Source organism: Coptis chinensis, chromosome 6 (genome assembly GCF_015680905.1).
Source record: "Coptis chinensis isolate HL-2020 chromosome 6, ASM1568090v1, whole genome shotgun sequence".
Taxonomy (NCBI): domain Eukaryota; kingdom Viridiplantae; phylum Streptophyta; class Magnoliopsida; order Ranunculales; family Ranunculaceae; genus Coptis; species Coptis chinensis.
In genome coordinates, this window is record NC_141461.1 from 9,805,703 (window position 1) to 9,877,791 (window position 72,089).

The 72,089-nt window shown below is 36.8% G+C and overlaps 3 protein-coding genes, 1 long non-coding RNA gene and 1 pseudogene across 12 annotated transcripts; 2 read left to right on the plus strand and 3 right to left on the minus strand.

Moving 5' to 3' along the window:
- The first annotated feature begins 3,024 nt into the window (after positions 1-3,024).
- LOC147491359 (mechanosensitive ion channel protein 1, mitochondrial pseudogene) lies at positions 3,025-4,106 on the plus strand (annotated as a pseudogene).
- An 11,476-nt stretch (positions 4,107-15,582) lies between these two features.
- Positions 15,583-16,648, minus strand: LOC147491360 (uncharacterized). The gene is made up of 2 exons (XR_015198898.1): positions 16,208-16,648; positions 15,583-16,046 (listed from the first exon to the last, which is right to left on the minus strand). It is a non-coding gene; the product is annotated as an uncharacterized LOC147491360 (long non-coding RNA).
- Positions 16,649-33,190: 16,542 nt separating this feature from the next.
- LOC147491361 (uncharacterized) lies at positions 33,191-34,613 on the plus strand. The gene is made up of 4 exons (XM_086567240.1): positions 33,191-33,602; positions 33,834-33,957; positions 34,061-34,289; positions 34,374-34,613. Exons 1-4 carry the CDS (start codon positions 33,191-33,193, stop codon positions 34,611-34,613), a joined length of 1,005 nt encoding a protein of 334 aa, XP_086423366.1.
- Positions 34,614-45,216: 10,603 nt separating this feature from the next.
- Positions 45,217-47,541, minus strand: LOC147491362 (uncharacterized). The gene is made up of 6 exons (XM_086567241.1): positions 46,866-47,541; positions 46,476-46,754; positions 46,255-46,334; positions 45,915-46,132; positions 45,555-45,753; positions 45,217-45,462 (listed from the first exon to the last, which is right to left on the minus strand). The coding sequence occupies exons 1-6, from the start codon at positions 47,539-47,541 to the stop codon at positions 45,217-45,219; spliced, it is 1,698 nt and encodes a 565-aa protein (XP_086423367.1).
- A 1,374-nt stretch (positions 47,542-48,915) lies between these two features.
- Positions 48,916-54,758, minus strand: LOC147491363 (stromal processing peptidase, chloroplastic-like). 9 transcript variants are annotated; one of them, XM_086566528.1, is made up of 10 exons: positions 54,421-54,758; positions 53,729-53,955; positions 53,508-53,657; positions 52,986-53,112; positions 52,622-52,736; positions 51,868-52,090; positions 51,687-51,767; positions 51,374-51,538; positions 49,433-49,580; positions 48,916-49,150 (listed from the first exon to the last, which is right to left on the minus strand). In XM_086566528.1, exons 2-8 carry the CDS (start codon positions 53,849-53,851, stop codon positions 51,515-51,517), a joined length of 843 nt encoding a protein of 280 aa, XP_086422654.1. In that variant the 5' UTR covers positions 53,852-53,955; positions 54,421-54,758; the 3' UTR covers positions 48,916-49,150; positions 49,433-49,580; positions 51,374-51,514. The 9 variants fall into 9 exon arrangements, with proteins under 9 accessions (XP_086422654.1, XP_086422655.1, XP_086422658.1 ...); XM_086566529.1 differs by having other exon boundaries at positions 51,374-51,475; positions 54,421-54,756; XM_086566532.1 differs by having other exon boundaries at positions 51,374-51,475; positions 51,868-51,988; positions 54,421-54,748.
- Positions 54,759-72,089: the final 17,331 nt, after the last annotated feature.

Below are 72,089 nucleotides of genomic sequence, written 5' to 3' on the forward strand. Positions count from 1 at the left end.
TTTAGCAAAGTAGATGGGGAAAACTCTGACCCAGATTTTGAAAGATGATCCAAAACATAAAGTTCGGAAGGAGATTCCAAAACCAAGTGAAGAAGAAGACCTAAAAGTAGCTCATTCGGGGAATATCGATGCAATCTCAAGGGACTATACAACTTAATCAATGGGATCCAGGGACAAAATCAATGAGCACCACTTGTACTTATTTAGAGGTACACCTTTTTGGGAGTTTCTTCATGCCGTTCTACTAAAAAAAAGATTCGATAGGGACTCTATCGTGACCAAAAACAACAAGCAAAGATAATCTCCGTTATAGGAACATACTCTTATGAGGAAGATGCCTTCTAATTGGTGATAAACTCTTGAAACTATCGGGAAAAAGATATTGTATTAACGTTTGGGCTACCACTAGAAGGAAAAATGGTACAAGTTTTCCCAAGGAACACATACAAAGCGCCAAAGAGTGATTTCTATTTGAGGAATTTTGAGGGGGAAGGAGTCTTACAGAAATCTGTTATGGTGGATGCAATAAAGAACTCATTAATTAGACGCGATATGTATGCATTGGGAGATTTTGTAAAACTAGTTATAATGTACATGGCTACAACCATCTTCTTCCCAAGTGCTGCAGGGGCATTATCAAGCTCATTTATCCAACACGTTGATGATTTTGATACCATTAAGGGCATCTGCTGGCCTTCTGTAATCCAACATGATTTAATGAGCAGAATAAGAAGCCATCACTCAAAGCCTACAAAGGTTATAAGATGTGTTTTGCAGCTTCTGGTAAGTAATTTTATATCTCAATAATCTAGCTATAATACCAAGATTACTTGTTAATTTGTTTTAATAATTTTTTGCATCAGTAGATTGGGTGTGAGCACACATCGCGAATCAGCCACTACAAATAGATGCAAACACCTATCCACGTGTTGCAAGATGGAACTTAACAAAATGACTAAAGCAATATCCAAGGAGATGCTAATTAACTTGCCAAATAACAAGGTAAACAAATTTGTAATATAATATATATTTGGCTTAACTATGCTAGTATATTGATTAGTGATTGTAACCAAAATACAATTTTGTTTTATAATCGAATAATGTTGACTATACAAATATTTGCGGTTTTCAAAAATGAATACTTGCCTTAAAATGACGAAGAGAAAAAAAAACTTATAGGAGAGGCAACAATTGAAGACAATGTAAGTGGAGAGTTATATCGACTAAGGGTTGCGATTGAAAACCGAGTTTGAGAAGCATGTCTTTCTTTGAACAACTCATCACCGACACAAAACGTAAAAATATGGAGTTGAAAAAAAAAAAAGGAGTGAAAAATGATTTAAGCATAAGAGAAGACATGGATAAAGTCCTTTTGGGTGATGATCCGGGTCGAAAAAGAAAAAAATAAGATTGTCTAAGAGAGTGACAAAGCGACAAAGACACGCAACAATGTTTACTTTGGCTCGAAATCTAAAAAATCAAGAACCGAAAGTATGGAAAAGGGAAAGGAATAATCGATGCTGATCATTATGAAACACCGCTTAGATAGATATATCAAAAGAAAAATTGAAAGACGATGTAAAAGCCCATTTGTGGAGGTATCCCGAATGGCGACCAAAAGTTAGTAGTGAAAACTTTTCTTCAATCAAGCTACTAAAAGGTAATTGCCATTTGATTTTTGGTTAATCTAAATCCCTTTGTTATAATTCTACTTTTGATTTTTTTCAAAATTTGATTTGGCGGCACAAGTGCATGGACAAGCCATGATCTAACCATTAAAGGATTCCTACTTGAAGATCTAATGTTCAATCGATTCATCGATGATGAGGTAATATTTGTGAATGAATTTTAATATCTATTCTAAAAACTAATTTACATAACATCAAAATTAAAAATATGTGCACATGTTTATTAACATATTACTTTTTGGTTTATAAGATAATTGGACCTGTTCACCTCCTATTTGAGAGAAAATGGCACAAACAATGCAAAGAGCAAATTCTTTGGAGCAATGTGTAAGGTAAAGGTTCTCAAAAATCCCAAAATGATATATTAACCGAGTTAATCATTTTTCTTATACAGTAAATGTAATTTCTTTTCACAGGCGTTAAGTAGCTCAAGGAAACGAAAAATATGTGAAGATCTTGCTAGAAGATGTTTTTGGAAGAAGTTGATGATGACATCGAATTCTGTTTCTTTCCAATGAACACACCGAAAACCATTAAGTCGAAAGAGGGCTACCATTGGACACTACTTCGGACTGGATTGGGATACTTGGGAATGACTCCTTTTCAATTCAATGAAGCTAAGAAGTGGATCAAACAAGTACATAAGAATCTTTGAAACAATGGTATGACTTTGATTTTATATGCATCACAAATACTTGCATTTCAAAATATAAACACCAATATAAAGTGACAAACAAACTCTTTACAATTGTTTCATTAGGCTTTCATTTTTAGTTTGAGGCACACTAGAAAAATGTTTTTAGCCCCTTCTATATAGGAGAACATTTTTTTTTCAAAAATTGTATATAGGAGTTCCATAGCAACTTGTGTTATAGGAGTTCATTAAAATTAGTTTTAGTTGATGTGAAATGAGGTTTATAAGGTCATATACTTCTTATTACAAGAACTTAACTAATCATATACCAACTTTTAAGAGCAAATCAAAGATACCCAACTACTTTTTCAGCTAGTTTAAGCAATATAACAATTACCCATATCAATGGGTATGATAGAAAAAAGAATGGGTTATTGAAGTCGTTGCAGCTTTGGGGCTATTGGTTATCCTAGTTGTGGTACATGGGGTGTCTAGTTATCGAGCTTATTCCTCATTTTTCAGTGGGAAAGGGATGGTTCCGTGGTGAAGGCATTGAATGTTAGTAGCTCACGATAATGAATGGAAGTGATGGGGTGGATAGTTTGAAGAAATTTTGGGGACTATTGTTGACTCGGTGGATTATATTGGAATGAATACGCTAAGGAACCGTCCGAATGTGATTAGTCCTCATGTTCAACATATATGCTTGATGTTAATCCTTATTTGAAAAATGTTGTTATGCCTGTTGGTTTGGCTTTAACTAGTACATTGTTGGTTTGGTTGGTTATGCTGCCAGAGGGTTTTGAGGAAATTTCATAAGTATTCAATGCAAGGACCTGTCTTTGCATTGTTATATGGGAATTTATCTCAAGAACAAATTCCTTATGAAAAAAGCTTTTGGGGTGCCATGGAAGATCCATTCGATATCTTGTGACTTTCATGGCGTTCTCCTTGAATAGGCATGATGATTGCTCCAACCAACATTTGCATCTCGATCACATTGGACAAACTTCGGGCGGCGCGGCCGATCATTGCATTTGTCCGGTTTCTCCATCGGTGGAAAACAAACATATTTAGTAGTTTTTATCTACTCGAAAGATAGTAGCACTTGATCGAAAAAGATGCTAGCTCTTGACAAACTCTCATCCGTGGGCCTATTTACATTGGGATTGATGGCTTTAAAATTTGGCGGGCATAATGGTGTGGTACGTGTGCAATCTATTTTGATGTTGGTGGTATAGGAGGAGTTCCCATTATTTTTTTGCTGCTAGACATCCTAGGCAATGTGCTAAGTGGGTTGTCCATCATGCAGTTTTCAAAACCCTTTTCTTTGGGTGATACCATAAAAATTTGGATCGATAGAAGGTCAAGTGGTAGAAATGGGTCTTACTACTACATCATTATTGAATGCTGAAAAAATTTCCGGCATAGTTCCAAATTCATTATTTTCTAGTCAGGTCATTGTGAACAAATCTCGAGCGAATGGCATGCTATGGTAACCAAAATTCTTCTAAGGTTTGATAGTTTGGAAAAGGTTCCCCAGATCACGGATGAGATAAAGTCCATGCTAAAATCAAATTCAAAGATTTTCTTGGGGAAGGAGGTGCCTTATTGTTTCCTTTATGGAATAGAAACTTCATATCGAGTGACCCCTTGGATGCAATCTTAAATAGATGAGCAAAGTTGAGTTATATTCTACAGAATAAGATATTATACTTGAGGCAGTGTGGATTATTAAGAAACATGGCATGTCATTCGGTGCACAAGATCTGTCCTATCAGTAATTTGTTAATCGATAAAATCTTGTCATAGAAGTTAACAAATTGCTTCTAGATGTGTCTCTCCTTAGATGGGTGTGTGTTGCATGCTTGTTTTGGAACAAGCTGAAGTTAGCATCTTCACAATGTAAAAGTCAAAAGCAGGGGAGCATCAATGGCCAGTTTCTTTTTTTGGTGTACTTTAAACCCATGTTGGTTCGGCACCTTCATTATAAGGAGGCTTGCATTCTCATATTTCATTTTTGTTGCCTTTTACTAGAGTGCTAACAATGACTTTGTATTTTAAATTGCATATAGTGTATCACAAATTAAACTTGTTGACACTAGACCCTAAGCCTAAATCCTAAACCTCTACACACTAAACCCCTAAATCATACTAAAATTGGGGCCTAATAATAAACTTTAAACCCCGATAAACTAGACCCTAAGCTTCGAACCCTAAGAACCTATAGACACTAAACCCTAAGTGCATAAACCCTAAACCTTAAGACATGAATCCTAAACCCCTATAAACTAGACCTAAGCCTAAACACTAAACCTCTAGACACCTTAAACCCTAAACCAGCTCATTCATTGCATTTCATAATAGTTGAAAGAAGTTGAAACTACTAAATAATAAAATGCATTTTGTGAAAAATGCATATCATCGTCACATATACATTTTAAAATGCATTAGTATTTTAACGTTGGTGGTTTATATTTGTGCAATATGCATTTAAAAATGCAAAATAGGTGGTTATAATTGATTGTTTGTAAACTTTTCTAAAAAGATGCTCCCCCGACCCAATTTCTTGATTGTTAATCTGCCTTTGTTATTCTTCCCAGTCTAACTAAATGATTGAATTCTGAGAGAGAAAAAAAAGTGACCCGAGTTAGTTAACAAACATCGCGATGAAGAAGGCAAAAACTATGGCCTATTGATTAGCGATTCTTGGATTTCAAGTTTAGTTTATAATGTATGTGAATTTGAAAGTTTGGAATTACTGTAAATTGTTCCACTAGAAATTTGATTCCTACATCGATGCTTCTGACAAACACACAATTTGCTGTTATACTAGGGAATCTTTTGATCTATCTTTCTGACTTTATCATTGTTTATATAGGATCTGCTGCATTTCTTTTGCAATTAAAAGATAATTGTTGGCATTCTTGAATAATCTATAAGCTACCAACGATAGCTAGCTAATATACACAAAGAAGACAATTAACTCAATGAGAAAATATCCTACATTCCAATGCTACGTTAAAACTATACATGTTTACTTACAAATACCTACAAATATCAAGCAAATACTTTGAAAAGCTTCACATTTATTTTTCTTTATCTCAAAGACATCTAATTCAAACTATAAATCAAAAGTAATGGAGGTCAAAAACAAGCTATGCATTTCAAAATGATAAGCAACATGACAGAGCCATTACTAATCCCCAAACCCACTAAACACCCATAAATCCTAAACACTAAACCCTAAACCAACTAAATCCTAGACCCTAAACTCTAAACCTAGTAAACAATAAACCCTTCAGCGCCTAGACAATGCTCTACAATTCACATTTTTTGCTACACATTTTAAAATGAATTCATAGCTTCTTGTTGTGCATATAAAAACACTAAACCACATTTTAAAATGTGATTCCCAAATTTTGTAAATTTTTTAAAGCAAAGACTTCATAGCTTAACCCTAAAGCCCTAAAAACTTAACCTTAAACTACCTAATCAGTAAACCCAAAATCATTTACTTTGAACCCTACACCCTAAATACCTAAACCATATACTTCAATTCACAAATTTTGATATGCATTTGAAGATGCAAATTACAATATTTGCACTGCATTTTAAAATGCACTGTGCAGGTCTTGGTGCAAATAATTCGTAATTCAAAATTAACATCGTCAAGAGTAACCAAAATTTGACAACTCTCGTAATTTTCTTAAAGTATATGAACATAAACAAGAAACAAACTTTAATAATAAAATAATATAACACCAATCAATTGATATAACAAATCCCATATAGAAATAAATAGAACAAATAATACATAAATGTTAATAAATTGACTAAGATATTTCTACAGGACAAGTAGCACGATTATGATAAACCTTTTGATTGCACCTACTGCACTTGCGAAGCTTCCTAATTTTCGCACCCTTACTCTCTATTCTTTTGTTCCTTCTACGGGAGTTCTCCTAGTTTCAGGGGGCAAAATATGAGCACCTTTATTCACCTCTAGCGGCTTCTCATAATCAGGAACCGGCTCAATGGCATGTGAGTACGACTCACGAAATGCATTCACTAAAAAATAGGAATCACAGAACTTATAAACATTTTCACCAATCTCAAAATGCATTGTAAAGCATGCTTACAAGGGAACCCTTGAATAAGCCAACGTCCACAACTGCACCTAAAACAACTCAAATCAACACAGTGAGACCGCTCAGAGTGAACTTAAAACACAAAATCAGATGATTTTGTCACTTTCCATGTCCGACCTACAATAATGTTCTGAGCCAACACCTTCTCCATTTTAGGACACAGCTTAGAACTCCATCCCCTACATTTTTCGCGACGCTTAGACATCATATCCATAATCTTAATACGAATTTTATCAACCATTGATGTAACCGGCATGTATCGTTCAGCAGTGATCCAAGAATTGAAACATTCAGCAATATTCGAACACATCTATCTGTACCTTATTCAAAAAGAAAATTTTACCAATAAATAATTAAATTAGATAATTAAAAAAAATAAGAAACAAAATCAAATAGTAGAATATTAAAATGTACCCAAATAGCAATACTTAACATGATTAAGTAGTATAAAAAACAGAATTACAATAATAGAAATAAGTACCTATTTCCCGATAAATATGCATTAGCCCAATTCTCAAATGGCACATCATCATTCAAATAATTATAAACTCCACTGCTAATAACAAGTCTCAAAACCTCCATGGCTTTCACAAATTCATAATGAGTTGCAGCATAAGCACAATCTGTAAACAACTTCTTAATGTAGGAACGCCTTGTATCCATGCTTGAGACTTTTGATACTTCATTCTTTTTTAGATGATAAAGGCAGAAACTATGGTATGAATCAAGAAAAACCTTTGGGATATATGTAACCAGCCCATGATGCCTATCAGAAAAAAAAAAAAAAAAAAAAAAAAAAAAAAAAAAAAAATGTAATTCTCCTTTGAGGCTTAAACAACCTTCTTCAAATTCTCTAAAACCACTCCCAATTTAATGCTCATTCTCTCTGAAACTACTATTACAAAGGCCAATGGAAATATCCCTAAGTTAAGAATTGAAATACTTAGTAGCAATCATTTAAGTAACAACACAAAAAAAAAAAGTAAATAATTTGATGCTCAAATATTAAAGCAAAATCACATACTATTTAACTAAAACATCTATAAAATGAATTTTGAACATACCTTGATCAGCATTTTTCGATGTTGCTGATAACAAACAACCCTTGTATTTCGCCTTCAAAAAAGTGTCATCCGAGCAAACCATAGGACGGCAATAATTAAACCCATGAATACATGCCTCAAATGATATAAAAAGTCTAGCAAATTGGCGTGTATTCTTGTCCAACTCCAACTGAATATGACTACCAGGGTTGGTTCTCTGTAAAGCATCAGTATACCATTCCAACAGTGTATAAGAAAAAGCATCATCCCCATATACCTCCTTCATAGCCAATTCTTTACCTGTGTATGCATAATAATAAGTCAAATCCAATCCATAATCTCTTTTGAATTCTTTTATTATGTCTTTGGGTTTCAACAACGGGTTGTCCTTCACTTGATCAATAATAATACTCTTCGCAAGTTGACTCGTCATCCTAGGATTCAATGAATCCTTAAAACTAGCACCACATGTATGATTAGGTTCCATTTTAGTAATTTCAAATAATTGGGTAATCTTAAACCTCGCAGTTGCACGAATTCTCCAAGGACACCCCATCTCCATATAGTTACCACAAACCGCCGTCACTAAATAGGGGTTATTCTTTCTCAGCTTGTAAACAAATCCTTTCTCATTGCAATATTTCAATAAAATATTTCTAAATTCAACCACACCACCAAAAAACTTTTGTCCAACCCCAGTAATCAATGTTGCCCACAAACTAGATTTCAAAGGTTTGCATATTTCTGGAGTTGGTGCAAACAACATGCTACAATTCTCAACCTCATCACAAATCAAATTTTGAATTGAGTCATCCAAACCAACAAAAATCTTAAAAGAGGAAATTCCTTTTGCACAAAGAAATAAAGCTAATGATTAACTCTGAATCAGTATCAATTGAAGATTTTTTCTCATCACGAATAAAATAAAGCTTACAAGCCAATGGGGTAACATCTCTCCATTTATCATATATGTTATGCTTTTAGTCGCTAAGCTCAGAGAATCCAACCCAATACGAATAAGTGTATCATACAGATATGATATCATAGCAAAAACATGATTATCCTTTTGAATTGCATGTGTATCATTTGTATATGAAATCAAAGACAACTCAGTATTTTCCATTTCAACTGCACGGAAAAAAACGTTCTTATTATGTCTGTATGAAATATGAGTGAATTAACAATTCAAAACAATTCCATTTCAACACAATATGCACTTATATGAAATATGAGTGAATAACAATATAATGCATTTTAAATTGAGAAAAGAGTCTGACCTTATTATATCGGAGTACTGGCAGAATTTATGAACACTGAGATTGTAGAAGAAATAAATTAGAAATAAAAAGAAGGAATTTAAGTGAAGAATATGAATCAGAGAAACTGTGAAGTAGTTAGTTTTTTTTTTTTTCCTATGAAAAACAGTTAAAGGGTAAAAAAGAGAAGACGGAAAAGTCTGAAAAAAAAGGTTTCGCGGGTCTAGGGTCATATCCCCAAATTCGATTTTTTTTAAAAAATAACGATTTTTAGTAATGAAAATAACCAAAATGGTATTAAAACCCAAAAATAATACTTCCAGGTCTTTAAAACTAATTTTATTTTTTTCTTGAATTTTCTTGAATTTCGAATCGCCTACCAGACGACCAGAATGATAATGACAAGGAAACTTGTCTTGGTTTATAGAGCTTACGCACACTTAGCATGACAACCTTAAAAGTTATTGTAAGTGTATCCAAATCCCATTTGCTCAGAAATTTTAAGCCTTTTCTTTCGGAGTCGTAAACAAACTTCATGAGCCTGATATCAAAAGCCATCGTGCCGAAGACACGGATAATTAATTTATACAGGTCTTAAGTCTTAACTAAGAAAAAACAGGTGTACAATAGCATTCCACATGCCTACTATCACACAAACAAAAAAAAATAGTAGTAGGTAGAACTAGGAACTTCTCTCTAAAATGGTGCAGTTAGAGCCTACTGTAAAGTATATGCCTTCCGTCAAAAATGTAAAGCCAACTTGTTTGAGTTGCACAACTGCCAAGCAATCCACGCACATACTACTTGAGCCCATTTAACAGCTCGTAGTTACCAAAAAAAACAGCTCGTAGACGCCTAGACTATTCTGGTGTGGCTATTGCAGCGGCCATACAGACCACTATAGGGTATTAACAAAGTCATCGGAGGATGCAAATGCAAATTTACCATTCCTCAATTTGTTGGCACCTAAATCCTGTCAGTTCATGGTTTCAAGTTCATGTCTTACTAGTTCTATAACTGATTTGTGGTTCTGGTTCCAAGAAGGGAATGGTGCATATCGATTACTAGTTCTATAACTGATTTGTGGTTCTGGTTCCAAGAAGGGAATGGTGCATATCGATTGGTAGGCTTGAGTGCTTGGCACAAGATGAGTCTTGCACTTATATTGCTGCCGAAGCAGCCTCGGCAGCGGTCAAGCGCAAAATTTTCCGCTACATACAATGAATATGTGCATAGAAATTATTAATTATAAGAGTTGCTTCGAAGTTCGGATACAATGCTGAATTGCTGATATTGGTTTAGAGAACTGATTTCTTTCTATTAATTTAAATGAAATATATACCGGTGAAGGGCTTATTTATGGTACAGCTGCGGGCCATACATGGGTAGGCAATACATCATCCTTCATCGGACTTTATTCGATCAAATAACAAATAGAATGAAGAATTATATAAAAAAAATTACAAAGCTTTGACCACGAACAAGGATTATCTCAGAGCAAATCCTCCACTCTACTTTCCTAGGCCGAGTCCTGCACTTACAAACAGCTATCAGGAGATATAGCACCCACTTTGTTTTATATACTGGTATGCATGTCAGGATTCTATGTACACATACACAATTCTGGCCATTAGTACCTTCTAATGAAATCGAAATTTTTGCAATATTCTGAGTACACCCATATAAAATAATTACTACAAATTCTGGAAAAAAAGAAACGTATGTACTTACAAATTCCTACAGGGAGCTACTAAATACATACATGAACATTCTATGCACTAACAAATGTCTATGAGACTATGAGAAGCTTTACCTCTCCGTGTTGGAAGGCTGATTTCCTCCAAATGCCATGTTAGTGTCACAAAACTGAGATCATGTCGTGGACCTTATCATTGTTGATAGACCACGCCCAATGGGAACTTCGGGATGTACACTATCCGATTCTAACTCTTCCAAGGATTCTGGATAGTAGAAACAAATGCATAGATGAGAATGGGTTCAGGAAAAGCCCAATCAAATTCGACACTAGTGGAAAAGAGGGAAAAAAAATTGCCACAAAAGAGAGAACGAACAAATAATGTTTCACATTTCAAGCAGATCAAGTCACCCAGATCATTTTCCATAAGTGCAACTGTATCTCAAACTTAAGAGAGGTCCAGGATGCTATGTGTATAAGACCTTGTCTATTTATCGCTTATATAGGATTAGTAAACTGAGAGAAACAGCTCACCGCTGTGCACTCGAATTTTACTCTACATAAAACTACACCCTACAATCCTTGCTTGTATTTGATAATTTCAAATAGCAAATACCAAGCCCAATCAGCTGAATATATGATGGCAATTGGTGATAGATTACCCGAATTTGGTAGATGAATGGATCGTGCAATGTACTAGCCCTGTTCGTTAACAATAACAATTTTCAAGATATTAAGGGGAAGTTTGTTTTTTGCTACTTATAAGTGCTTACTAATTATTCTCAATGTAAGTGGTGGACCACTTCTTTTTTTCGAGTGTTTGTTTTTCAGCTACTTATAAATAGTAGACCCTTTATTTTGGTATATTTTGCTACTTATAAGTGCCAAAAGCCCAAAAGTGTAAGTAGGAAAACTTGACTTACAGAAACTTATAAGTAGTAAGCACTTAAGTAGCAGAAAAACAAATTGCTAAAATTTAACATCTCTTGAAATAAGTGGGAGAAATTAAGTCAAATTTGGGTGACTTTTGTAAGATTACCAAAATTTGAAGTGGCTGGTTTTAAGTTCAGACTTCAGAACAATTTCACTCAGTTCACCAAACATTCATTCGAACTTTCAGTTCAGTCAGTTCAACATTCATATATTGAATTCAGAACTCAAAGTTTTATCCAATGATGGCTAAGCTAAAGAGATGCAACTCTGTAGCTGTTAGTGGAAACAGGCCTGCCTGAGACCCGGCGACTCCAATGCATGAAAACAAAGAATCCTCATCTACCTTCAAGAATTCATAAGCAAGGTATACATCCTCGATTGTAGCAACTTCGTAAAGTAAAGGCATTTCTTTAATGCACGCTATATCCTGGTATAAGTGCACAAACGTGTTTTCAAACAGATCAGTGACAATAAGTATGGCAGGCAAACTAAATTTTATACTTTCTTCATTTTACAATCTATGCTACTAAGCTACTAGATGCCAGCTAGTTTAGTCGGTAGAGTTTGTGGGAATAACAAAGGCAAAGGGGGGAGCACAAAGGATGGATGGTTGAAGTGGAGGTCGACTGATAAACTCCAATCAAGTTGAGAAAGCAAGTTTTGTAAAGATGATAGCAACAATGGAGGATAAGTTTTAGCAACCAAGAAACACGTCCACAGACTTGGGTAGCAGAGATGAGATGTTGATGGAGTGGAGTACATCGGAGATAGCCCCAATAGGTGATCAACCAAGAATAAGTAGAGCTAGGATTCGCTCGTGAACATAGACAAATAAATCTCCAAGTGAAGTCAAATTATGCTTGACGATTCTAAAAGAGTAAGGACCAACCTACCAAAGAGATGACCAGAAGGGATAGTTGAGATCGTGAGAGATATAACATTACCACAATAAACATAATTGAGTGGATGAAAAGGTTCAGGCCTAGAATATAAACTATAAAGTAAGTGGCGTCTGAGCCTCATCAAGTAGATTATATCTTTCAATCGATGGATTGTCCTTAGAACAGTGCAAAACATGATATACAAATAAACACAGATAGCAAAGAGCATTGAATATCTCCTATACCTTCCTTGGAACAGAAGTGGCCTGTAAGTGAGAGAGTAATCCAAGCCAATAAGCGTTTGACTTGGTTTCAGCTTCATGTCTCATCAGACGAGTTCGTTTCGCCTGCAACATTTGCAAGAGAAGCACTGTGAGAGTACATCTCTATTGATATAAGGACCAAAAGACCTAGCGGATTCAAACACAATGCTCAACGATTAGAAAACAAAATTTTGATCAGTCCTTAATTTGGATGCTACCATCCCCTACAGAACTGAAACTAGCATCACATAAGGAATGGAGAAAAAACTTCCCGAGTGGATGGAGAAAAACTAACCCTGTCCAATTCCCTCTGGGTGATCTTGTTGCTATGCAGACCTCTAAGAACGTTCTTGCACGCATCAACAGATTTGTAGACCTGAAATTAAGACCAGGCCTTAGAAATAGTAGTGAAGTGAAAAAAGAAAAATGGAAATGGGTATAATATAACAATGTTATGAATTGCAATAAGTGCAAACCTTGGCAGGAGTTGATGTTACCGATACCACATACCACCCAAGCTTCAGCCTATCAAACAGGCTCAATTCAAAGGACACATCATACGTTAATCCTAAAGAATCTCGAACTGTCGTAAAACAGCCTGCATGAAAGCAAAACAAGGCATTTTAAATAATCAACAGTAATAATAAACCACAGGGGCTTGCGTAACTTGTTCCAAAGAAGTTTTTGACAATAATTACAGTTCCTGCACATTTATACAGTTCCAATGAATTGGGGAAAGAATACAAAAAGAGAAAAAGAAAAAGAAAATTCATACAACCATATTCAAATGTTGTGAAAAGATAAGGACAATTAATTCTACTTTGTCATTTTCAATTGCAATTTGTTTATTATGAAACAGCAGAGAAGATTTCTAAAAAGCAATTTGTAAAAACATCTCTGTCACCCTAACTGGATGCTGATAAAATGACAGACTAAAGGAAGTTCACTTCATATTTCTCTCAATTGAAACAGTAAAGAATATGTTCTAACTTCAATACGCTTCCACAGGACTAAACAAATACTCTCGTTGTAGTCTTACAAGGCAGTGTTGGTATAATTAGTACTTTCAGTAGCTAAACGTAAGCTACATAAAGTAAAAGAATCACCAAAAGGTTTGAATAGCTGAATCTAATGAGAAAATGTTCTAGAACTTACACTTCTTAACCATCTTGCTCCTGTTATAGTTGTTGTCAGCCTTGCAACCTTTGATCATGCCTTGCAGCGAATGTACGATTTGACAAACTTAGGGAGGGCATTGGCATTGAGGAGAAGGACAGAGTAAAAGCAGAGACATTGTCTTCGGTTGCATTAAGATGTGTCCATTACATGCCCCAGCGTCGGCCTTCAATGAGCACAGTGGTGAAGATGCTCGAGGAGGAGAATCCCACGCTCAAATTCCGAGTCATGAGCAGCAAAGCAGAGAGCAATCTTTAATCTTCAATTTATTTTGTGGAACATGTCCGGAAATATTTCAAATCCTGATTTCTTAGGTTCGGCAGTTACCGTAAGAGTAGTAACAGTACACCCTTCTCTTCCAGAATCACTATGATCCAACTCAATAGCCGTAAAAGGTGGATTTGAGCTCTGTTTGAGATATCAATCAGTACACGTTAAACATAAGATATTGCAGTTTCTTCCTATACCGAATTAAACACAAATAGTACAGCACCTCTTAGACCTTCCCAACTAACCCTTTTATCATTGAGTAGGAAAGTGTCCAGAAAATACTTCTTAAGAAAACACTAAATATTCAGTCTCCTTCATTTAGGATACTAGGATAGCAATCAGACCCTAGAAGAAAAGCATGTGGTTATGAATTTTGTTACGTTTCACTTGTATGTATTAAACTCTGAAGTTCCAATGATGATGCAACACTATTAAAGTCTATTAACAAAAAAAGATGACCATGTACATCAGAGTGACGATCATACTTTAAGAACAGAGTCTGTGGCCCAGGTTAACTCAAAACAGAGTCTTGTTTATTTCCTTAAGAAAACGTTTTAATGAGAAATCCATTTTCAGCAGATATAAGCCCTCAACAGTTACATCCATAGCATCCCCATTGGCACCCAGTTTGTGCGTGTGTGGCGTTTGCACTCCGCACGGACCGTGTATAAATAAGTACTCATGTTGGACAGGAACCAATAATTAAGGATGAAGACTTTGAACAATCAAAAAGAAAGTAACTAGAGATGTCTGAATAATAACAAAGACTAGCTTAAACTGTTACGGATTGCATTGTGCACGGAGCAATAACATCAATGGGCAACCAAGCACAAAAACAGAAAATCATGTATGATACAAGAATGCACCTTATATCTTGTGTTAATCCGAAATGCAAAGCTGAAAGGAATATTCTCTTCATCAAAACAGTGCGCCAAGTCTCCATATGATTGGACCTTATTCACGGAACCTGCAGAATATTCTCAACAAATAAGGCAAATAACAGATTCTAAATCACTTCCAGTCTTACACATGTTCCGTAAGTGATAAGTTTAAATTCACGCAAGGCTATCAACACTCATCAAGGATTTTTTTTTTTTTTTTTTTTTTTTTTGAGGAATAAAACAATAACAATCAAGCCAATGAAGTGTAAGGAGGTCAAGTGATTCCCCACTAACAATTTGAACCCTGTGCCCAGGCTAAGCTGTGTCCTAACTTCTCGTATCAAGAGAATGCACATAATTAACCTTTCCAGAATAATTAAGGAACTACTCATTACAAAACAGCTTACTAGCAGTATTAGATAAATTTACAGTTTTCTAACATATTTAATAAAACCAAAGAAAAGAAAATCAGTGATTTCTCTTTCATAACATCAGTACAACATTGAAGTTAGGTTTCTCATTCTCTAAACTCAATACTGATAACCAGTCGAAAATTATGTAAATCCATTGTCTACTTTTCGGACTATTACGCAATTTTCTTATCCGCTGAACATAGCGTTAAGTCTGCCTCACCTCGGCATATGCCTCAAGGAGGCATCCGGATCATTTCAGAAATCAGTAAACTCTTCCAACACTACCATACCCATTACTTTCCCTAAATTAATTTCAAATATTGATGTAGTAAATTAGGCATCTTTGATACTAATACCTTGGTTTCAAGACCGCAAACATATTAGCTTAGACATATAAACCTTCAATGGAATAGTTTGGCAACACGTACACATCAAATAGGTTCAAAGTACTTGGAGAGACATCAAACATGTACCCCAACTGCATGCAGGATATACTATCTCAAAAAAGAAAAAGTAGTACACAGAAATTGATTCTCTTCATACCTTGCAGAACATATTGATGGAATTTTTTTGAAGCAACTCATGCTGGAAGATCTGTGGGGATTATAAGCCTCACCAAATCCCTTCATTTTTGTAAATTTCCAGATAAACCCAATGGCAGTTTTGGAACAAGAAAGTTCGTCATGGCACCAAATGCACTGGGAGTGGGTACTGGGGCTTTCCCACTTTCTATGCCTGTTCGTCCGGAGTCCGGACACAGCCTGCATGATACAACTTAGATTTTCAGTGATATCCTATAAATTTTCAGTAATATCCTATAAAGATCACTGCAACATACAAACATAACCATAATCACAAGCAGATATCTAGTTTAAACTAGTTGAACAAAAGAAATCCCCCACTATGTATAAGTAATCCATACTTCGATTTGATAAACTGTTTTGGTAATGTTGTCAATATCCCCACTATGTATAAGGTAGCATTTGCTGTCATGAAATTAAGTAATCCCACTTCTTAATTTCTTCTTCTAATCCAATCGATTTGAATCTTCTACTCAGATTGTTTTCCAAATCCTGATTTCCGCAAGTTGAAACCTTAGTCCCACATCGGGTGCTTGAATGTGTTTCTGACACTAAATAAGTCAATTTGTCACAGTAAGTTTCGCCGAGCTGGGTAGCGCCTGCTTGTAACCTTAGTGGGGCATCAAATTTGATGGATTGTTAGGGGCGTGGGCCTATTAAGCGCGTAGTGATTCGACCCTGTATTTGCCGGGCCCACCCGAAAGGGGGCATTTACTGTGATGTACGAAATCTCTTAGGCTATGCAGCGAGATGGGCACCTCGGTCCTAATTAAACAGTCAACATTTTTATTTGTTGAATTACTAATACATTCAATAATGATCTACTACTCTTGTTGCCCCTTATTATCCTGCCCACACTCCATAAGTTTTTAGATCTACCATATCATAAATTAGATCCAAAGGTTAGGATTACTTTTGGGAGGCCCACACTGTCCTTTTTATTAGATAGATAAAATTATATTCTTTATAGCTTTTATAATCAAATGAATTATTGTGAATTGTTAGATATGTTTTTATTCTCAAGCACTCTCTCCCATCTATAAAAATCAAATTTGCAAATCCAACCGGTAAAAAAATGGGTTAAAAGTTCAATTTCGTAAACAATATATATATATATATATATATATATATATATATATATATATATATATATATATATATATATATATATATATATATATATCCCCGCTCACGGACGGACATCCGTAAAACGGACTTAACAAAAAAAGTGAAATTTCACGAAATATACTCACGAAGGGTTTTAGAAAACCCCAAACCTCGCGCCTATTCCTTCTCCCATATCTTCATTCATGACTCTCTCTCCTATTCTCTCTCAATATTACCGACTCTCTCCTCCTTGTACTCTCTCTTTTATAAAAGGGTTTCTCTTTTCTCTCTTTCTCATCTTATAAGCCTAAACAAAAAAAAATCGAATCGGCTTTACACATACAAGCTTTCTTAATCTCGATTACATGTAAGTTTAGTTTTTTTTTTGCTAACATCAATATCCATTGTTGCATCTTCAAAGAAACCAACCGCTCATCATTGTTTGCATGTACTTGCTTTAGTAGTTACCGGTTTAAAGTTCACACATTAGTGGGTCTTTATGGGTTATGCCAAGATAGCTTGGTTACATTGTTCAATATTGAAAACAGTGAAGAACAAAAAGTTGTCAATGCTTAGAATAACTAGCTAGCTACCGGTTTTATTGATTTAATTGTGAATTGTTTGATTTAATTCTTCACGTAGTGCTATATCTTTTATTTGAACTCAACTAGGATATAACATTTTAATTTACAAAATCAAAAGAGAGTAATTGTATCAACTAATAAAGGATGATTAAGTTTAAGTGTTGAGGAGATTGACACCATGAAACAACAATGAAAAAAAAAATTCTTCCGAGCTAGGTGGATAGGTCCCCGTATATCTGAAAATGTGTCGGTGCTATATTTGTGTTTTAAAGATTAGCTCTAGTATGTCAGGAGTAACAACTACAAGTCTCTTCCCCACCATGGCTCACGTATTAAAACTTGCCAACATCATTGCCCCTTGGTAGAATTTTGGGTTCCGTAGTCACCTTCTCAAGTGTCTGTCTTCATGGTATGGTGCACAAGATAAGATCCCCACACACACACACTAACTAAAATACTTTTTTGGTTGAGTTGGTTATTCCTTAGTAATATTTAGTGTCATATAATTTTAATCATTTTGAAGTGTTACTAGTACTGTATTTATTTATACTATCAAGTATCGTAATTAAAAATACATATATATTGTTTAACGTTGCATAGCGCTTATTTGAACTTGTGTTTGATATACCTTCTTATTTTCTTTTCTTTTTTCAGGTTACATTGAGATGGAAGATGAGGATTTCGAAATTGAGAGTGAGAGTGTAGATGGGAAACCTAATAAGGTTTACAATCCCCAAGTATCAAATGATGCCAAACCTAAAATAGGACAAGAGTTTGACTCACTTGATGATGTCTACAGTTTCTACAATAATTATGCCAAAGTCGCTGGATTTAGTGTTCGTAGTTGGTCTGATAGGAAGAAATATGGTGAATGTGTAAGAAATAAATACGTGTGTTACAAGCAAGGAAAAAGTTCAGAAATAGCGGACATTGATATGAAAAGGCGTCGGGGCAATATAAAAGAAGATTGTAAAGCAAAAGTTGTTGTGGTGAAAAACTCTGGTACATTTGTTGTTAGTTTATTCGTTGAAGGGCAGTCTCACCCATTGTCGACCACGCGTAGAGTACATCTTCTAAGATCTCACCGTGGTGCTTCTCGTACCCAAAAATGCTTAACGCAACAACTTGGCATGGTAAACATACCACAACATCAACAGTTCAGTCTTCTTAGAGTTCAGTCCGGAGGGATAGAAAATATTGGTTTTATACAAAAAGATTTAAATAACCAGGAAAGGGACAAGTGTAAAGAAATGAAAGGCAATGATGGAGAAATGTTTCACAAGTTTTTAAAATTGGAACAAGGGAGGAATCCTTCTTTCACTTTTAAAATTGAGACAAACGATGAACAGAGAATTACTCGATATTTTTGGGCTGATGCGACGTCAAGACAAGCATACAAATTTTATGGTGATGTTGTTATCTTTGATACGACGTACAACACTAATAGGTATGGATTGATTCATGCACCGCTATTTGGGGTTAATAATCATGGTCAGACAGTTGTTTTTGCTTGTTCATTTTTATGTGATGAGACCATAGAATCATTTGTTTGGTTGTTCAACCAATTTTTAGAAGCTATGCCGGTGGCGGATCCTCCAAAGATGATTATTACAGATCAAGATCCAGCAATGACAAAAGCCATTTCTCAAACTCTTCCAACTACTTTTCACAGGTTTTTTCTATTTTTTTTTTATATGTAATTAATTTGCAAAAGTTTTTTTTTTTTTTTTTTTACTTTTTTTTTCGATAGTCCTTCGATCGAGTCCAAAGATTACTTTCTTCCCGAAATCATGTCGGTGTGAATGAGTAGGCCGATATCTGTGAGCATATGGGGGAGGAGTCAGAACTCGATGTCGATGACCGAGTGAATCAAAATTTACCTGTCCGGAATGACGGGATGGGGAGTAGTCAGGAGTCCAAGCTCCATGTCTTAAATCTGTCCTTCTGGTTGAATGATGATCATGAGTCCGGACTCCATGTCCGGACTTTGTCCTTCTGGGTGAATGATGATCATGAGTCCGGACTCTGTCCTTATGGTATTATGGCGAGAATCCAAACCTAGTCTGTCCCATACATTGGATTGTGCTGGAGGAACTGGTTCTCGCCTATCATCAGTAGCATTTCGATTCCTTCGCGGTGCTGATGAATGTTGTTCAGAACTATCTGGAGAGGGAATTCTAGGCCTTTTCCCCCTAGCATTCCGGAGTCTTTCATTCTCTGCAGTAAGCCTCAGGATTTCTGATTGGAGTTCATCCGGATTGGTTTGAACTTGTTGCGGATGGCATGAAGATTCCTAAACATCCTTGACAACATTTTGTGGGATGTTACTGGCGTGTGTGGCATTGACAGGAATCATTCTACGCTAAGTAGATCGTTGGTAGACTACATGATGTTGTTAGCCATTTTGGCCATTGGTTTGTGATCTGGTTTGTGCTCTTCCCATTGGTGTGGATTTGAAAAGCACAGACGGCGCCAAATGTTTGGACTAGAAATTCCCAAACACAGTTAGGGTTGTGAAGAGTGGATTGATTGACCAAAAGAAATGAGACTGAACCTTAGAAGGTTGCCTACGTACCCCAGTCCGGAAACAGGGATCAAGTCTCAGCAGTTTTTGTTTGCGTAGTTCTGAAAGTGAGAGCAGACTCTTATAAGAAAGATTCGGATCCCAAGATCCGGATCCCACTCTAACCCCCAAATCTCTGAAGATTTTGGTTTATCTTCTTTTTTCCTTCTCTGTCCCCGTTAACCAGACTGTGCCTATTTTCTTTCTTAAACCTGTGCCCACTTGTAAATATTTGGATCTGGACCAAGTTCGGAATCATGTTGGGTTGAATCCAGAATGTTGGGCCAGAGTCCGGAAAGGTGATGAGCCGGATCCGAGTCTGGAAACACACCGAAGGTGGGGCCCAAACATCACCTGTGCTAGATGCACCTGTAAATATTTTGGATCTCGGACCAAGTCCGAATCATGTTGGGTTGAATCCAGAATGTTGGGCCAGAGTCCGGAAAGGTGATGGGCCGGATCCGAGTCTAGGAACACACCGAAGGTGGGGCCCAAACAAAGGCTAAAGAATTTCTAGAGGCGCTTAATCTTTTTTGTGAAATAACTGGACAAGAGATTAACTATATATGAAAAATTAGGTATTCATTTTAGCAAAAATGTTCACCCTGAACTTGCATCATGCACCATGAAATCTCTAAACATGAGGTCCATTGTCATTGGAGAAAAATATCTTGGCTCACCTTTGTTCCTGGGCCAACCAAAATCACATATTTTTAATGAGATCTTCTTTAAGGTAAACACAAGAATTGCTGGTTGGAAAAGTAAATTACTTTCACAAGCAACAGAATTGTTATGATTAAATCTATATCATCTGCCATCCCTTCATTTCACATGTCCACTTTCATGCTACCATCTCACATCACATCCACAATTAATGGGTTGCAAAGAGACTTTTGGTGGGGGTACAAACAAGGATAAAGCTCATCCCCTTTATCTCAAAAGTTGGAGATTCATTTGCCTATCTAAAAAATCAGGGGGTTTGGGTATAAGAGATATGTCTATTAATAATCATACACATATGAGTAGAATAATTTGGTAGGTTATAACTAATCCTAATTCCTTCCTTTGCGAAAGGTAAGTATTTCCACAATACTAATGTTGTTCATTCTACTATAAAACATGGAGCATCTTGGTTTTGGTATGGGTTTCAAAAATATATTAAATCTATTATGGTTAACTCTATTTGGAAAATAGGCTTAGGTCTGATTATTGACATATGGAAAGATCTTTGGATCCTAGGCATACATGAAGGAAAAGTTCCTGCTTCAAACATTGTTAATCCGTCTTATAATACTGTTTCTGACCTTATAAATCCTTGTACTCGAACTTGGAAAGTGGATATCCTTAATCAGCTTTTTGACACTAATACTAGCATGCATATACAAAATATTTTCCTATCTAGAAGACATTTACAAGACACTCTTAAGTGGAATAATACTAGGAAAGGTGAACATAGTGTAAAATCGATGTATCACGTTCTTAGTGATCAATCTCCCATGCCTCCAAACAGAACAAATCTTTGTTTCTGGCAAAATGATAACCAACCTAGAGCTACTCTCTTTGCGTGGAAGTGTTATAACAATATGATCCCTACTAGAGACCATCTAGCCCAAATCATTTATGTTACTGATAAAACTTGTCTGTTATGTGGTTTGAATGTTGAAACCATACATTACTTGCTTCTAAGTTGTTCATTCACACAGTCTCTATGGTATGCTACTCCTTGGCAGTTCAGACTAACTCATTTTGAGCATTTGCAGGTTACTTTATGGATTGATATGTGGTTCAATCCACCAAAACACTGGCCAATAGAGAAATATATATGGAAGAAATTTTGTTTATTTTTTTACTGGGCAATTTCGTTAGAAAGATGTGATGTATATCATAAAAATAGGAAACCTTGTTCTTTAAACTAAATATTCAGTTAAATAAATTTTTTGAAGGAGAAAAAGAAAATACTAACTTGCAGGTTCAACATCAGCAGGAGTCAAGCCATATCAATTGGACACCACCTTACAGAAATTGTTTTAAGCTTAATGTGGATGCAAGCTTTACAAAACTTGATTTGACTGCTACTTATGGGTTTGTACTAAGAGATTCAAAGGGATTCTTTATTGGTGCAAGAGCATTCAGAGATAGAGCTACCAATTCAGAACAAGCAGAGTGCAAAGGACTACTTAAAGCCTTGGAATGGTGCAAGCAGTTCAACTGCCCAGAACTAAATGTGGAGATGGACGCTCAAACCGCTATTAACTACCTAAACCGGCTTCATTCTAGTCTCTCCTGGAACTCTATGTTAATATTAGATGATGCACTAAGTATTATGTCCACTTTTGGGACTGTTTCATACAACTGTGTACCTAAAACTGCTAACAAGGTAACACACCAGATTGCTTTTTTTGGACCTTCTCTCCCTAACTTTGTGGAATGGTTAGTAACACCTCCACCATGGCTTATGGACACTCTTGAAAAGGAGAGATCCTATGTAATCTTTTGACATGTAAAGGTTCTAATATATATATATATATATATATATATATATATATACAACCCGGCTCCTAAAAGGACCTTAAATAAAATACACACAACTTCACCTACAAAATGATTTAAACCCTAATCTTTTTTGCATATGATCTACTAACTATAAAGAACATTTCTGCAAAAATTCAACTCGTTTGATATCCTCTAACTTAGATAAAATAGCTTTCCACTTTTGAATATATATATATATATATATATATATATATATATATATATATATATATATATATATATAAAGGTCCAGAAATGTCTAGTTTTTGCAATCATCTTTTGTCAGTGTTAAAAATTGTCAAACGAGTTGAATTTTTGTAGAGATGTTCTTTAAAGTTAGTAGATCATATGCACAAAAGATTAGGGTTTAAATCATTTTGTAGGTGAAGCTGTGGGTATTTTAGATTTGGTACTTATTTAATGTCCTTATTTAAGGTCCTTTTAGGAGCCGGGCTGTATATATATGTGTGTGTGTGCTTGCTAATGATTATAAAAATATATATATATATATATATATATATATATATATATACCATCGAGTCCACCCAGTCAGGTTTCTGTTTGTACTATACTCATTTAGGCATTCAGCTGTTTTAACTCAACAGGATGCATGAACCTTGAAGTCGTGGCCAATCGATATTAAGTTCACTTATTTAATCATTATATACTTGGAATTATTGTAGGGTCCTCCAGGGATTTATCCAAGGATATTTGGTCATGAGGCTATCGGGTAATTTCGGAACACCATCAAGTGTTTCAGTTAAATTATATTTGACTAGCCAAAAGTGCATGTGCTTTACACGTGATTGATTATATGTACCGATGAAACTCAAATTGTCTATAAACTTCTAATTAAACAAAAGTTTATATAAAAAATTATTCCAATTGCATTTTCAGTTTTGCCTCGTTTTAAGATATGTTTAAAAAGCTTCTACAATGCCTTCGGCCGAAAATAATGAACCAAGTATAACAATTGCAAAGAAAGAAAATGGCCACGTTACTCTCACTTAATGTAAGAAGCCAGCATTACATATAATTTTGTACTAAATTTTTTAACAATCGATTAGAAAAAAACAGGACCAATGCGTTCAATTTGATACCAATGCTTCGACAACCTTCAATCTCATCAATAATCTCTCATCTTATCTACAACCTTCACCATCTCAACTTCAAATTACCACTAAGCTTTAAAACTATCACTATAAATCCATGTTCAACTTACAACGACATCAATTTCAACCCTGTCAAAGTGCCAAAAGAAGCAATTCAATGAAGGTCACTAATAAAACATTTTACTACAAATAATAAATAATGTTCAAAAAATTAAGAAGATAAAAGGTTCACACATTATACTCATCATAAATGAACCCTAACTACAGTATAACGTTACAGTGCCAAACATCAATATGGAAAACATTATTGCAAAAATCTAATGTGTGTTTAAGGCGTTCCATAGCTTTACCATCGACTATGAAGGCTTTCTTTTGATGTTTTTGTGTCTGTAGAGCATGCACGTACCAATTGTATACCAACAAACATTCAATCGATTAGATGATGAATTGTAAACAAACAACGCTTTAAATTAAACAAATAGAACTACTACAAATTTCATGAACAATAAACAACTCAAGTTAGTAAACATGCGCTGCTAAGTGCAAAACTATAACGCTAGCAGTGTTAGATGAAGGCATCAAAGCATAGCCATCTGACCTTCAACAACTTTTTAGCATTAGTATTGGCATCGACATTGGACTCTCTGACATATAACTTGAGACATTTTCTTTTAAAAAAATGGCAAATTTGTAGTAGTTCTATTTCAAAAATGCTCTTATGTGGACTTCCCGTAGAAAATAAAATCTGGACCTCACAAATTCACGTGACCTACTCTTTCTCTATTCTCTCTCTCTCTCTCTCCACTTTTTACTACTACTTTTCTCATGCTCTCTCTCCTCTCTGATCCCAGTAGTACGAATGTTTCTTCATTCTGAAATAAAATTTCATATTGGTGCATTGAGCGATAATGGCGTTTAAAGATGCTAAATACTTCACTATTGTATATTGTTGTCTTTAATTATAATGCTTTCTTAAAGTATCTTTATAGATTTAAGCGTTAAGTTTTAGTGCATATGATCATCACTTAATATCCTGTGTTTTATTTTGTTAAGTTTGAGGCTCTTCGTGGTTGTGCATTGGCATGTGATACACCATGTCAGGATATACATGGTGTTTGGAATAAGTCTCCCATCCGATTCATCAACTCTTACTCAGGGTGATGGTGGTGGTGGTGGTGCAAAAACCACTACTCATTGGGGATCCATAGTTAACATGAGGGATTAAGAGAAGGCGTTAGGGTGGGAAATAATTACACTTATGAATTCCTCAGATACCCACGATTCTCGCTCAAACCTAGTCTTGGACAAAAAAGGTGATAGCAACCAAATGAAGTGCAATAAACGTAGCAAGGCTTAAAGTAGCAAGCGAGAAAATCCTTTATGCTTGTATTTTTAAAATACGTTTTTATTTATTTATTAATTAATTAAATTATTTATTTAAAAATCGGCTGGATTGGATTTTGGATACGCGGGCCTGGTTTTTGGGCCCGAGTCTGTGTTGGGCTTGGGTTTCGAACCCAAGTATATAAACACATTTTTCTAGAGAATAGGGTTTTAAAGATAATAAAAAAAAAAATTGAGGCAGAGCTAGAAACCCGTTTGCTGGAGCGTGGAGCGCGACGACTCGGACTCGGAGAAATTCGTCGAGCGGTTAGTTAAGGTGAGTAGTTACGTTTTTCTTTTTCATCGAAACTAGAGTGTTATGTGTGAACAAAACATTTTACTTGTCGAGTGTGTCGACCGGTTTTCCACAGATTATTTAGTTTTTCGATATCCGTTAGTTTTATTTTGAACTGGAAGCTATGAACAAAGTTCATGGAGGCGTACGCCCATGAATTGTACCGCCATTAGATTATGTTGATTTGTTTTGATGTGGGTTTAGAATCGCTTTGTTGAAGATCCGTTCAAGCTCTTGAATGAGACGTTAATGGCGTCGGATCGCCGCTTGATTGTTTTAAATTTGTCTATTTGAATGGGTTGTTGGTGTTGGGATTATGAGGATTGATTGAGGGGATGATGGGCTGTCGAATGAGGGTTGTAATGGGAGCTGCCGAAGCTCCGATGAAACTCTGTTAATGGCGGTCGACAGTAAATCGCCCACTGGCATTCAAACTTTGCTGTTGGTTTATGTCGATCGGTTGTTGTTTGAATGGGATTCGGTGTAGTGTGTGTTTGGGTACGGTAGAGTGGCCTGTTAAAGCTTGAAGGAAGCCATTAATGGCGGTGCGATTTTAGATCTAGATTTGGAGAAGATGGTGGATTTAAGAGTTGGGATTTTTGGCTTTGTTAATGTTGTGGGGGTTTTTCCCCTGAGTATTTTCGATCTGGTTTGGAAGAGTGGAGATTAGAGGTAGTGGTGGCCGGATTTTTGTTGGTGGTGGAGAAGATGAACAGTACTTTCTCTTGGGCTTGGGCCTTAGCTGTTTGGTTGGGCCAAAAGCTCTAATTTTATGTGGGCCAGTTCTATTTATTTGGTTGGGCCCGATTTTAAGTTATCTTTGGACCAGTTTAATTAAGTTTAGTTTTCGAGCCGAACTCAGTTGTGTTTTGGGCCTGCTCAAGATAAGTTTTGGGCTCGTTTAATATTGCTTTCGGTCATGACTTAAAATGGATCTGCCGATCTCTCTAAATGTTTAAACTTTCGGGTTCTAAGGTTTGGGCTTGGCCAGTTGGGTCCGGACTATGACCTTGGTCATGAGCCCATGAGCCATGCACCTTTGACCTTAGCCATGAACCATGGCTATGACCCTGAACCTGTCGAACACGGAAACGACAGTTTGACTTTGACAATGATGAATTGACTTTGACCAGGACCTGTTGACTTTGACCAGGACATTTTGACTTTGACCAGGACATGTTGACTTTGACTTTGACTATGACATGTTGAGTTTGACCTTGACCATGATGTGTTGACTTTTGACCGTTGACTTTGACCGTTGACCGTTGACTTTGACTGTTGACCGTTGACTGTGAATGTTGACTTTTCCAGTTTTTCACATATTTGATTATATGGATAAATATAGTAATAAAATATTGTTGAGATTGTATAACTTGGTTTGTCATTATCTAATTTAGATTTGACGTGAGTAGTGTGTAAAACATATATATATTGGGCTTTGATTGTGGACTGTGGACTGTTTATTTGTGCTACGTTTTATGTGTATATTGTATGGACAATCAAATGCTAAAATGCTGTGGAAGCTTGTATAAATTTGGTGGTCATTATCTAATTAAGATTTGACATTGATGTTGTGTATTTTTGACACGTGACGATATTGAGATGTTAGGAGACTTTATATTCCTAATACGTTATAATAAAAATGTATGTGATACGTTGAAACATTGTGACATGATATAATATGCTGGGATATTTATATTAATGCAATATCTTGGAGAAATGTATATACACTCCATTATTTTATATGTGAGATGCTAATATAGTATTGGTGAATATTTGCCCACGGGAGTGTGGTGTAGTGCAATAATATATTGGCACGTGAAATAATGAAATTTGGTTATGAGATATAATTGTGATGTTTCTAGATATTGTGGCTTAGTGCAATAAGGCAAGTGACCCGCGACGTGATATAGTGGAATGTTTATGAGTCATTAATGTATGACACCGAATAAATTACGAATCGAAAATCCTAGAACCTCTACCACAACTCATGTGATTGGCCCTTCCGGCGTTCGCTTAATCCAATGGCCTTCGGGCGCCCCTTCCGGGCGCTTCAAAAAAGCTGAATGGCCCTCCCGGCGTAGCGAATAGTGGTCGGATTATTCCGTTAAGCAAAAAATAGAACGATGATGCTAATATTTTATGCCGAATAGTGGCATTACTTACATAATTGCTTCCGCGTGAGGATTTACCCGTGTCGCGGCATCCCGCCAGGGTAGTTACGCACGGAGTGGCTCATTATGTAAGGGAGGCATGTGGATGTACATGTTCGGTTGGGTAGCGATTGTGGTAGCCGGAAACTAGGTAAGACATAGATACGACGTGATTTTAGGGACACCAAAGAAAAGCCTTAAATAATCTAATTATGGTAACATGCTTGGTTGGGTATTTGATTAGTTAGAATCTAAAACCTCGATGGAGAAACTACATGCCTTATTTATTATGTGTATAGTTTGTTGTGTGGTTAGTGGGAAGTTAAAGGCTTCGATGGAGGAACTACCGCCTTAATTATTATTCTTAAGGATGTTGTATTTGTCGTTGAAAGTTAAAAGGCTTCGATTGGAGGAACTAACCGCCGGGTGGATTGGGTATATATATGTATAAGTATATTTGTATTTTAGGGCTACTCACACCAAATTGTTTATAATGTCGACCCGATTTGCATGTTTGTTTATCGAGTGTGTTCATTAAATGAACATAGTTGATAAGTCTTGACGAGTTTAGTGTTGAAGAAGCGTGGGTCACGCTTGTGGTTTTAAGCGTTAGCATTGCATTTCAGGATGTATTTTGTTTTCCTCGAGGTGATATAGAGTTTCAAATGAGACAAAGTTATTTGTATTTTCATTTGTAAATTTTGTAATGAAGAAGACTTTTGTTTAAGTTAAAATTTTTACTGGTTTTTAATTATCCGCATATTTAAACTGTTTATGGGTTTTTGGAAGTTGAGAGTGCGTCACACCTCGGAGATTGAAGAGTCGGGAACAAATAATGTTTTTTCCGAATTCTGTCGAAATTCGGGGTGTGACAAGCACCTTCACACACTCAATGGCTGCCTATACTTTCTCTTTGCACTGCTAGGTTGATAATCTTTAGCCAAGCTACTCACGCATCTTAAGATGTTGTAATGCGGCAGAGAGAGCACCTTCACACACTCAATGGTTGGCGACATTCTCTTTAACCGTTAGCTTGGATAGTTCTTTCACCAGGGCTATGAGGGAATTAAGGTTACAAGGTACCATATACATACAAAGACATCATTTAGGAAGACCGGGAAAAAGAGACATTTGATGGGTTCTAGATATAATAGGCGAGAACTTCGAGCCTCAACCTCCATATCGCCAGTAACATTGTTGTCGATGAACCCTTAGCCATCAACTCGCTTTAAGAAAGAAGCTAGAGAATTAGACGGGTAAGGTGTAGCTTGCAAAAGGACTCGGGATGTGCTTCTATTTGACATTGGTGAAGGAATAGGATGGAACCTTACGTAAATTATTTTATAGGTTTTCTAAGCCTCCCCGGTAAGATTTGTATATCTCGAAATGCAAAGAATGCACATAGTGAAGTTACCAATTACTTTTAATGCCGCTGAAGAGCCACCAAAGACCTATAGCTTACCAAGCTCCACCAAGTTAATATATACTTCACAAGCTAAAAAGCTAGGGATTGAAACTACCGAGTAGAAACAAATAAGCAAAATCTTCAATTATGTAGTAGATGCAATCATGCAGAAAGCATGAACTATAAGAAACTCAAAGAAGCATACACCCACAAGAATCTAAAACATTTTATAGGATTATCTAAAACTTTATAAGTCCCACATCGGTGCTTGAATGTGTTTCTAACACTAAATAAGTCAATTTGTCACAAGATGTTTCAGCCCGGAAATGGGTAGCGTCGCTTGTAACCTTAGTGGGGCATCAAATTTGATGGATTGTTAGGGGCGTGGGCCTATTAAGCACGTAGTGATTCGACCACTCAGATTTGTCGGCCCACCCGAAGGGGGCATTTATCGTGATGTACAAAGTCTCTTAGGCTATGCAAATGAGATGGGCACCTCGGTCCTAATTAAACAAATAACATTTTTATTTGTTGAATTACTAATACATTCAATAATGATCTACTACTCTTGTTGCCCCCTTATTATCCCTCCCACACACTCCATAAGTTTTAGATCTACCATATCATAAATTAGATCCAAAGGTTAGGATTACTTTTGGGAGGCCCACATCACATCCTTTTATTAGATAGATAAAATTATATTCTTTATAGCTTTTATAATCAAATGAATTATTGTGAATTGTTAGATATGTTTTTGTTCTCAAGCACTCTCTCCCGTCTATAAAAATCAAATTTGCAAATCCAACCGGTAAAAAAATAGGTCAAAAGTTCAATTTTGTAAACAACTTAAGTTTGGTTTTTGGATGTCTTGTAATATTTTATAATCACATTAATTACCTATTACCCCATTCTTATCAGACTATTTTATAGAAACCATGGACACCCAACTGACCCAACCATCATCATACATACACAATGAAACGGTACAAGAGTTCATTCAGAACCAACGAGCAGCCTAAATTGAGGTTAGATGTCCTTAAAAACGATTTTTTCATGTACTGGCTTTCTTACTTATTCCCACGTTATTGGTTTTTCTCATCTATACTCATACTTTTAACTTGAATCAATATGTCTAAGGCCCTACGGATAGCTATTTATGGCACTGCTACACTACACCAAGAGCGTGCACTATCCCACACAATGGATTCTGATGTAACTATGGGAGACTCATCAACACAACACCAGTTATCTCATGGCTACAGTCCGCAGTGAACCAAATAGCCAGACACCTATCAGTCAAGCAGTTAGGACCCTGTCAGTCAAGCTGTTTTCACCATGAACATGCGTTCGCTCCTTCAGTTAGGACCCTCTCGGCGTTCAATAGCTCAATGTGCACATAGACAGCGGGAGGAAGCCCTACGAGTTTCAGCCACCCAAAGGGATCACATATATCATGCTTCCCTAACTCACGACCTCACAGTGGAAATAGCAGTACATTCATTCGATGCAACGAGTTTCGCTACAACCACCCAACGAGCAGATAAAGGAAAGAATATTATCATTGCTGACACTCTTTCACCCCAATCGTACATCAACTCACAACCTGCTGGAGCGTCATATGCTGGATGTTCTTTTGGCGCAACTCAGCATGAGCACTTTCCACTACCAACACGTAACTTCAGCCTCGGTTTTCATCTTGGGTCATCTTCCTTGGGGAGCAACATGTAAGTACTATGTCCAAACTTAAATATTTCCATACTAAACAATTATAAATTATGAAACTAATTGAATACTAACTGTTTTTTCCCCACTAAAATTAGCTCCACAAACAATACGCCTCCAAACAGTATTGAGTTAGATATTCCTGCTCAGGGCGCTATTAGCTAGCCTCGTGGAAATTTCTGAAGAACCATCCAAATATTCCGACGAAGAATACTATGACATTGACGAACTTGAAAATCCAACCGAAACAATACATTTTATCCCGGTCGAGCATCATTACCTTGGGGAACTAGATGTTCAATGTCAGTCTTGCTTCGCTTTACATTGGAGCGCCGAGGAACTCTCCAGTTCAACTAAAAAAAACCTTTATTCGGATCATGCTGTCTCCAAGGAAAAATAAAACTGCCTTCACTTGATCCACTACCTCCTTCGCTTGAATCACTCTTTGAAGGTAACAATTGGCTTGCACGGGATTTTTGAAAGAACATTCGGAGATATAATGCTTGCAATGCATTCACCAGCCTTGGCATTAAAGTAAACTATCGAATCTTGAAAGGACATGGACCAAAGTTGTTCACTATACATGGAGAGCTGTGCCATAAGATTGGATCACTTTTACCTAATGAACATGTCGACCCAAAATACACCCAGTTATACATTTATGATGCAGGCACGGCTTTGGATTATCAACAACAGCGCAACAAGCATTTACTCAGGGAGGTGCTAAGTATTGTCCAAGGTGTTTTGGTATAGGCAAACGCATGGTCAAAGTTTTTCAAAAATACAAATAAGGTCTTAAGTTCAAGTGCATCGGCGGACAACAATATAATAGCCTTCTTACAATACACTCCAGGAACGGATCGCCGCCGATATAATCTTCCAACCACTTCTGAATCACTGTGGTATTACTCGGTGATGAGACAAAGTATGATATGTTACGAGACATCGTTATTCACTACAAAGAAGGTGGACCAGAGAGGATAAGTGAATGTCATCCTGCTTATACACCTCTTCATTATGTACTCCTTTTCCCTAGAGGAGACCTTGGTTGGGCACCGGATTTGCGACAATGGGATGTAAAGAACAATTGCCCAAGTGATGCCCGACTAACGCAAGCACAGTATTATTCATACCGTTTATTTGATCGTCCAACTGAATACTCTTCCATACTCAGGGGAAGCTCCCTCTACCAACAATGGATAGTTGATGCTTGGGCCGCGAATCGAAAGCGTAATCGTCTGCTTATATTACGCCTAAATCAAGACAACATTCGTGGAGGGAAGTGTACAACGGTTTGACCGGACATTGCAGCAGATGGACTGCCTCTTGATCAAGTTGGCCAACGTTACATTCTCCCATCGTCTCACACCGGTAGCCCGAGACATATGTACGAGATCTACCAAGACTCAATGGTCATTACGCACGCGATACAACAAACACCCCGATGTATTCCTAACAAAAAGCAAAAAGAAAACCCGAATCGATAGAAATCATAAAAGCTCTCATGCCCCACCAAACTGCGTCTGACAGACCTGAGGTGGTTGCCCGTGTATTCGGATTGAAAAGGAAAGCAATAATGGAAGAGATAAAAAAACGGCGTGTTTGGCAAAAACAACCGCATTCGCCTACACTATCGAAGTTCCAAAACGCGGGATCGCCACACATGCACGCACTCATCTTCCTCAAGCAACCCGATAAGATCCGTAACGCCAATCAAGTCGATAAGATTGTTTCCATAGAGTTCCCAAACCCTATCTCGGAACCTACTCTTTTCGAGACAGTGAAGAGGTGTATGGTGCACGGCCCGTGTAGACCTAAAAACCTAAAGGCCCTCTACATGGAGAATGGTCGATGTACAAAACATTACCCTTGCGCTTTTACAGATGAAACTACAATGGATCAAGTTGGATATCCAGTTTACCGACAACGCAATACTGGGAACGAATACGAGGTGCGGGACTGCAAAGTTGATAACCGAGATGTCGTCCCCTACAACCCCCACTTATCAGAGATGTTCAACTGCCATATAAATGTTGAAGTTTATGCATCGGTTCGTGCAGTTAAATACATTCACAACTACATTTACAAAGGCCATGATAGGGCAACAATGGTTCTTGTTGGTACTGATGATGAGATCAAACAGTACATTGATGCACGGTATGTCGGGCCACCCGAGGCTGTATGGCGTCTTCTCGAGTTCCCTCTGCACAAACAGTTACCACACGTTGAAAGGTTGACAGTTCATTTGGAAGGGATGCATCGAGTTGTTTACAATGCAAATGAGTCAAGGGCAACAGTTCTCGCAAGAGCGAGAAATCAGAGATCAACTCTAACGGCTTTCTTCAAATGTTGTGCCGAAGATCCGGGTGCCCTTAAATATACTTACCAGGAGTTCCCACAGTATTATGTCTGGAAAAGAGATAAAAAAAATTCGGAAACTTAGGGATCACGGTTATGCTATTGGGAGAATGTACTTTGCAAATCCAAATGCTGGTGAGCGCTTCTACCTCCGCTTGCTTCTAACTGTTGTGAAAGGACCAACATCATTTAAAGATCTTCGTACGGTTGACGACTTTGAGCATGACACGTTCAAAGCAGCATGTGTTGCACGTGGCCTTCTCGAATCTGACGACGAGTGGAGAGAATGTCTACAGGAGGCATCGATGATGAAGACCGGCTACCAACTGCGCAGATTGTTCAGCGTAATCCTTTTGGAATGTTCCCCAACCAGTCCTATAACACTATGGAATGAATTTTTGATGCATATTTGCGACAATCTGGCTCACAAGATACGGACCAAGTTCAACAACCAGAGTCCGACTGAAGAGGAAATAACTGATTATGGTTTGTTCCTACTTAACAAGCTGCTTTTCGAAGCAGGTAAGACGTTATCTAATTTCCCAGACATGCCAAAACCAAAATAAGATTGGGACCAGCTAGGTGGGAACAAATTTATTTGGGAGTAGAGGGAATTGCAGTACAAAGGTCTTGAACAAAAGGCAAACGCAAATGTGGACCGCCTAAATGCTGAACAACTTCATGCCCACTCCTAGGTAACAGATTCAATGCAAAACAATAAGGGAAAGACTTTCTTCTTAAATGGTGTAGCAGGGACCGGAAAAACGTTTGTCTACAACACAATTGTTGCTACTTGCCGTAGTCAAGGTCATATTGTCATCAATGTTGCATCATCAGGAATAGCATCACTGCTGAACAACTTCATGCCCACACCAAGGTAACAGATTCAGTGCAAAACAATAAGTTAGCTTAATAATTTGAGATGAAGTCCCCATGCAGCCACCTGATTAATTTGGTCGGCCGTTGAAAAAAACACTAAGGGATATCCGAGAAAATTCAAAGCCTTTCGGAGGAATTACTGTGGTTCTAGGTGGAGATTTCAGGCAAATGCTGCCTATTGTACCCAAAGGGAGCAGAGAGCAATTTGTCAGAGCATCATTGAGAAGATCCCAGATATGGACACATATACAAGTCTTGCACTTGTGTCATAACATAAGGTTGGAGATGTCAGAGCCTGATAATGCTAACTTCGCAGATTACTTGATCAAGGTACTTTACAAATAAAAAAACATCATAAAAATTAAAGATTAAAAAAGAAGTGTACTAACTCAAATTTCTCTTAAATTATTTTAGGTTGGCACGAATCCTTTAGATACTGTTGAGTTGCTAGGCGGGATACGGAACTGTGCTGACATAAGGGATCTTATTTCGTCAGTTTATCCATATTTAAATGTGAATGGCACGGCAACCCCAAATTACTTGACTGAAAGAACCATCCTAGCTACTCGAAATGACGATGTCAGCGTCGTTAATGGAGCTGCCCTGAATTTGTTCCCTAGGCAAGAGATTTCTTACATACTTAGCAGCAAATAAAGTTGTCGATGATATTACAAGCCCTCAAAACAACGGCTCCACATACCCTAGCGAGTTTTTAAATTCCCTAGATCCCTCAAGCTTGCCGCCGTTTAATCTCCAACTGAAAACAGGATGCCCTATAATGTTGCTTAGGAATATTGCCCCAAGGGATGGGCTTTGCAATGGAACCCGTCTAATTGTATTACGCTGCGAAAATAGAGTACTAGAAGCAATTATCATAACTGGAGCCAAGGATGGAAATACTGTATATATTCCGAGGATATCCCTAATGCCATCAACAACTGAAATGCCGTTTCAAATGTCGAGAAGGCAATTTCCAGTGAAACTGGCATTTGCAATGACAATCAACAAGTCTCAAGGACAGTCATTAAAGTATGTCGATCGACATCAACTTAGAGACCCCTGCATTCAGTCATGGCCAGCTTTATGTCGCACTGTCGAGGTGCACGTCTTCAAAAAGAATTATTGTCCTACTACCACCTGATTCATCCAATTGCACCACCAACATTGTATACCCAGAAGTACTTCTATAGCGTCATTAAAGGTAAGCCAGCTTATGTCTATGCCTTTCTGACCTTGCATATTATTAGAAATACATAACTATACCCTACTCTAGATTGTACTGTACATCCTGGATTCTTAGGCATTATGATGTATTACGTGGGTTTATAAGAGGGCTTAGGGATTATCAGCAACTTAATAATGGCACTACTACTTTTCTGAAACATATGTTTATAATGCATGACTGTATTGTGGCACATTCATCACTTATGGACAGATGAGGCAGATCAACTTTTGAACATGATCTTAGTATTTGATAAGTGCTCAAAAAGTGCAATTCAACCCTCGATTATACCTCTTGTTTAGCCATCTTAGTAGACTAATAATGTTTGTAAGTTATGTTTTAAGATTCTACATGTGAAAAGTGAATTTTGTGGAATATTAGAGAAAAAGGGGTAAAACGGAACAATTCGGAGCATTAAGGATCACATGGGAAGCCCGTGGACAATCATGGAGAAGGCCAAGGAATTGAAGCTATTAAAGATGCGACTTGGACCTATTTTAAAGCCTATTTGGAAGCCCAAGGCCAAAGGATTTGTTGCTTGGACCAAAGCCCGCAAAAGAGGATAGAAGGATAGAGCAGAAGAGACAAAATAGACTTATGCGTCTGGGACGCATGGATCGAGCGTCCAGACGCATTGATCGCATCTGAGACGCATGAATCGTGCATCCAGACGCATGAATCGACACTGTAGCCAATTCCTTCTCAGTTTTGGAGACGAAGTTGGACTCTGAAAGAAGTCTATTTGTATTAGGAAACAAATGACGGGTTGGAATGCTTCTAGAGCTCATTGTAACCTCTATAAATAGAGGACCTAAGTGCCTTATGTAATTTGCCAATTCACTTATAATCTTGTCTCCAGAACTTGAGGCAGAGAGAGATTAATAATAAAAGATCGGTTTTAACTAGCTGAGTCTTAATAAATTAGTCTTTCTAGTCTTATGCTCTTCGACTCTTCTTCTTCTCGTTCTTCGTGTTCTTCCTTCTTTATGGAAGGTTAATCTTCTCTTTCAAGGGAGGAGATGAAGCCGGTGCTTAGGGTTTAATGATTCTTCTGGTTTATGGTGTTCTTCAATCAGGTTAGTTATTTATGTTTTTAGTTATTAGTTTCATTGCCCACACCAGGGGATGGAAGTATAGATTAAGGTTTTTATTCATGTTAGTTTAGGGTTTTATTTATTGCAATTGAATATTTGCTAGTAACATACTTTTATTTATTGCAATTGAATATAATGCTAGAATAGGGTTTTATTTATTGTAATTGAATATTATACTATTATTCTCTACTTTTCTTCTAGTTGTGTAGTGTTTTAGAGTAAGGGAAGTATTCCTTGTGTTTGCCTTAGATGGTGTTTCATTGAATAACTGCCCAAGCTCACATAAAAGGAAAGAAGATACTAGTAACATGAACATAGGAACAACCTTAAGTAGAATTAATTGTTTAACGATATTTCACCCAAAAAGGCATCGGCACTCGCTCGATTGCTCGATTGTAGTCTACTTGGAGAACAACATGAAGCAAAAGGTCATTGAATCAAAAGCATTGGTGGATTTGAATCTCTTGAATCTATCTCTCTTATATTCTCTCCCTATTTCCAATTCTTAGCTTTAGTATAAGTTTAGTTAGTTTAGTTAGTTTAGTTTAGTTTAGCATTAGAATCTACAATATCTATAATTATAGTTTTTAATCCCTCAAACCCCCTTTCCAGTCCTGTCCTTCATATAAACATACACTTAAAAGTGGAACAATATCCTACTCATCATTTACTTATTGAGGGATAATTAGGTTTTGATACGCTTCTATTTGTTCAACGATCATCATCTATCTACATCATCCATATACCATCTAATAACACAAAAGAAGCGAGTGTCAGTATTATGGGTATTAAGCGGCATGTATTTATTTGACATCCTGCTGTTTAAGTCTTATTGGCTAAGCACTTGGATTAGGGTGTTAGTTCTATTGGGGAGGAAATATTACATGCAAATAAAATATGGCACAATTGGAGAATTGTTTTTTTTTTTTTTTCCGAGAGAGTGTGAGGACATGATTTCTAATAATTACAAAGAACACGACTTCCTCAAGTTGAATGATATCTTTAACTTCCACACACAGAATATGTCCTACTATTGTTGTTGTTTTTTCCCATTTTTTTCATTTGTGCATTTCTTTTTACGTTGCTTTCTAACTGGGATCCTAATTCTCAAGTGGTGCAGGACAATATCGGTACACTCAATATAGGGGGCAACATAAGCAACCAATGCTACTCCTATGCTACCATACCAGTTTAACCTAAGATTGGTTGAATACAACGTGAACGGCGAGCAGCTAAACATGGCATTCCATTAGCTAGGTTGCCTCATATTAATGTGATTCACTTTGAAAGGAAGTTTATGCAACACTGTTTTTCTACTTCTATGCTCTGCGACTGATTCGTGGTTTAAAAAATACCATTTCCATTTATAATATTTTACCCCTTTCAAGGAGTAAGTTGATTTGGTCATCACTTGCATGTACTACTATAACAGAGCATGTTGGGAACCTACTACCCCATTAAGACGCCCAGTGAGAAGGGGTACGTTACCCAGCAACCTCCAGTGAACCAGCTTCAGTGTATATTTACATATAGGTTCTGGTTTGTGTACAAGTATTCCATTCTATATTTGAGCATAATAACTTACCATATATACATTTTATTTCTTTTCCTCGCATAGATGGTAGAATTACCAACGACAATTATGGAGATACACCATTCACTCTCGTAAAGAAATAATGTACATTACAGAGTGAACATTTATAAAGAAAAAAATAGTTACCCAACAAATTCTTCAAATCTAGGTAACTTACTATATACATTACTTTTCTTTACATTCATAATCCGTCTACCAACCAAATTTAGGGAGATACACATTCAATCCCGTTGACACAACTGTAATTGATACAAATGAGGTGAGCAAATTTTTTTATTATCAATATATAGAAACTATAAATATACATAAGCTTGGTATTTTTAGCATTAAACGATTACATTCAATTTCTCCTCCTATATAAAGACTAAGTAATCGTCTGTACAATGTTATTCACAATCAAATCCTTCCACTCAAAGGTTTGCTATTTCTTTACACCAAATATACTTAGTTAAATAATACATTCTTTCCTCTAATTGACATATAATGCTTTGTTTTCAGAATGGATAATCTTTGCAAAGTACCCGTTGAATCAAGCAAAAAAGTTCTTGCTAAGCACGAAGAAACACCTGCCAGGGGCTCCTCGGGTAATCATGCAGCCTTAACAATGTACGACTACATTAACAAAGCACATCTAAAGCTAACTGTCAAAATTGGAAATAACAATGGAAATAATGTCTCGACAGAACCAGAATGTTTGTGTGGTTTTCCTAACAATTCAGAGTGCATGGAGAGCATTGATTAACTGACCTTTGAAATTTATCAGATTACAAAGAGATTAATAAAGGTTTAAACGAAAAAAATAAATATAATCACCATTATATATGTTAATGTATGTTGATTGCCATTTTTATGTATTGACTAAAGTTAGTTAAATCTCAATCTCAAAATGTTTAATAAAGGTATAACCCGTAATCACAAGTACTGAGAATATATATAATCAACCTCAATGAACGTGTCAGAGCACTGAACAGATCAAATGTGTACAAATGCTGGCAAGACATCCCTTAATCTTTTAAACCATCCAAATGACTTCAAGGACAACATGATCAAGCAACTGGTCTCATCAGAACTTCCATCTCTGTTAAGCATCATGGATGACTGTTCGATCATCTCTCTCTGGTGGTAGGCGGACCCATCAATGTCAGCAATTCCAAATCTATGTAGTAAGCATTTCCATAGTACACTTCACATTTTCTGTTAAGACTGTATCATAGATTTTCCTTTTATAACTACATGGGATTCGACAGATTGCATAAAAAATATATAGTAGTTCCAAACCAAATTCATATTCTTAGGATATACAAGAATAGCCCACACCATTTTTGAAAGATACCTAAAAGGACACAAGTTTTTAGACGTTACAAAACTGCCTGAAACATCTTTATATTGCCTTAGAATGCTCGCATACCTTATGTTATAAATTAACTCTTCTTCTATTTCGATCAATTTGACTATTGTGTTCACATATAATCTAGGATCCTTTTCTCTCTTCTGTTTCGATCAATTTCATTGTATTTAAAATTTAGTGTACTTCATAAGTTGTCAGCCATAATTTCGAATCAGAAAATTAATCTAGAGGAGTTAGTTAGAAATATTTAGTAGTCCTAAGACTCATCTTAATTTTTTTTAGAATTTAATACTCCAATTTGACCAGAATATGGAACTGACACCTGTTACCCAACTTTCCCATAAATAGACAAAAATATCCTCACTTGGAAACAAGCAGAACCGATTAAGTTTGTGAGAGATCAAAAATGAAGAAGACGTCAATTGTGAATCCTGATCAAAGGTATGTAATAAATTTGTTTCCAATTTTAACAAATATTAATATTATCATATATAGAAATTCATTAATTAGTGAATTCAACGTATAACATCTTTCATTAATTTCTCATTTATTTCCAAAATCAGAATTCATATTTTCGAAAACATTTTTGAGCATATGGCAGATGTTTCTCTCACTTTCCTTATAAAGCTTTTATTTGATTGGTTAACATTAACTGTCATTGTGAAAAAAAAAAATGAACTTAATTGTTTACAAGCATTGCTTACTTTGTAATTAGTAAATAAAGGTTTCAATTTGTTTTAGGAATGCGTATGCATGCTAACTTTTTAAAATGTGAAATCTCTGACAACATTTAAAAATATAAAATCCCTTCATTGGTCATACATTTCAAAATGCAGATTCATTTTGTATTTCATTTTAGCAGTGCAGATGGGAAAAACTCTGACTCAGATTTTGAAGATGATTTAAAACATAAAGTTCAAAAGGAGATTCCAAAACCAGTTGAAGAAGATACGGAAAGTAGCTCATTTGGGGAATATCGATGCAATCTCAAGGGATCTATACGACTTAATCAATGGGATCCGGGACAAAATCAATGAGCACCACTTGTACTTATTTAGAGGTACATCTTTTGGGAGTTTCTTCATGTTGTTCTACAAAAAAAGATTCGATAAGGACTCTATCGTGACCAAAACAGCAAGCAACATAATTTCTGTTATAGGAACATACTCTTATGAGGAAGATGCCTTCAGAATTGGTGACAAACTCTTGAAACTATCAGAGAAAGATATTGCATTAACGTTTGGGCTCCCACTAGAAGGAAAAATGGTACAAGTTTTCCATAGGAACACATACAAAGCACCAAAGAGTGATTTCTATTTGAGGAAATTTGAGGGGAAGGAGTATTACAGAAATATGTTGTGGTGGATGCAATAAAGAACTCATTAATTAGACGCGATATGTACGCATTGGGAGATTTTGTAAAACTAGTTATAATGTACATGGCTGCAACCATCTTCTTCCCAAGTGCTGTAGGGACATTAGCAAGCTCATTTATCCAACACGTTGATGATTTTGATACCATTAAGGGCATCTGCTGGCCTTCTGTAATCCAGCATGATTTAATGAGCAGAATAAGAAGCCATCGCTCAAAGCCTACAAAGGTTACATGATGTGTTTTGCAGCTTATGGAAAGTAATCTTATATCTCAATAATCTAGCTATAATATCTATGTTACTTGTAAATTTGTTTTTAATAATTTTTTCGCAATGTAGTATTGGGTATGTGAGCACACAACAGTAATTCAGCCACACAAATAGATACAATCACCTATCCACGTGTTGCAAGATGGGACTTAACAAAAATGACTAAAGCAATATCCAAGGAGATGCTACTGAACTTGCCAAATAACAAGGTAAACAAATTTGTAATATAATATATATTTGGCTTAACTATGCTAGTATATTGATTAGTGATTGTAACCAAAATACAATTTTTTTTTTTATACTGAATAATGTTGATTATACAAATATTTGCAGGTTTCAGAAAAATGCATACTTGCCTTAAATGAGGAAGAGAAAAAACTGATAGGAGAGGCAACAATTGAAGACAATGAAGGTGGAGAGTTATATCGACTAAGGTTGCAATTGGAAAACTGGAGTTTGAGAAGCATATGCTGCTGGAACAACAACTCATATTGACACAAACAGAAAATATGGAGTTGAAAAAAAAAATAAAGGAGTCAGAAAATGAATTAAGCATAAGAGAAGACATGGATAAAGTCCTTTTGTGTGATGATCTGGTCGAGAAAGAGAAAATAAGATTATTGTCTAAGAGAGCGACAAAGCGACAACACACAGACAACGTTTATTCTGGCTCGGAATCTAAAAAATGAAGACCCGAGTATGGAAAAGGGAAAGGAATAATCGATGCTGATCATTATGAAACACCAGTACTAGATATATCAAAAGAAAATTTGAAAGACGTTTGTAAAAGCCCGCTATGGAGGTATCTGAATGGCGACCAAAAGTTAGTAGTGAAAACTTTCTTCAATCAAGCTACTAAAAGGTAATTGCCATCTGATTTTTTGGTTAATCTATATCCCTTTGTTATAATTCTACTTTTGATTTTTTTTATCAAAATTTGATTTGGCAGCACAAGTGCATGGACAAGCGATGATCTAACCATTAAAGGATTCCTACTTGAAGATCTAATGTTTAATCGATTCATCAGTGATGAGGTAATATTTGTGAATGAATTTTAATATCTATTCTAAAAACTAATTTACATAACATCAAAATTAAAAATATTTGCACACGTTTATTAACATATTACTTTTTTGGTTTATAAGATAATTGACTTGTTCACCTCCTATTGAGAGAATGACACAAACAATGCAAAGAGCAAATTCTTTGGAGCAATGTGTAAGGTAAAAGTTCTCAATAATCCCAAATGATACATTAACCGAGTCATTAATCATTTTCTTATACAGTAAATGTAATTTCTTTTTCACAGACATTTGTAACTCAAGGGAACGAAAAATATGTTAAGATCTTCCTAGAAGATGTTTTTGGAAGAAGTTGATGATGACATTGAATTCTGTTTCTTTCCAATGAACACATCGAAAACCATTAAGTCGAAATGAGGGCTACCATTGGACACTACTCAGATTGGATTGGGATACTTAGGAATAGCTCCTTTTCAATTTAATGAAGCCAAGAAGTGGATCAAACAAGTACATAAGAGATGATGAAACAATGGTATAAATTTGATTTTATGTGCATCACAAATACTTGCATTTCAAAATATAAACACCAATATGAAGTGACAAACAAACTCTTTACACTGCTTGGTAATAATTGCTTCAGTATTGCAAAACTATTTAGTAAAATTGTTGACCAGATGCTTCATTAATTGCTACTTAGTTGGTTAATCAGTTTCTTTGATGTCTTCATCAACGTGACAATCTTCATCTTAGGATTCATCTACCCATTGATTCCGCTTTTGTTTACATGCATCAGGGGCAGCCTCCACCAGAAAGCTGAAAATGTTTTTGATTGCTTTTCAAAAAATTGTTTTTTTTTAGATCAAAACATACCTAGAGTTTAACTGTCCAACATGTAGTAGCCCATATCAGTGTTTGGCTTGGCTCTTTGCCTGTTTCATTGGGCTTTCATTGTTAGTTTGAGGAACACTATAAACATGTTTTTAGCCCCTTGTATATAGGAGAACTTTTAATTTTTCAAAAAATTGTATATAGGAGTTCCATAGCAACCTATGTTGGTTCTGGCACCTTATGTATAAGGGGGCTTGCATTCTACATATTTCATTTTTGTTGCCTTCCCTAGAGTGCTGACAATGACTTTGCATTTTAAATTGCATATGGTGTATCACAAATTAAATTTGTCGACACTAGACCCTAAGCCTAAACCCTAAACCTCTACACAATAAACCCTAAATCCCTGTAAATTAAACCTTAAGAATAAACTTTAAACCCCAATAAACTAGACCCTAAGCCTGAATCCTAAAAACCTCTAGACACTAAACCCTAAGTGCATAAACCCTAAACTGACCAAATCCTAAACCGTACCCCTATAAACTAGACTTTAAACCTCAAGACACTAAACCCTAAACCAACTCATTGCATTTCATAATAGTTGGTCGAAACTACTAAATAATAAAATGCATTTTGTGAAAAATGCATATCATTACGCATATACATTTTAAAATGTATTAGTATTTTCAAATAAGTTTACTACGCTGGTGGTTTATATTTGTGCATATGCATTTAAAAATGCAAAATAGGTGATTATAATTGATTATTTGTAAACTTTTCTAAACGGGGCACCCTGACCCAATTTCTTGATTGTTAATTTGCCTTTGTTATTCTTCCCTAGTCTAACTAAATGATTGAATTTATAGAGAAATAAAGTGACCGAGTTGGTTAACAAATAAACATCGTAGTAAAGAAGGCAAAAAATTGTGGCCTACTGATTCGCCGATTCAAGTTATGGATTGCCCCCAACAAGAATCATCGTATGCCCATAGTCCCAATACTTTTAAAGTTTCTATAAAGTATTGACTCATTATGAGGACTATAATATCAATTATGTTTTCAGGGTGGACTGTGCAATTTATGTATGCAAGTTCATGCAATGGTCATATAAAAAAAACAATGCCTTCTTATTCACAACAAGCAATTGTGGAGAAAAAAATTCAAAAAGCTTATGCAAAGTTGACATACAAGATCCTGTCTGACAAGAAAAGAAGTTGGAGCTTAAAGCCTAAATAAAATGCGGTGATTGGAAAGGAAGAATGAATCACTTGAAACTGAGTGTTTCAATTTTGGATTTCAAGTTTAGTTTATAATGTATGTGAATTTGAAAGTTTGGAATTACTGTAAATTGTTCCACTAGAAATTTGATTCCTACATCGATGCTTCTGACAAACACACAATTTGCTGTTATACTAGGGAATCATTTTGATCTGCCGCGGACTTTATCATTGTTTATATAGGATCTGCTGCATTTCTTTGCAATTAAAAGATAATTGCTGGCATTCTTGAATAATCTATAAGCTACCAACGTATAGCTAGCTAATATACACAAAGAAGACAATTAACTCAATGAGAAAATATCCTACATTCCAATGCTACGTTAAAACTATACATGTTTACTTACAATACCTACAAATATCGTTGCAATACTTTGAAAAGCTTCACATTTATTTTTCTTTATCTCAGCACGAATTCAAACTATAAATCAAAAGTAATGGAGGTCAAAAACAAGCTATGCATTTCAAAATGATAAGCAACATGACAGAGCCATTGCTAATCCCCAAACCCACTAAACACCCATAAATCCTAAACACTAAACCCTAAACCAACTAAATCCTAGACCCTAAACTCTAAACCTAGTAAACAATAAACCCTTCAGCACCTAGACAATGCTCTGCAATTCACATTTTTTGCTGCACATTTTAAAATGAATTCACAGCTTCTTGTTGTGCATATAAAAACACTAAACCACATTTTAAAATGTGATTCCCAAATTTTGTAATTTTTAAAACAAAGACTTCATAGTTTAACCCTAAAGCCCTAAAAACTTAACCTTAAACTACCTAATCAGTAAACCCAAAATCATTTACTTTGAACCCTACACCCTAAATACCTAAACCATATACTTCAATTCACAAATTTTGCTATGCATTTGAAGATGCAAATTACAATATTTGCACTGCATTTTAAAATACACTGTGCAGGTCTTGGTGCAAATAATTCGTAATTCAAAATTAACATCGTCAAGAGTAACCAAAATTTGACAACTCTCGCAATTTTCTTAAAGTATATGAACATAAACAAGAAACAAACTTTAATAATAAAATAATATAACACCAATCAATTGATATAACAAATCCCATATAGAAAGAAATATAACAAATAATACATAAATGTTAATAAATTGACTAAGATATTTCTACAGGACAAGTAGCACGATTATGATAAACCTTTTGATTGCACCTACTGCACTTGCGAAGCTTCCTAATTTTCGCACCCTTACTCTCTATTCTTTTGTTCCTTCTACGGGAGTTCTCCTAGTTTCAGGGGGCAAAATATGAGCACCTTTATTCACCTCTAGCGGCTTCTCATAATCATGAACCGGCTCAATGGCATGTGAGTACGACTCACGAAATGCATTCACTAAAAAATATGAATCACAGAACTTATAAACATTTTCACCAATCTCAAAATGCGTTGTAAAGCATGCGCACAAGGGAACCCTTGAATAAGCCAACGTCCACAACTGCACCTAAAACAACTCAAATCAACACAGTGAGACCGCTCAGAGTGAACTTAAAACACAAAATCAGATGATTTTGTCACTTTCCATGTCCGACCTACAATAATGTTTTGAGCCAACACCTTCTCCATTTTAGGACACAGCTTAGAACTCCATCCCCTACATTTTTCGCGACGCTTAGACATCGTATCCATAATCTTAATACGAATTTTATCAACCATTGATGTAACCGACATGTATCGTTCAGCAGTGATCCAAGAATTGAAACATTCAGCAATATTCGAACACATCTCTCTGTACCTTATTCAAAAAGAAAATTTTACTAATAAATAATTAAATTAGATAATTAAAAAAAATAAGAAACAAAATCAAATAGTAGAATATTAAAATGTACCCAAATAGCAATACTTAACATGATTAAGTAGTATAAAAAACATAATTACAATAATAGAAATAAGTACCTATTTCCCGATAAATATGCATTAGCCCAATTCTCAAATGGCACATCATCATTCAAATAATTATAAACTCCACTGCTAATAACAAGTCTCAAAACCTCCATGGCTTTCACAAATTCATAATGAGTTGCAGCATAAGCACAATCTGTAAACAACTTCTTAATGTAGGAACGCCTTGTATCCATGCTTGAGACTTTTGATACTTCATTCTTTTTTAGATGCTAAAGGCAGAAACTATGGTATGAATCAGGAAAAACCTTTGGGATATATGTAACCAGCCCATGATGCCTATCAGAAAAAAAAAAAAAAAAATATATGTAATTCTCCTTTGAGGCGAAACAACCTTCTTCAAATTCTCTAAAAACCACTCCCAATTTGCGTCATTCTCTGAAACTATTATTACAAAGGCCAATGGAAATATCCCTAAGTTAAGAATTGAAATACTTAGTAGCAATCATTTAAGTAACAACACAAAAAAAAAAGTAAATAATTTGATGCTCAAATATTAAAGCAAAATTACATACTATTTAACTAAAACATCTATAAAATGAATTTTGAACATACCTTGATCAGCATTTTTCGATGTTGCTGATAACAAACAACCCTTGTATTTCGCCTTCAAAAAAGTGCCATCCGAGCAAACCATAGGACGGCAATAATTAAACCCATGAATACATGCCTCAAATGATATAAAAAGTCTAGCAAACTGGCGTGTATTCTTGTCCAACTCCAACTGAATATGACTACCAGGGTTGGTTCTCTGTAAAGCATCAGTATACCATTCCAACAGTGTATAAGAAAAAGCATCATCCCCATATACCTCCTTCATAGCCAATTCTTTACCTATGTACGCATAATAATAAGTCAAATCCAATCCATAATCTCTTTTGAATTCTTTTATTATGTCTTTGGGTTTCAACAACGGGTTGTCCTTCACTTAATCAATAATAATACTCTTCGCAAGTTGACTCATCATCCTAGGATTCAATGAATCCTTAAAACTAGCACCACATGTATGATTAGGTTCCATTTTAGTAATTTCAAATAATTGGGTAATCTTAAACCTCGCAGTTGCACGAATTCTCCAAGGACACCCCATCTCCATATAGTTACCACAAACCGCCGTCACTAAATAGGGGTTATTCTTTCTCAGCTTGTAAACAAATCCTTTCTCATTGCAATATTTCAATAAAATATTCCTAAATTCAACCACACCACCAGAAATTTTTTGTCCAACCCCAGTAATCAATGTTGCCCACAAACTAGATTTCAAAGGTTTGCATACTTCCGGAGTTGGTGCAAACAACATGCTACAATTCTCAACCTCATCACAAATCAAATTTTGAATTGAGTCATCCAAACCAACAAAAATCTTAAAAGATGAAATTTCTTTTGCACAAAGAAATAAAGCTAATGATTGTAACTCTGAATCAGTATCAATTGAAGATTTTTTCTCATCACGAATAAAATAAAACTTACAAGCCAATGGGGTAACATCTCTCCATTTATCATATATGTTGCGTTTTAGTGCGCTAACTGTAGAATCCAACCCAATACGAATAAGTGTATCATACAGATATGATATCATAGCAAAAACATGATTATCCTTTTGGAATTGCATGTGTATCATTTGTATATGAAATCAAAGACAACTCAGTATTTTCCATTTCAACTGCACGGAAAAAAAAACATTCTTATTATGTCTGTATGAAATATGAGTGAATTAACAATTCAAAACAATTCCATTTCAACACAATATGCACTTATATGAAATATGAGTGAATAACAATATAATGCATTTTAAAATGAGAAAAGAGTCTGACCTTATTATATCGGAGTACTGACGGAATTTCTAAACACTGAGATTGTAGAAGAAATAAATTAGAAATAAAAAGAAGGAATTTAAGTGAAGAATATGAATCAGAGAAACTGTGAAGTAGTTTTTTTTTTTTTTTTTTTCCTATGAAAAGCAGTTAAAGGGTAAAAAAGAGAAGACGGAAAAGTCTGAAAAAAAAGGTTTCGCGGGGTCTAGGGTCATATCCCCAAATTCGATTTTTTTTAAAAAATAACGACTTTTAGTAATGAAAATAACCAAAATGGTATTAAAACCCAAAAATAATACTTCCAGGTCTTTAAAACTAATTTTATTTTTTTCTTGAATTTCGAATCGCCTACCAGACGACCAGAATGATAATGACAAGGAAACTTGTCTTGGCTTATAGAGCTTACGCACACTTAGCATGACAACCTTAAAAGTTATTGTAAGTGTATCCAAATCCCATTTGCTCAGAAATTTTAAGCCTTTTCTTTCGGAGTCGTAAACAAACTTCATGAGCCTGATATCAAAAGCCATCGTGCCGAAGACACGGATAATTAATTTATACAGGTCTTAACTAACAAAAAACAGGTGTACAATAGCATTCCATATGCCTACTATCACACAAACAAAAAAAAATAGTAGTAGGTAGAACTAGGAACTTCTCTCTAAAATGGTAGCAGTTAGAGCCTACTGTAAAGTATATGCCTTCCGTCAAAAATGTAAAGCCAACTTGTTTGAGTTGCACAACTGCCAAGCAATCCACGCACATACTACTTGAGCCCATTTAACAGCTCGTAGACGCCTAGACCATTCTGGTGTGGCTATTGCAGCGGGCATACAGACCACTATAGGGTATTAACAAAGTCATCGGAGGATGCAAATGCAAATTTACCATTCCTCAATTTGTTGGCACCTAAATCCTGTCAGTTCATGGTTTCAAGTTCATGTCTTACTAGTTCTATAACTGATTTGTGGTTCTGGTTCCAAGAAGGGAATGGTGCATATCGATTGGTAGGCTTGAGTGCTTGGCACAAGATGAGTCTTGCACTTATATTGCTGCCGAAGCAGCCTCGGCAACGGTCAAGCGCAAAATTTTCCGCTACATACAATGAATATGTGCATAGAAATTATTAATTATAAGAGTTGCTTCGAAGTTCGGATACAATGCTGAATTGCTGATATTGGTTTAGAGAACTGATTTCTTTCTATTAATTTAAATGAAATATATACCGGTGAAGGGCTTATTTATGGTACAGCTGCGGGCCATACATGGGTAGGCAATACATCATCCTTCATCGGACTTTATTCGATCAAATAACAAATAGAATGAAGAATTATATAAAAAAAAAATACAAAGCTTTGACCACGAACAAGGATTATCTCAGAGCAAATCCTCCACTCTACTTTCCTAGGCCGAGTCCTGCACTTACAAACAGCTATCAGGAGATATAGCACCCACTTTGTTTTATATACTGGTATGCATGTCAGGATTCTATGTACACATACACAATTCTGGCCATTAGTACCTTCTAATGAAATCGAAATTTTTGCAATATTCTGAGTACACCCATATAAAATAATTACTACAAATTCTGGAAAAAAAGAAACGTATGTACTTACAAATTCCTACAGGGAGCTACTAAATACATACATGAACATTCTATGCACTAACAAATGTCTATGAGACTATGAGAAGCTTTACCTCTCCGTGTTGGAAGGCTGATTTCCTCCAAATGCCATGTTAGTGTTACAAAACTGAGATCATGTCGTGGGCCTTATCATTGTTGATAGACCACGCCCAATGGGAACTCCGGGATGTACACTATCCGATTCTAACTCTTCCAAGGATTCTGGATAGTAGAAACAAATGCATAGATGAGAATGGGTTCAGAAAAAGCCCAATCAAATTCGACACTAGTGGAAAAGAGGGAAAAAAATTGCCACAAAAGAGAGAACAAACAAATAATGTTTCACATTTCAAGCAGATCAAGTCACCCAGATCATTTTCCATAAGTGCAACTGTATTTCAAACTTAAGAGAGGACCAGGATGCTATGTGTATAAGACCTTGTCTATTTATCGCTTATATAGGATTAGTAAACTGAGAGAAACAGCTCACCGCTGTGCACTCGAATTTTACTCTACATAAAACTACACCCTACAATCCTTGCTTGTATTTGATAATTTCAAATAGCAAATACCAAGCCCAATCAGCTGAATATATGATGGCAATTGGTGATAGATTACCCGAATTTGGTAGATGAATGGATCGTGCAATGTACTAGCCCTGTTAAGTTAACAATAACAATTTTCAAGATATTAAGGGAAGTTTGTTTTTGCTACTTATAAGTGCTTACTAATTATTCTCAATGTAAGTGGTGGACCACTTCTTTTTTCGAAAGTTTGTTTTTCAGTTACTTATAAATAGTAGACCCTTTATTTTGGTATATTTTGCTACTTATAAGTGCCAAAAGCCCAAAAAGTGTAAGTAGGAAAACTTGACTTACAGAAACTTATAAGTAGTAAGCACTTAAGTAGCAGAAAAACAAATTGCTAAAATTTAACATCTCTTGAAATAAGTGGGAGAAATTAAGTCAAATTTGGGTGACTTTTGTAAGATTACCAAAATTTGAAGTGGCTGGTTTTAAGTTCAGACTTCAGAACAATTTCACTCAGTTCACCAAACATTCATTCGAACTTTCAGTTCAGTCAGTTCAACATTCATATATTGAATTCAGAACTCAAAGTTTTATCCAATGATGGCTAAGCTAAAGAGATGCAACTCTGTAGTTGTTAGTGGAAACAGGCCTGCCTGAGACCCGACGACTCCAATGCATGAAAACAAAGAATCCTCATCTACCTTCAAGAATTCATATGCAAGGTATACATCCTCGATTGTAGCAACTTCATAAAGTAAAGGCATTTCTTTAATGCACGCTATATCCTGGTATAAGTGCACAAACGTGTTTTCAAACAGATCAGTGACAATAAGTATGGCAGGCAAACTAAATTTTATACTTTCTTCATTTTACAATCTATGCTACTAAGCTACTAGATGCCAGCTAGTTTAGTCGGTAGAGTTTGTGGGAATAACAAAGGCAAAGGGGGGAGCACGAAGGATGGATGGTTGAAGTGGAGGTCGACTGATGAACTCCAATCAAGTTGAGAAAGCAAGTTTTGTAAAGATGATAGCAACAATGGAGGATAAGTTTTAGCAACCAAGAAACACGTCCACAGACTTGGGTAGCAGAGATGAGATGTTGATGGAGTGGAGTACATCGAAGATAGCCCCAATAGGTGATCAACCAAGAATAAGTAGAGCTAGGATTCGCTTGTGAACATAGACAAATAAATCTCCAAGTGAAGTCAAATTATGCTTGACGATTCTTAAAGAGTAGAGGACCAACCTACCAAAGAGATGACCAGAAGGGATAGTTGAGATCGTGAGAGATATAACATTACCACAATAAACATAATTGAGTGGATGAAAAGGTTCAGGCCTAGAATATAAACTATAAAGTAAGCGGCGTCTGAGCCTCATCAAGTAGATTATATATTTCAATCGATGGATTGTCCTTAGAACAGTGCAAAACATGATATACAAATAAACACAGATAGCAAAGAGCATTGAATATCTCCTATACCTTCCTTGGAACAGAAGTGGCCTGTAAGTGAGAGAGTAATCCAAGCCAATAAGCGTTTGACTTGATTTCAGCTTCATGTCTCATCAGAAGAGTTCATTTCGCCTGCAACATTTGCAAGAGAAGCACTGTGAGAGTACATCTCTATTGATATAAGGACCAAAAGACCTAGCGGATTCAAACACAATGCTCAACGATTAGAAAACAAAATTTTGATCAGTCCTTAATTTGGATGCTACCATCCCCTACAGAACTGAAACTAGCATCACATAAGGAATGGAGAAAAAACTTCCCGAGTGGATGGAGAAAAACTAACCCTGTCCAATTCCCTCTGGGTGATCTTGTTGCTATGCAGACCTCTAAGAACGTTCTTGCACGCATCAACAGATTTGTAGACCTGAAATTAAGACCAGGCCTTAGAAATAGTAGTGAAGTGAAAAAAGAAAAATGGAAATGGGTATAATATAACAATGTTATGAATTGCAATAAGTGCAAACCTTGGCAGGAGTTGATGTTACCGATACCACATACCACCCAAGCTTCAGCCTATCAAACAGGCTCAATTCAAAGGACACATCATACGTTAATCCTAAAGAATCTCGAACTGTCGTAAACAGCCTGCGCAGCAAAACAAGGCATTTTAAATAATCAATAGTAATAATAAACCACAGGGGCTTGCGTAACTTGTTCCAAAGAAGTTTTTGACAATAATTACAGTTCCTGCACATTTATACAGTTCCAATGAATTGGGGAAAGAATAAAAAAGAGAAAAAGAAAAAGAAAATTCATACAACCATATTCAAATGTTGTGAAAAGATAAGGACAATTAATTCTACTTTGTCATTTTCAATTGCAATTTGTTTATTATGAAACAGCAGAGAAGATTTCTAAAAAGCAATTTGTAAAAACATCTCTGCCACCCTAACTGGATGCTGATAAAATGACAGACTAAAGGAAGTTCACTTCATATTTCTCTCAATTGAAACAGTAAAGAATATGTTCTAACTTCAATACGCTTCCACAGGACTAAACAAATACTCTCGTTGTAGTCTTACAAGGCAGTGTTGGTATAATTAGTACTTTCAGTAGCTAAACGTAAGCTACATAAAGTAAAAGAATCACCAAAAGGTTTGAATAGCTGAATCTAATGAGAAAATGTTCTAGAACTTACACTCGTGTATAAGTCTATTACCATGGACCCATACTAATAGACACTAAAAAAAACTTAACATTTTTAGCTGCAGTGGTTACCGAGAATTTATGATCTCTGCCAACAGCCCCAATGTGATGCCGAAGAATAATGGATGACCACGAAGATTTATTTGTGAATCATTCTTGAGCAAGTCACTGGAATTCAATTGTTCATCTGTAAAGCAACCAAAGGGTTTTTTAAGCTTTTCGTAATATGATAGAAGTTGTCTTTGCTGGGAACAAATTTGATTCCTTCAAAACCCAAAGCAAAACAACAAAGTCCATCAGTAACATCTAATGAACTTAATGATTCATCTTACATACTTAGAAGACAACAGTTGGTCGTCCACAACCAATGTCTCCTACCGATCCAAAAAAAGAAAAAGAAAAAAACAGTATCTCCTGGATGTGAGTAGTAGCTTACCATTTCCACGCAAACTACTGTTTACAGAATCAAAAAGATCTTGTCCGTCAGTTGTAAAGCCCCAACGGTTTGGTGCCGGTCCAGCAATATAAGCACATTCCCTCTCATCAGTATCTTTCAAGAATACCTGGCAATTAAAAAAGTTATCCTGATATAAGTCGTATAACAATAAAGAAATTACCCTGAGACCACAATAACACCATGTAGTTCTTTGGAATTTGAATCGTTGAACATATGAGTTGTTAGAGTTCTACGGGACAGTTGGGACATTTCCCACCAAAGGGTCCCCACGACCCAAACATTCTTATGTTTCTATCATGCAAACCTTACTATTTTCCTATATAAAGATGCGTGAGAGAAGGCTGAAATCAATCAAGGGCCATACTCTCTTTTTTTCCAAAATTGAACATACGACAACCATGTTTCTTTAGAGATTCAGAATATGACAATGATGCTAATAATTTTTTTTTTTTTGATAATTAATGCTAATAAATATTAATTCTACTAGCTCCGGTTTCTTACTTGTTGAGACTGAAGATCAGATGGTGAAGGTCGAAACATGATTGGATCGAATCCATGCACTTGCTCAGCACTTCTTGCGGTAATTGTCCCCAGATAATCCAGAATGCAAGATTCAATTTCATCCTCTGTAAAATCTCCCACAATACCCACCTGAAAGAAGACATTGATGGGGATCAAGGAAACAAAGGGGGATATATAGTTTTGAGATGTTTCTGAGATACCTCCATATTATCACCGAAAAATTGATTCATGACAGCACTTTTCACAGTCTGTAGCGATAAGTTCTCTAATGACTGTGGTGTAGGCTCAACAAACCGCTCGTCTCCATTCAACATTGCTACCATGAGCTAGTGAGCAGTCGATAGTTCTAAGCTTTTAGGAATGGACCGATATATGATAAATATAGTTGTCTCGCTCTATCAAATGCAACATCCAGCCAAACACTATGCTGCAGAGCAATGATAGACATTATAAGGAGCAACACAACAACATATGCTAATTTCGTCAAATAAACACAATGCGTCCAAAGTGTGTTTGTGTATAAGAGCCTCGAATGATTACTCAAAACAAGTAGAAAGTTTAATCGTCAGTTTAGATAGACGCTGCCAATTGTGCACCTTTGAATGATTTAAGGTGTGCTTGGCTTTCTCAAAGGAAATATGGAGGTTGACACTGGATTTTAAAAAGTCCAGATGGTGTATATATTATGTAATAGATTATGTGTATATATTCATGGTGACTTTTTTGCATTGTCTTATGCAGGTATAATTTAATGGCGTCTTCCATATACATCTTAAACACGATATAAACAAGAAGGAATTAAAAAGTAACTCATGGCATGTGTGAGGGACAGAAGATGTTATCAAATAAAAGTACTAATAACAGTCAGAAGTTATTAATTAAATCATCTTACCTCAAGTACCATATGAAGTAGTTGGAATTATCTCTCAAGTTCTAATGAGAAAAGTTCTAAATCCTGATTTCCCCAAGTTGAAACCTTAGTCCCACATCGGGTGCTTGAATGTGTTTCTGACACTAAATAAGTCAATTTGTCACAGTAAGTTTCGCCGAGCTGGGTAGCGCCTGCTTGTAACCTTAGTGGGGCATCAAATTTGATGGATTGTTAGGGGCGTGGGCCTATTAAGCGCGTAGTGATTCGACCCTGTATTTGCCGGGCCCACCCGAAAGGGGGCATTTATTGTGATGTACGAAATCTCTTAGGCTATGCAGCGAGATGGGCACCTCGGTCCTAATTAAACAGTCAACATTTTTATTTGTTGAATTACTAATACATTCAATAATGATCTACTACTCTTGTTGCCCCTTATTATCCTGCCCACACTCTATAAGTTTTTAGATCTACCATATCATAAATTAGATCCAAAGGTTAGTATTACTCTTGGGAGGCCCACACTGTCCTTTTTATTAGATAGATAAAATTATATTCTTTATAGCTTTTATAATCAAATGAATTATTGTGAATTGTTAGATATGTTTTTGTTCTCAAGCACTCTCTCCCATCTATAAAAATCAAATTTGCAAATCCAACCGGTAAAAAAATGGGTTAAAAGTTCAATTTCGTAAACAATATATGTATATATATATATATATATATATATATACGGTTTGTCTAGAGTGCCACCCTTATCTCACTCTCCTCTTGAACCGTCGGATCCACCTCAAGATCTCATGATCTAACACTTCAAATTCTAACCAATCAAGTGGGGGTAAAAACGTATTTTCTTTCTCATCTTCTCAAAAAAAGAAGAAAAAAAAACAGATCTACCAAAAAAAAAGAGGGATCGACTAATCTGAGGGATCTACAAAAACAACCAACCTGACTTTGCTTTTGGAGTGTCGTTACACATCTCATCTTCTCAAAAACAAAAGAAAAAAAAAACAGATCTACAAATATAAATCAGTTCCTTAAGCTTTCCACCCCGGAATTGTTATTAAGGTTTGGTCGTGGATTTGTTTAGTACCGGTTATTAATCTTTGGTGTTGTGGTGGTATTCAAGCAAGAATACATATATTGCTTTGTCAGATTTGATTTCCATCTCGTGCGACTCTTCTTTTGCTGCATGCCTTCACTGGGTATGTGAACTTACTGGTCTAATTCACCACATCTAATTTAAGAAATGTTTTCCGTTTATGTTGTTAGGTTCTAAAAGGTTATTTTTGTTGCAAATGTATATTTGGTGGCTCAATGCGCCAAGCGTTGAAATCAAAAGGATAGAAGCGACTGATACTTCCTTTTTCCTCGATAGCATTTCATATATCTTTAACTTATATTAAACCTGAACCTTATTCGTAATAAAATTAAACCCGGTAATATTCTTTTTGTTTTAAGAATGAAAATTTGCTTATGAAGTGGATGTGATTTAACTTGCATCTATGTCATATGACTAGAAGCAACAACTAATAACCGATAGAAATATTGGATTCGAAAGCATTTTGCTTACTGTATTATTTGGAAGATCCAAATGCAATATGACTAGAAGCAACAACTAACCTATCCAATATCCTTGAATACTCGACACCACCCCTATTTGTATTAGCTTTAGAGTCGTTTTAACTGCTGCAACTGTGCAGCTACTCTTATGCTTAGCAGTTCAAGGAGCTAAATGTGTTTAATTAGGTGTTGGTGCAAGTCCAGTTCAAGGAGCTAAATGTGTTTAATTAGGTGTTAGCATATTTGATGAACTCTGTCAGAGTTCGGTGAAGTAGCACATTCGGTGAACTCTGTCAGAGTTCGGTGAAGTAGCATATCCGGTGAACTCTGTCAGAGTTCGGTAAACAGTTGAACCAAGCGTTTTAAACCTTATAGTGAGCTTGGTTAACGCTTGGTTCAACTGTTTATGAACTTAGACAAGTAAACAAGTATGAATTGGGTATGAAACAAGTTTTGAACTCTGTCAGAGTTCTAAATTCTGTCAGAGTTCGGTGAACTCTGTCAGAGTTTTGAATTCTGTCAGAGTTTTTGAACTCGTCGAGTTTTAAATTACGTGAAGTTCGGTGAACTCGTCGAGTTTTAAATTCTGTCGAGTTTTGAATTCTGTCGAGTTCTAAATTCGTCGAGTTCGTGAATTCATCGAGTTTTGAATTACGTCGAAGTTCGGTGAATTTCGTCGAGTTCTAAATTCTGTCGAGTTCGGTGAATTCTGTCGAGTTCTAAATTCCGAAGTTCGGTGAATTCTGTCGAGTTCTAAATTGGCCGAAGTTCGGTGAATTTCGTCGAGTTTTGAATTTCTGTCGAGTTTTGAACTCTGTCAGAGTTCTAAATTCTGTCAGAGTTTTGAATTCTGTCAGAGTTCTAAATTCTGTCAGAGTTCGGTGAACTCTGTCAGAGTTTTAAATTCTGTCAGAGTTTTGAATTCAGTCAGAGTTTTGAACTCTGTCAGAGTTCGGTGAATTCTGTCAGAGTTTTAAATTCTGTCAGAGTTCTAAATTCTGTCAGAGTTCGGTGAATTCTGTCAGAGTTTTGAATTCTGTTAGAGTTTTGAACTCTGTCAGAGTTCTAAATTCTGTCAGAGTTCGGTGAAGTAGCATATTTGGTTAACTCTGTCAGAGTTTTGATGTTTAAGTTATTTACACTGTTTAAGTACATTGGGATTTTTGACTGTTTAAGTTATTTATATTTTTAATTTTTTCGATTTATAGAAATGGAGACAGAGACATCAATGTTATGTTTATCCAAGTTCAAAATAAATAAATCATTAAATCAAACAATGAAGTTATGAACTTATTGTCTCTCCCGCCGATATCACTAGATTTTTATTTGAGGCCATATCGATTTGATGCTTCGCTTGCTTGATTCAAAATAAATATATAGCTCTGTTTCGTAACTGTTCTATCTTTCTATCTTTTATATATATATATATATAATGTTATGTTTGATTCAATTTAGTTTTTGAGTTAGAGACTTAAGATCGAAAGTATCGACAGTTGTTCCCTTTGATTAGGGGGTGGTCATCGAGTCGAAAGTTGCGGAGTATTGGCATGCTCGATTCGCTCGTGAGTTTTCGAAATCGAAGTTCGAGCCGAGGTCAAACTCAATGTCGAAAACTCCACTTTGTGCTCAAACTCGACTTCGATTTGAATTATAATTAGCTCGAGCTCACTTTCGACTCGACTCGTTTTACAAAACGAGCTCGAGTGAAGCTCGACCGCCGAGCTCGAGACTCGTAGGTCATGAGCTTGCATCCGAAAACAAAGGGCATATATATTCAAAATTGTTGAATAAACCCCATTTTGTATGATTTAAGTACAAAAATTCCAAAAACGTAACCAAGGTCCGATTCTAAGTCACGCAAGAACTAGTGCTTACACCGGCGGTTTGTCGTTGCCTTAAAAGTTACGAACTACAAGTAAAGAGAGTCCCCGGGAACTTGATGAGGATTATATTCGCTTTAGCTAGGTCTTGCGGACATACCAAAGATGGGGGGATGAAAACAAAAGAGGGAAAGAGTCGCCTTACTTTCGGTTGAAGCGCCAAGCCTTAGTAAAACAAGATGTGATTTGATCTCAACCTCGATCTCTATAGTTACTCATCACACTACAAAAGACCAATCTCTTGTTACTAATATTATTCGTAATCCGGGACCACATCATTTATGTGCGGCCTCGCCAAGAAGGGGTACTACCTCCACAACATCCCTCAAGCGAGGGTAGGTGGTAGTTTGGCTTAGCTTTACCCCCAACCCGCATCAACTTATATCTAATTTAGGCAGGGGCCGGTAGGTGCGAAAAGTCGCCTTTTCGGGGACATGCTTTGTTGAAGACATCTCTATACCCATTCAGAGTGAAGGGCCTAGTAGCTCCTCCTCCTTGGAGATAAGTATCTTGATTGAGATAGGCGCAGTCCTTGTAGAATTGGTTGGTAGCAGTCCTCGTAGCTAGGCATGAAGGATCGAATCTCTTCTTGTTGACAGGACTTCTTCCCTCGCTTCCTCACCCTAGAGAGAGCAAGATCTTCCTCCTACGGTAGGTTTATAGGAAGTTAGGATAGATTCTAACCTATTAGATGTAGCCATCCGGCTCTTCCCGTAATCCAAGATTGCAACTATCGAGAGAGCGTAAGAAAGGAAAAAGAAGTAAGAAAGGGTATGCAAGCAAGGAGAATCTCTATCTTCCCTATAGTCCGTTGTAGTATGTAGCTTCATTTCCTTCGCATCTATTCTAGAAGGAGATGCAAACTATCTTCCTATGGATTTTCGCTTCTTCTTTCCTCTCATTAGTTATTGCCCCGTAAGCTCTCTAAGGTGGTTATTCCTTCTTAAATGGATGTTCCTAGTGAGTTGTAGTACTTAGATTAACTTCCTTGAGTTTGTTTGTAGTTTCTCTTTTTAAGTTTATAACAGATAAGGAAAGACAAGAATGTATTAGATTGGGCTTTCCCTTTTGGGAAGTAGGATGTAGCCTCACTTCCGTAACTAGCTTGCAGCCTCTCTAAGGGGAGTGAAGCGAGGTCCCTCCTCTATCTAGAGGGGGAGCGTAACGCCTAAGAGTATGATCTACTTTTTCTTTTGATAGCTCGATAGTGAAACCTCGAGGCAAGTAGCTAACCTGCGAAGTGCTTTCGATTCAAATAGCCCCTGGTTTCTCATTCAAGAGTATCTTAAAGCGAAGTTCCGTTAAGGCGGCGAGGCCAGTTTGTTCGTGTTGGAGAGAGCCGACCGTCGCCATGCTTCTTAGATCGAGTCAACGCCTATTTTTTTATACCTATGTTATCTAGGAATCGAGATTCCGCTTTAACATTTATCACTTTCGCTTATGAGTCGGGGTAGACAAATGTTCCATCCATCTGGATTTTGTACGGCAATGACCAAGTATAGTCCCATTCGAATTAAGAGGAATGACGATGTTAGGCGACCCTATTTCTTATCTTGTCTTGGAAGGTCATTTTGCTAGGGCGATGGAAGTTGCCAAGAGTTACGTTCACCATGGCGGAGTGATCCTCTTCCTATTGATCAAAAGCGCCTTACCGGTTTAGAATTCTATTCTAAGGGCACCCCCAAAGATCTCAACCGATTAGGGCAGGCTTTCAAAGAAATAATCGAACTTCGCCCAAGCAGGCTTTCAAAGTTGGTTTATTGATGCTTGATGACATACCTTGATTGCTAGCGGCAGTATTCCACAAAGCTTTAAAGGCTTTGAAAAAGTCCCACCCCTTAATAAAAGCTTATGGCCTAAGAAATTCTTTTAAGTTTAGATGTTGTAAAATTTCAACTCACACGCATGCATAAACTATAAGAGGTTACCCCGACTTGCTAGTTTTCGAATCACGATGTCTTATATTGTCTTTCTCTTATGCCGCTCGACTATTTTCGTTTTACAAATGTGCTTCTTTTTCGATGTTCATTATCTCCATGGCGGCTTTAAAGTTTTACATGAGTCGCTCTCGCAAAGTTTTCCTAGTCGATTTCGCATGCTTGAATTAGATTGGGTTTTTTGTTAGTGTGTGGAGGGGATTTAATAGAGGAGTATAGTTTGCCTAGATACATGCACACCTTAGATATAGATTGGCATGCACACCGCCTTTATTTCGTTCTTTGTTTTTCACGTTGGTATTGCAACAATTTGAATTAGTTGAATGTCTTATTTTTAACTCCTATTTATTTTGTAGCAATGCCTCGAACAAAGAATCTGAATGTGAAGAATGCAGCAAAAAGTGTTTTCACGGGTGCTAAGAAGTTGTTAGGTAGGGGGAGTAGTAGTTCGGGTCGCGATGAGGAGCCTGAGAAAAAGAGAGGAAGGAGAACAACCACTTCGGCATCAGTTCGTAGAGGGGATCGGAAAGCGGATGATCCCAGTAATGTTGTAAGTGGTGTAGAGTTAGGAAATCAAAAGAGAAGAAAGGGGACAGAGATGAGTGATGTAGATGTAGATGTAGATGTAGATTTAGATTTAGATGTAGATGTAGATGTAGATGACCATGACGTAAATATGGATCGTGGGAAGAGTGTAGTTCTAAGTCATGCTAATAGTGAAGAAGAGGGTGTTGATGATGCAGAAGAGGAGACTGACGAGGAGGAAGAGGACGCGGAGGAGGAGAAGGATGACGAGGATGACGATGAAGTCCATGTACCTGTACCTCCAGTGAATATTGTGAGAAAGTCTAACAATGACTTGGAGTTCAAGAGAGGTGTTTATGGAGGTGGCCCTTGTGTGTCACATCCGTTGTATGACTATGCAAAGGCACGCGGGCTCGCTGATGTTTGGGAGGGGCGGTAATATTATCATATAGTGTCTATTAGTATTTAAATTTTGTATTACGAAACTTGTGCATACATTAATACTAAGTTTTTGTTGTTTTAGGCGGAGCGAGGGGTGTTGAAGTGCCATGGGCACCTCAACAAGTTGGTACAATGGGATATCAGAGGAGAGTGTTCAGACTGTTCTACTTTTCACGCGGAGCTTCAAAGGACCGGCTTATGTGCTTCGTCTTAGGTGTATACAGCATCGATCCCGTGTTGGTCTCTCGTTTGTGGAGAGGTGGCATCCGAGACCAACACGCTTCATATGCCGTGGGGCGAGATGACAATCATGTTGGACGATGTTTCCCAACTCTTAGGAGTTCCGATCAGAGGCAAAGCAGTGACTGGGGACACTGATTTGACCTTGGAACAAACAAAAAGACTCCTCCACAAAAATCTTGGCATACCCATGGATAAGATAGATCCGGAGATGAAATCCAATAAGTTCACTTCCAAAGTTAGGATGGATTTCTTGATGAAGCAATTTGCTGGGAAGGTAAGAGATGAAGATTTACGTGATGAAAATGGGGTTGTTGTGAAGAAGGCGTCAACCCAAAAAGAGGTGCAGTTTGCTGTGAGAGCTTATCTGTTATTTTTCTTTGGATGTACCGTCTTCACCGACACGTCTGGAACTGCAGTTCCCATTTGTTATCTGAGACCGCTTCGAAATTTGCCGAGATCGAGAGACTACGGCGTGGGGTGCTTTACCGGGCTACTTGTACGTGGTCTTGGGACGCCACAAGTGCCAAGGTGAAGGGTGTTTCGTGCTATTTCACTCTCCTACGTATTAGTTTTTTGTTTCTCTTTTCAATGTCAATTTTATCTATCTATTACAATATTAACTCGGTGTCTATATTAATGTAGGCATGGATTTATGAGTACTTCCTTAAGAAAACCGTGCCATACCCAAATGAGGACTATCATTTGAGCATGTCCCGCGCTAATAGGTACTTTCGTTACTCGGTCTTTTTTTGCTGCTAGCACAACAAATGCATTGAAGTATACCCGAGCCACCATTGATAATATGACTTGTACCGATGTAAGCATTTTTGTATGTAAATAGTTTTATTTATTAATTAATATTATTAGTATGTGATTAATGATTAATTTCCTCGATCATATGCTATTTGACAAAGTTGAATGGTATCCCTATGTTGAAGTCCGAGCTACACGGCCCGGATTGAAATAGCATTTTTCGAGGGATTTATATGCTTTCTTGATAATGTCGAAAGCATAAATGTTGTTCATGGGTTGTGCGTCGGTTGGGTCATATGCGCTTTGTACCCTCGGATCCCCAAAAACCAAAGACTTCGACGAACTACTTCCTGACGCTGGTATGATGTGAAATTTAATATCAAGTCTTCCCATCGGAGTAATTGGCGTAATCACTTGATTCAACTTGAACAACGCGGACCCATTCCGCCTTATCCATGGGAGTGTGTTAGTAGATACATGAGTTGGTACGAAAACAATAGTCATATTCGAATGATAAACCCCGATCATCTTAGTCACTACTCCCTACGAGTCTTCCATATCATAATCAAAGTGAGTTAATATCTTACAACGTTAATTTTGTTTTGTTTTGTTTTGGTATTTTATAAATGTAAATGTATATACTAATGTAGTTTTGTGTTTTAATTTTGACAAAGACACCCGTCGTCGATGAAATTTCTCGCTTGCTCAATCAAGGCCCGCAATTGGGATCACTCAAGATTCCAGAGGGATGCACGTAACAAGTTCATGGAGGCATACAATTTGACCCGGTGCAAGTTCATTGGGCGGACGATATCGTGAAGGAGCATAGGATTTAGGTATGTTGAGTTTGGTTAGTTTAGGGTTTTAGTGGTTAGTTTGGTTAGTTTACCTCCTTTTATCTTGTGTTGGGACGAAAAGTTGGAAATGGAAATGGTTTGTTTGTGTTAGTTGAGATGATGCGGGAGTGTTTATTGGCATTTGAGATGATGCCGGTTTTGCTTTTACTTTTCAGTTTGTGTTAGTTGAGATGATGCGGGAGTGTTTATTGGCATTTGAGATGATGCGGGTTTTGCTTTTACTTTTCAGTTTGTGGTTAGTTGAGATGATGCAGGAGTGTTTATTGGCATTTGTCTTTCTTTGTTCTTTTGAGAGTTGATCATGACTTAAGTTCAAAAGTTTTCCAAATCAATGAGGTTTCTAGATTTGGTGTTGGATTTGACATATGTGGTACTATTTATACTGATTCATGTGTTTTTATTGGGGGGTAATTAGGCAAATGGTGGTGGCGGAAGATGGTGAACATGAGGAAGCAAGTGGAGATGTTAGTTTTTCTCATCATACCTTAATAAAGCAGTTTTGATTTAACTTTGCTTGACCGATCCGCTTTATTCAATTTTTTTTTGTTTTGCGGAAGGAGATAAAGTCGAAAGTTAGATTGGAAATCTCTTTGTAGTAAAAAAATGTTATGTTAGGACTCTTTTGTAAGTGCAAGTTGTTGATATGTAGCAACTTAGCTTTATGTTCAGTAATTCAGACAATGTATTTCACATGGCAATGTATAGCTTTATGTTCAAGAATTCGCATAATGTAATTCGCATAATGTATTTCACATTGTTGAAATATGAAATGATAGTGATCTTGCTTTGGACTTGTCATTCTTTTTCATGTTCACTTAAGATCCTAGGGTTTCATGTATTTCATGTCACATTGCCTTTGGTTATGTTTCGCTATTAGCGGTGCATTGATTTTAATAGGACGTCTGGCCGATGGAGTAAACAGTTATACTACTTACCCGTATCGCTATGTGCTTTGCTTAGATCTCAGTTTATATCCATTCAATGGCTCTTCTTGTGCTCTCCGACAATTTGGCGATTTTAATTTGTCACATCGGCATCTCTATTAATAATCTAATGCAGAACATTGTCCCAATATTATCTCTAATGTCCCAATGTTATCTCTATTAGTATCTCTAATGCAGAACACAAAAATCCCAATGTTATTTGCAAAAATCCCAATGTTATTTACCAAAACACAAAAATCTAATGCAGTACGCAATGTTTTTGCCAAAACACAAAAGATCTGTTTTTTTGCCTCTTGAACGGTGGTGGTCACACCAAACGGTGTGGCCATATCGTTTGGATTTGAACTTGCAAAAAAAATGGCGCGGTTCTGTTCAGACTTTGTCCCAAACGCATGGCATGTCCGTTTTGGACTTTGAACTTGCAAAAAATGGCGTTGTTCTGTTTGGACTTAGTCCCAAACGGGCATGGCCACACCGCTTGGTACTAAGTCCAAACGGTGTGGCCATGCCATTTGGGGACAAAGTCAAACAGACCGCCATTTTTTTGCAAGTTCAAAGTCCAAACGGCATGGCCGTGCATCAAGCTTGTTTTAGTCTCAAACGCATGGCATGGCGTTTGAAAAAAAAAATGGCGTGTATGTTTGGACTTAGTCCCAAACGGCATGGCCACACCGTTTGGCCTTAGTACCAAACGGGTGGCCATGCCGCTTGAAACTAAGGCCAAACGGTCGGTCACATGCCGTTTGGGACAAAGTCCAAACAACGCCATTTTGGGACAAAGTTCAAAGTCCAAACGACATGGCGCACCGCTTTGGCCTTAGTTCCAAACGGTGTGGCCATGTCGCTTTGAGACTAAGGCCAAACGGTCCGGCCATGCCGCTTGGACTTTGAACTTGCAAAAAAAATGGCGTGTCTGTTTGGACTTTGTCCCAAACGGCATGGCCACACCGTTTGGACTTAGTCCCAAATGGCATGGCCACATCGTTTGGCCTTAGTACCAAACGGTGTGGCCATGTCGTTTGGAACTAAGGCCAAACGGTCTGGCCATGCCGTTTGGAACTTAGTTCCAAACGGTGTGGCCATGCCGTTTGAGACTAAGGCCAAACGGTTCGGCCACGCCGTTGACTTTGAACTTGCAAAAAATGGCGGTTCCGTTTGGACTTTGTCCCAAACGGCATGGCCACACCGCTTGGACTTAGTACCAAACGCATGATGGCTACACCGCTTGGCCTTAGTACCAAACGGTGTGGCCATGCCGCTTGGGACTAAGTCCAAACGGTGTGGCCATGCCATTTGGGACAAAGTCCAAACAGCATTACCATTTTTTTATCCAAATTAAATCCAAACGATATGGCCGTATTAAGTCCATATCGCTGATGTTGATGTTTTGGCAATTTATCGGTTTGGTTTGTTTGTGTTGATGTTCATTGATGATCATATGAGTTGAGGTAAATTTGTTGTTGACAAACGCTGGCATTATAATCGTGGTATAGTATCCGCATCAATACATCATATCAACTTACGAACAAAATTGCATGTGGGCACGCTTTATGTAACAACAAGAACATTTATAATAAGCACATCAAAATGCTTTATGCAATCCCAAATATTATTGTTCTCAGATACAACATTTAAGCACATCGTAATGAATTAGCAACAAGTATAGCCTCCGTCAAGACCTAGCTTTGGCTTGTTCAAGCCTTTCACTCCAAGTTTCAGCTCTTCAACTTCTCCACCTTCTTTCAACACTTCTCGCTTCTTCTCTCAGCTTTTTTCACGACAATTTCTCCCGCCAGTAGCTAATAACTCAATTTTGACGACTTTCTTCAATGGTGCATAGTCAAGGTGGCAGTGATACCGCGGCATCTTGTGGAACTGTAGAAATCGGAAACACAACCGCAGAATGATGAAAAGATCAAGATCGACCGATGCAAAGTCGAGGGCCGGAAAACGAAACGATGAGTAGGCAGTATTTTTACCTAAAGCAAAGCTTTGCCTCCCGTGATTCTCCATTTCTCCTTGAGCCATACTTCTCTTTTCTACAACATCAATGAGATTAGAACATCAGTCTAATTAAACTCCCCAAATGTAACCTAAACCAAAGAATATTGAACTTTGAAAATAAAAAGGGAGAAAGAAGTTATCAAAAACCGGGTCTATCATTATGATGTTTCCTATCTAGAGCCTAGCTAGCGACAACATTAGATACTATCCAATGGACATAATGATGCAATGGAACACAACCCTCATTACCGCTTCAACTTAACAACACTTGATAAAACTCTAACAAGGCTGCCATATCTAAACCACTCTTAACAAGTCCGGACATCAATGAAGTCCATGACGCCAGATAAAATATCATTAGAACTAGTGAACATTTAGAATCAAAGAGTTTTGAATAAAGCTATACTTACAATCGACATGATTACGATTATTTTTTTTCCTGACAATTTCTCGAGTCATGGTTAGCAATCATCCACATCCGTGACACTTTCTTCCCTGAATTGTTTAGGGCTATCTCTTTGGGGATTTCCATCTATCCGCTTTCTTCTTCCCCTCCCTTTGTTTGAGAAATGTTGGGATTCAAAATCAATAGCTGAAATAAAGACCCAATTAAAATAAATATTTATATCAAATTAAACACCGAATTAAACACTAAATTTATATCAAATTAAACATTCAAATAAAAAACCTCGTGATGTATTAACCGAAGGTATCAAGGCTCTGCAGAATCGAGGCTCAAACTTCTCAAGGCTCCTTTGTAGGAAGTCTCATTAAACTTTGAAATTTCAATAGCCATTTCACCAATCTTTTCAATAAAATATGAATAACCCTCAAAAGTATGCGACGATCGTAGTTTCACTTGAGAAGCAACCTTGATAGAATGAGCCACTCTCAAAGGTTCATTTGAGACATTCCCACCACAAATCCAAAGATCAAACTCCGGCTCTATAAGTGTTAGACTTTTGCATCCACCGCGTCAATCTAAAATGGTTTGGAATCTCTTCAATCTCAGTAAGCATAAAAACCTTTAAGATATGACCACAAAGCAAACCCATAAACCGAAAGTACTTGCATTCGCAGCCTCTCTAAGGTTCCTCTATCGAAACTCACTCTCCAAACAGAATTTCTTCAAATGGTCTCTCCATTTCACCATGTAGCTTCCGGTTCCATACCCGCCAATTTGTTCCCCATCAATTTTGTACTCCATCTTTGCCTTTTCTAGTTGCTCTTTAAATTTATTGAATATTGAGATCGTGATAGACCTTCGTGGCATGCATAAGGATGAAAGCATCGTTAGGCAATATCCGCGAACTATGCTTTCGGTCGCGTAATCGAATCTCTTTCTTTCCTAGCAAGCAAAGCCAAAGACTTCTCATTACCATGTACAAACTGCATAAGCGTGAGTCGCCGAATTGACAAACCGGTCATAATGAGCATTCATCGATTCACTTCGACCCGTCGTGTGCATACCAAAGAAAAAGGTGTCACCGAGATAACAAGGAACCCATTTCTCCCACATTGAATATATCTCACAACCAAGAATTTTCGGACAACTCATACTTCTCAATGATTGTACACCATCTTCTCTCAAAATCAACAATCCTATACTAAAAAGAAATAGTGTTCTTCAACTCGCTTACCAATGTCTCAAATTTGGTAAATGACATCTTCTCTTGAATTTCTGCATAATATGCCAAATACAAGAATGCGATGACGAGTATTAGGAAACACTTTGGCAATGGCTGTTGTCATCGCCTATCCCCGGTCGATGATGATTGCGGTTGGCGACGACCACCCATGGTCGCAAGCCAGCCTTAAATAGCCATATGAATGTATCTTCTGTCTCATCAAGCAACAATGCGCAACCAAACTGAATCGACTGATAATGATGGTTGACTCCAGTAAAAGGGGCAAAAGGCATGGAATATGCATTGGTACGATATGTGGTATCAAAAGACACAACATCCCCGAAATATTCATACTGGCATCGAGACCTCCCATGAACCCAGAAAAAGTTCACCGCAGTCCCATTTTCATCTAAATCAATAGCGTAATAGAACCGGGGATCCTCAGCACTCTTCTGCATAAAATATTGCAGCACGGCAGTTGCATCACCTTCTTTAGGCATCTTTCTGGTCAAACCATAATAATGGTTCCAACAATCTTTCTGTGTAAACCCAACTTCCTCTCCATGGAAAACAGATGCCACTTTCCCAACAGATAAACTGTTATCACTAAATATCTCGGTCAAGCACTTCGCTGCTTCAGGCATATGTTTGTTAGTTTTCATGCAAATTCTCTTCGATGGGGTCACCAGACCGTGACTATGGTCATTATGAGCAACGCTGACCTCATATATCTCTTCATGCATTCTTTTTCTTAATACTTAATTCTAGCTTGGCAACCACATCGATAGTTGATGTATTTCTTGATCGGACTTCATCTCTTGTTAACCCCTTCACGTGAGCAAACCAAGAAACAACCACTAACCAAATCCACCTGATTTTGTTGCTTGGAAGTCGTCCAACACGAAGTCTCAAATCCCTCTTGTTGACCATACTCTTTGTAATAAGTCTTTGCCTCGTCAACACTTGTAAAAGTCATTCCTATATAAGGAGCAGACTAATGTTTCATGCCTTGAACGGGGGCTTTAGTAGATCTAAGACCCAACCACGCCTTCTTCGATATTGATTGATGTCTCGTCTCCATTTCTATAAATCGAAAAATTAAAAATATAAATAACTTAAACAAATCAAAAATCCTAATGTACATAAACAGTGTAAATAACTTAAATATCAAAACTCTGACAGAGTTAACCAAATATGCTACTTCACCGAACTCGGTCAGAGTTCAAAACTCTGATAGAGTTCACCGAATATGCTAGTTCACCGAACTCTGTCATTTCCAACAACTCGACAGAGTTCAAAACTCTGACAAAGTTCACCGAATATGTTAGTTCACCAAACTCTGACAGAGTTCAAAACTCGATAGAGTTCATCGAACTCGACGAGTTCAAAACTCGACGAGTAATACGGATGAAGAATACGACGAGTTCAAAACTCGACGAGTTCACCGAATATGCTACTTTGGTGAACTCGACAGTTTCAAAACTCAATGCGATCACAAAGATGAAGAATCACGACGAGTTCAAAACTCGATAGAGTTCACCGAACTCGACGTATACGGCATGAAGAATACGACGAGTTCATCGAACTCGGCAGAAGTTCAAAACTCGACAGAATCACGACGAGTTCACCTAACTCCCACGTAATCGCATGAAGAATACGACAGAGTTCACCTAACTCCCACGTATCACGCATGAAGAATACGACAGAGTTCACCGAACTCTAACGTAATCACGGCATGGAGAATAATACGATGAGTTCACCGAACTCCGGCGAGTATCACGGCATGAAGAATACGACGAGTTCACCTAACTCGATAGAGTTCAAAACTCGGCGTATCACGGCATGAAGAATACGACAGAGTTCACCGAACTCTGAAAGAGTTCAAAACTCTGACAGAGTTCATCGAACTCCCGGCGAGTTCAAAACTCGACGAATCACGGCATGAAGAATACGACAGAGTTCAAAACTCTGACAGAGTTCACCGAATATGCTACTTCACCAAACTCTGACAGAGTTCAAAACTCTGATAAAGTTCACCGAACTCTGACAGAGTTCAAAACTCTGACAGAATACGGCATGAAGAATACGACAGAGTTCACCGAACTCTGAAAGAGTTCAAAACTCTGACAGAATACGACAGAGTTCACCGAACTCTGACAGAGTTTACCGAATATGCTACTTCAACGAACTCTGACAGAGTTCAAAACTCTGAAAGAGTTCAAAACTCTAATAGAGTTCACCAAACTCTGACAGAGTTCAAAACTCTGACAGAATACGACATGAAAAATACGACAGAGTTCATCGAACTCTGACAGAGTTCAAAACTTTGACAGAATACGACATGAAGAATACGACAGAGTTCACCGAACTCTGACAGAGTTCAAAACTTTGACGAATCACGGCATGAAGAATACGGCGAGTTCACCGAACTCGGCGTATCACGACATGGAGAATACGACGAGTTCACCTAACTCCCATTTAATACGGCATGGAGAATACGATTGAGTTCACCTAACTCCGGCGAATCTGACATGAAGAATAATGACGAGTTCATCGAACTCCCCGATTCAGTTCAAAACTCGGCGTAATCACGGCATGAAGAATACGATAGAGTTCACCGAAATTGTCGACGTCTTTAAATGAGGGTATTAATCATAACTATAATCATAGCAACCTAAATTAAATCAAAATTCAAAAGTGCACTATAGTTGAAGTGCCAAATGATACCTGTCAGAGAAGAAGAAACCAAATGAAGAAACCGAATTGCCAAATGATGAGAAGAAGAAGCCGAGAGAGCCGTAGAGACAGAGAACCCAATTTCGGTTTTTTTTTTGTTAGATCGGTTGGTTTTTTTTGTTAGATCGGTTTTTTTTTTGGTTTTTTGAGAAGATGATGAGGAAAATACATTTTTACCCTCATTGAGATCTTCAGATCTTGAGGTCGGATCCGACGGCTCAAGAGGAGAGTGAGATAAGGGTGGCACTCTAGACAAACCGATATATATATATATATATATATATATATATATATATATATATATATATATATATATATATCCCCGCTCACGGACGGACATCCGTAAAACGGACTTAACAAAAAAAAGTGAAATTTCAAGAAATATACTCACGAAGGGTTTTAGAAAACCCCAAACCTCGCGCCTATTCCTTCTCCCATATCTTCATTCGTGACTATCTCTCCTATTCTCTCTCAATATTACCGCGACTCTCTCCCACCTTGTACTCTCTCTCTTTATAAAAGGGTTTCTCTTTTCTCTCTTTCTCATCTTATAAGCCTAAACAAAAAAAATCGACCGGCTTTACACATACAAGCTTTGCGAATCTCGATTACATGTAAGTTTAGTTTTTTTTTTGCTAACATCAATATCCATTGTTGCATCTTCAAAGAAACCAACTGTTCATCATTGTTTGCATGTACTTGCTTTAGTAGTTACCAGTTTAAAGTTCACACATTAGTGGGTCTTTGCGGGTTATGCCAGTAGCTTGGTTACATTGTTCAATATTGAAAACAGTGAAGAACAAAAAGTTGTCACGTTAGAATAACTAGCTAGCTACTGGTTTATTGATTTAATTGTGAATTGTTTGATTTAATTCTTCACGTAGTGCTATATATTTTATTTGAACTCAACTAGGATATAACATTTTAATTTACAAAATCAAAAGAGAGTAATTGTATCAACTAATAAAGGATGATTAAGTTTAAGTGTTGAGGAGATTGACACCATGAAACAACAATGAGAAAAATTCTTTTGAGCTAGGTGGATGGGTCCCTGTGTATATCTGAAAATGTGTCGGTGCTGTATTTGTGTTTTAAAGATTAGCTCTAGTATGCCAAGAGTAACAACTACAAGTCTCTTCCCCACCATGGCTCACGTATTAAAACTTGCCAACATCATTGCCCCTTGGTAGAATTTTGGGTTCCGTAGTCACCTTCTCAAGTGTCTGTCTTCATGGTATGGTGCACAAGATAAGATCCCCACACACACACACTAACTAAAATACTTTTTTGGTTGAGTTGGTTATTCCTTAGTAATATTTAGTGTCATATAATTTTAATCATTTTGAAGTGTTACTAGTACTGTATTTATTTATACTATCAAGTATCGTAATTAAAAATACATATATATTGTTTAACGTTGCATAGCGCTTATTTGAACTTGTGTTTGATATATACCTTCTTATTTTCTTTTCTTTTTTCAGGTTACATTGAGATGGAAGATGAGGATTTCAAAATTGAGAGTGAGAGTGTAGATGGGAAACCTAATAAGGTTTACAATCCCCAAGTATCAAATGATGCCAAACCTAAAATAGGACAAGAGTTTGACTCACTTGATGATGTCTACAGTTTCTACAATAATTATGCCAAAGTCGCTGGATTCAATGTTCGTAGTTGGTCTGATAGGAAGAAATATGGTGAATGTGTAAGAAATAAATACGTGTGTTACAAGCAAGGAAAAAGTTCAGAAATAGCGGACATTGATATGAAAAGGCGTCGGGGCAATATAAAAGAATATTGTAAAGCAAAAGTTGTTGTGGTGAAAAACTCTGGTACATTTGTTGTTAGTTTATTCGTTGAAGGGCAGTCTCACCCATTGTCGACCACGCATAGAGTACATCTTCTAAGATCTCACCGTGGTGTTTCTCGTACCCAAAAATGCTTAACGCAACAACTTGGCATGGTAAACATACCACAACATCAACAGTTCAGTCTTCTTAGAGTCCAGTCCGGAGGGATAGAAAATATTGGTTTTATACAAAAAGATTTAAATAACCAAGAAAGGGACAAGCGTAAAGAAATGAAAGGCAATGATGGAGAAATGTTTCACGAGTTTTTAAAATTGGAACAAGGGAGGAATCCTTCTTTCACTTTTAAAATTGAGACAAACGATGAACAGAGAATT

What these genes read in the sequence shown, in the direction of transcription:
- LOC147491361 (XM_086567240.1), top strand. Translation starts at nt 33,191, where the DNA reads ATGTACTTTGCAAATCCAAATGCTGGTGAGCGCTTCTACCTCCGCTTG. An exon ending in CAAGCTGCTTTTCGAAGCAG is followed by an intron (nt 33,603 to 33,833) that starts GTAAGACGTTAT and finishes ATGGTGTAGCAG; the next exon opens with GGACCGGAAAAACGTTTGTC. An exon ending in AACTTCATGCCCACACCAAG is followed by an intron (nt 33,958 to 34,060) that starts GTAACAGATTCA and finishes AAAAACACTAAG; the next exon opens with GGATATCCGAGAAAATTCAA.
- LOC147491362 (XM_086567241.1), bottom strand. Translation starts at nt 47,541, where the DNA reads ATGATACACATGCAATTCCAAAAGGATAATCATGTTTTTGCTATGATA. An exon ending in ATCGAAAAATGCTGATCAAG is followed by an intron (nt 46,335 to 46,475) that starts GTATGTTCAAAA and finishes TTCTTAACTTAG; the next exon opens with GGATATTTCCATTGGCCTTT. An exon ending in TGTTGGCTCAAAACATTATT is followed by an intron (nt 45,463 to 45,554) that starts GTAGGTCGGACA and finishes GAGTTGTTTTAG; the next exon opens with GTGCAGTTGTGGACGTTGGC.
- LOC147491363 (XM_086566528.1), bottom strand. Translation starts at nt 53,851, where the DNA reads ATGGTAGCAATGTTGAATGGAGACGAGCGGTTTGTTGAGCCTACACCA. An exon ending in CTGATCTTCAGTCTCAACAA is followed by an intron (nt 53,113 to 53,507) that starts GTAAGAAACCGG and finishes TTTAATTGCCAG; the next exon opens with GTATTCTTGAAAGATACTGA. An exon ending in CCCAGAGGGAATTGGACAGG is followed by an intron (nt 51,539 to 51,686) that starts GTTAGTTTTTCT and finishes TGAATCCGCTAG; the next exon opens with GTCTTTTGGTCCTTATATCA.